Source organism: Manacus vitellinus, unplaced genomic scaffold (genome assembly GCF_001715985.3).
Source record: "Manacus vitellinus isolate BGI_N305 unplaced genomic scaffold, ASM171598v3 scaffold_126_pilon, whole genome shotgun sequence".
Classification (NCBI taxonomy): domain Eukaryota; kingdom Metazoa; phylum Chordata; class Aves; order Passeriformes; family Pipridae; genus Manacus; species Manacus vitellinus.
This window is the reverse complement of record NW_021938932.1, coordinates 2888-74976: the sequence shown is the minus strand read 5'-3', so window position 1 is coordinate 74976 and position 72089 is coordinate 2888. Positions and strand designations below refer to the sequence as shown.

The window sequence follows — 72089 nt, the reverse complement described above, 5'->3', positions numbered from 1 at the left end:
TTGTGCATAAACACAGTGCTGCTACAGCCACTGCATTGAACCTGTGTCCTAACTTTGGGATCACCACTGGTCAATGACTTGAACAGAACTGATGAAACAAATATAGATAAACTCTTCATGGAAATGTCAGAAGCACCACAGTCTCCTGATTTTGTGCTGGGTTTCTTTCTTTTGCTTAAAAAAAAAACCAAAAACAACCAAGAAATCCCACTAACAAAAAAACCCAACAAACAAACCCAAACAAAAACCTGAAGCATAATACAGGGAACTAAAATATCCCCAAAGCAGTTTTCTTTTCCCTGGCAATAATTTTGGTCTGGCAAAGGATGAAATTTCAGATGGGAGGTTCATGTCAACATTTTCTCTCCTGGGATATTCCTGATGCATTTACTATTCCAAAAAAAATTCAGGTAAATTTAAGGCAGCTTTAGAAATATTCAGCTTAGTATACTTGCTCAAAACAAAATAAACCACCAGCTACTTCAAAGCCTTTACCAGGTCAACCTCAGTCACCACAGTTCAGAACATTTCCTCTTAAATTTAAAATTTCACATGCCAGAGGTCGAAAGTGCAAGCTCTGGAATATTTCACCCTTTGAATATTGGACAATACACGTTACACTGTGCAAAATTATCAAAACTACTAATCCATCCTGTAGAAAAGCCAAAACCAAACAGCAGCCAAAACCAACCTTTTTGAATTCTAGTCATCTGCAGCTTGTCTCCTTTGCTTTAATTAGCTGCAGATACTTCCCAGCTTTCCCATGTTTTTTTTTTCATCTCTTGTATTCCTAAAATGGCATTTGAACAGCAAATGGTTTGAATTGTGCTCATGTAGAGTATGCCAGGCATAAAGGGGTTTGTGAGACTCGAGAGAGTTAAACCACAGCTATTTAATCTCAACATTATGGGAAGAAATTACCTTCTATATATTTCTAAAGTCTATAACTGCATGCCAGTATATGCACATCTTCCTGAGACCCCCAAAAACAGGGGACTTAACTTCCAAGGCTCCCATGGGTCTGCACTCAGGGAAGTGAAGAAGGGCAAAGGCTTGGGAATGACTTCTAGTGAAAGAATGGATGCACATACTCAGAGGGCAGATTAAGAACACAAAAATGTCAAAGCTTTTGTCTTTACATTTATAGCCAGAGCTTTCATTTTTACACCTCTCTCTTTTTCTCCTCACAGACCAGCTGCAGAAATCATCTTAAAGTAGCCATAAAGTAGGCAGAGGGATAAAGGATTTTTCTGTCCTCTATCTATATTTCCTTCAAATGAGGCTATGCACCTTCAAATGGGGATATGTACCTTCAAATGAGGACAGGATATCGCTATAGCCAATGATATTTTACATTAACACCATTTTCTGTCCACCTGACTTAACCTTAGTGTTGACAAATTGGGGAAAGTATCCATCAGTGTATCTAAGTCTTCTAAATGGGAATTCCCTTCAGCTTCATCCACGGGAATATTGACATAACATAAGCCTGACACAGACTGAAGCACCCAGGAGTAAAGAAACAGTTGCTTTGCCAGAGGTGTTTTCAGTTTAAAAGTTAATTATAGGATCAAAGCAGTAAACTAAAGAGCTTAACAAAATGAGAAGTGAGATCCTTTGAATGGAAGCAAACTGCTATTAAGGGACTACAGTGAACTCTTGGTATCAGCCCTGGGCATTTCTGATCTGAAAGTGTACACAGAGGACACAACTTGCAGTATAAACATGAGAGTCTCAACTTGTATTAGACACAATCCCTCAAAAGGCACTGATGGCAGCTTGGACAGCCATTTTCAACCACCTGGGACAAATTTAAATGGTGATCTTTACCAATTATCTTTGATGATGTGCCCTTATTTTTAAAAGAATAATTTCTCTTTTGCATTAGCTCAGCCTTTTAGTCTGAATAAGAGCATCTAAGCAGAAATCTTTAGCACTGACTGAAATGATACATGTATACATCTTTTCTGAAACACCGCTTAGGGATAATTTCTCCCACCTGAAATTGTAGACATCAGTCCTTACCTGAAAGTAAGAAGCTTAAAATTTGTTCATCGATCGTCTCTTGCAAACTCTCAATTTGTTGTTTTTTTTTTTTTAAACACCAGAGGCTACCAGCTGCAGAGAACAACACATCCCATCTGCCTCACACTGCTGGACGGTAACACCGAGGCAGAGTGAGATGTGTCGTCGCACATTATCCCATAAAACCCTCTGCTCTTTGTGAGGCAGAGGTTTTACAGGCAGTGCCAGCTGCAATCTGTAGGAAGCAGTGTGAATGTTTCCATGAATTCAGTTGAAGATCATATGCTCAGGGTGTGGCCGTGGGAAAGGCTAGTGTATCTTACACACAGTCCCTAAAGCCCAATTAGCGTTCCTTTAATTACAAACAGACTTTTCCATATCCTTTTGCAGTGTTCCACCCTCCCTCACCTGAATGAAAAGCAAAATAAAATACCGTGAACATTAAAATATTACGTGGGCTGGACACAAAAAATCACTGCTGTGATAAATTTGAGTCTCACTTGGACAAGATACTTCAGGAAGATGAAATATTACATAACAAAAGCAGTCAAACATTACACAGACTGCAGCAACAGCAGAGGAGCTAGTCTCAAGCACAGTTCTGGATTTATATAAAATATAAATTTTATATATACATAGTATATATGTATATATGTATATATATGTATATGTATATATGTATATACATGTATATATGTATATGTATATATATGTGTATATACATATACATAGTATATATAAAAGCATAAATTTTATTTATACATAATTTAAAAATTGAAGCACATTATCTCTTGTCCAAATGTAATAATAATAATAATAATAATAAATAAATAATAAAATAATAATAATTAATAATAATAATAATAATAATAGAGGAAATAGAGTGGAAAAATCTCTTGTCAAAATTGCAAGCAACTGAAAATTTCCACTGCAAGCACGGAAAATATTAGGCAGCTTTAATATAGGTGCCCATGTTTTCTGCACACTCACATCCTGCATTTATTTTCCTCGAGAAAAATAAAACCCACAGAAAGTCTCACACTGATTTCACGCTCCAGGAAAAAAAAAAAAATAAAAATCCTTGGCTGAAACAAAATGCATGGACTTTGATGGGAAGCTTTTATAAAGATTTGATTGAGTTTGTAATTCTACAGATCCTGCCATTGGTCTGCCAGTGTCTCATACACAAGTGCAGTGCTCCCATTTATTAGTTTGGCTAACTGGCTTTGATGCACAGTTTGGACATCAAACTGCCAGGCATTACTTACCTCAGACTGAGGCACCAAAAGCCACTATGAAAAAACCCCCACCTTTGCACAGATTTTTTTTCATTTTTTCCTGCACCCTTTAACTTAGTAAGACACCTTAAAAGGCTCATCCTTTTCATTTGATTCAGACAGTCTGGACTTGCACCCCTCAAGTGTCACCCTCTCCAAGCTGTGTGTGTGCACCCTGTTCCACAGAGCATGTGAAAATTCAAACTCATCTCGCTGAGAAGTTTTGTTCCCAGCTGCTTGCTTGGCACAGATCTGGTGGAGGGCGGGGGGAAGGGAGGGAGGAGAGAGAAAATTTTCCAAGCAATGGGGGAAAAACAGTACAAAACTTTCATCATCAATGGTCTTGACATTGCTGGAGCCAAAGGAAACAACATCACCCAACTGATTCCATGCGAGGGAACCATTCAGAAACAAACATTTATTTCTATCGTGGTAGCTCATGCCAAGCTTCCTTTGGTGAAATCCAGATTTCTCCTGCATTGGCTTCCTCCTGCTGTTGATGGAACAGGATATTTGCTGAAACAAGCAAGTAATGAATGTGATGTTCTGAATTAATCAGCATATATGCTGGGGAGAGAATTCTGTTCTCTTCTGAAGCTGCAGGAACAACCATCTTTGTTTTTCCCAAGGAGCTATCAAGGTAACATATGTAACTGGGCCAAGACATAAAATTTCTATACTAAATCTTAACTGGATGCAAGTCTTGCTGGGTGATGAATTCCTTAACAGGCCTTACTGACCCTGTAAGTAATTTTATAGAAATAAAAATGCTTGGCTATTGCTACAGACCTACACCACAGAGAGAACAGGGGACATTTCATGAGCTAACTCCTCATTGCCCTAACTTCCCCAGGCTTCCAAAAGAAATAAAAATATGGTTGGTTTCCTCCCCAGTCAGTAAACATATTTCCCTTTCTCAAGAGAGTATTAGAAAAACAACTACTGCACGAGTATATTTTATTACTGTTCGCTGATAATGTACAAAAAAAATCACAAAATCATTTTTATTCTTCACTTTCTTTTGCAATGTCCCAAGTCTTTACTGGCTATGCACTGCTAAACAGTTGTTGCACATCATTCTGAAACTGGTGGCATTTCAATGGTGGCATTAATTATTTTAGATGTCATATAAATGTTTTATGGACTAGGAAGCAAAGTACTTTTTGCTCTGTCTAAGCAAAGCATAGAACAGGTTAGATACAGACCCTGGTCAAGAGGGATATGCACAGCTTTATGTATATTGAGTTTTCTACTCTGAAAGACCTAATTTGCCTCAAATTAACTCAGTAAGATGTTGAGATATCAGTAAGAATCATTTGCAACCACCAGAATAAGTAAATCCCCTCTCATGTCACTGCTATCAGGCAACTTCTAACTTTGAAGCAATTATTGATCCTGAGTCTGGTTCACTACAACACTCTACATGGCTTGGGGGAGAACAGAAATAAACTGTCTTTGAGAAAGAGAGAATTTCAAATCTGCAGTGGCCATCACCCAGAGATTTGAACTCTGAACCTCACTTGGCTGGTGATCTCTAGAGGTCAGACATTACAAGGAGTATGACCCTAAAGCATCTGTTGAAAATCAGACTACCAAACTGGTGGGAAATTCAGACAAATCCAAATGTGGGAGCCAAGTCAGCTACTGAAATTATATAGTGCTACCAAATAGAGAATCATTATTCTAGGGAGAAAATGGGTTCAGTTCTAGAATCAAGAAATGAATAGGAGTTACCCTTTCAATGTAGTTTTTCCTTTAAGGTCACACAGAAGCACCAAAAAGAGAACACAAAGGGAAGGTGAGAGTAAGAGAATTAAAAATACTGATCCTGAATCAAAGAGTTGAGAGTAAGTTGATATATTCAGTAAGGGCTTTGTGAAAGAATTCTTAAGCAATGTCTGGGTCTTATTGTGGGATGTATTTTAACCAGCTTCATGTCTCACAGACAGTCCTTGAAATCTAAATGTCTTTCAACTTCTAATACAGATAAAATTTTCCTTCTCTGTAGCAGAGAACACTGGTGAGAAGTGTAGTGTTTAGAATCAATCTCCTTAGATTTACAGTTTTTGAGAAGCCTACAAAGATTAACAGACAAATATTGAAGGCCAGAAGGAATAAAACCCCCAATGTGCTGGAGACAAATAAAAAGAAAGGAATTTAACTGATTTGCCCACCACCACTTCACACATTGTGTCACAACTGAGGTTTAAAGATCCATTCAGTAACTAGTAATGGATTTACCACCCATTTCTGTAGGGATTGTCATCAAAGGGACTGCAAATAGAGAGCAAAAATCCTTGGGTAAAGTAGGGGAAAACCCAAACAAATGAAAAATCTGGCAAACATAAGCAAATATTTCTGCTAATAAATTATCGGTCATTTATGGTCTACACCAGTCTTTCACCTGTAATTGCACTTACCTGCCTGTGAGATGGTCTCAGAACAAAAACCCCTTCTCAGGCTGTAGTTTGGGCATTAATGTCTCTTGCTGGGGACACCTCAGCTGCTGAGTTTAAAGGAATTTAAACTTAAATTGAAGAAATTTCCAGTGTTAAGTGTTATCTACCTAAATATTCCCTTTGCACCTGAGAAACACGAAGTAGACTCTTCCCAGGAACTCTTCTGTATGGTGAAGGTATAACCATCACCTGGAGTGACCTCCTGCATCCAGCTCTATCCCATTCCAACCTCTTGCTGCCCCTTTCAAGCCCTCACCCTACAGATCGAATAGCACAGAGCAGTGTAGTGGGTGTCAGGTTTTTCAGCCACCTAAATAATGACTTACAGGCTCTGCCCCAATAACCAAAGAGAGAAATCTTCACATTGTGTCCTACTTGCAGTTTGCAACCAATGATTGAAGATCACCCACCCTGCAGTAAAGTGGAATGAAGCACTAGTGCCACATTCCACCAGGTAACAGTCACCTGCAAGAGATAGGTGTTAAAAAAGATCACTGAAATACCTGATTTTAATAATCTGGCAAGCAGTCACATTGATTTTCCTGATTCCCTCATTTCTCCCATAAATGCCCTAAGAGGAATTAGGAATCTATTCCTAGACACATAACCACAAAGGATTCACAGCTCTTAATCCTGAGAATCCTGAATGCACCTCTACTGCACCCCAGACAAAATAAAAGCACCTGAAACATATGAGGTTTTGAATACTCCTTGATTTTAAAAGTGATCATCTAGTGAGAACAGCCAAACTCATTGTCTCATCAGTAGTATTATAATTTATATAATTATGTTGTCATATGAACTACAGTGAGTAAGTAGTCTGAACTGTTAAACATGTGCCAGAGGACGAGGATGTTAAGAAGGGACAGGAACCATGAGAAAATTACTTGACAAAGAAGGTATTCCTAGAGGAAAAATTTGAGAAATATTACAAATACAGCAGTGTGAAATAGAATACAACTTGCATTAAAAGAGCATGCATAATGTATGTCAGAGCTAGATTCCGTGTTACACCACAGTGGATTAAAAAACTAGTACCTGGTAATTATCATTACTGAGCATCGATTTAAAAAAAGCTGCAGAAGGAAGATTAAAGCTTTCATTGGGATTTTGAAGCCCTCAGACTAACAGTGATCTTGAACAGCTCTACAGTCCTTTTATTTGGGGAAATTTATTCATAGTGGTTGCAGTACACCAAGGAATTCTCAAATCTCTGCACTCAAAACAATAGAACTGAAAGGCTGCTAACTTTAGATGCTAATTATAGCTTTTTAAGTACTAGCACCATTAACTATTTTACTCTCCAAAAAATACCCTGGGGACAATCCACAACACACGCAGTGGAAATGGACCTGCCTAGCTAATCATGATCATTCTTTTTACTTTTAATTGGTCTTTTACGGTAGCAAAAGGTGAAGAACACACATGTCTATTGCAGGGAGTACAAAAATCAGAAATAAAACCTCTGTGTCTCATTTTGATTTTTGTACAAGCTGCTGGAATCATAATCAGTCCCTGGCACTACCTCCATTTATGGTTGCAATCAGCTGAACTACACCTTGCCAGTGCTACTCCTCACCTCTGTAGGGAAGGGGAGAGATCAAGACCAAAGGGTAAATTCACTGGTCCTTACATGGGCTCCCAGTGCCCTTTGAGATGCCCTATTAACAGCTTCCCTATAAACAGCTGAGCTGGAGGAGCAGGAAGAAATTAAAAAACACCAAACCAAACCGAATAAACACCAAAACAAAAACCAAACCCAAACCCACCCACCCACACAGAAATAAAATCAAAAATTTGATGAAGAATAAAAAATGAACAACGTGTGTGTGTTCTGGGTTTCCTAGCAGACTTTCACCGGAGTCACTAAGTCAGGATGTGCACAGAGCAGAGTCAAACGACTCAGAAACACAGGTCATGTGAAAAGGGTGTCACACTCACAGACTGGGTCACCTCCAAAGTCTGCAAAGAAAGGGCAAATTGGTAAGTAAAATTTTCAGGGAGACCCCAACAACAGCCAGAACAGTATGAAAATCTGGGGTGAGATCCCAACAAAGAGCTGAAACATGGTCCTGGCATGGTTGTCATGTCCAGAGGGCAGCTGGAGGAACATTCCAAACCTGTGCAGTTTTCCAGCAACCTCAGCCTCCTACAGTCACTGGGACAGAGGAGCACTGTGGGCTGCCTTTGAATTTGGCCTGTTCACACAGCCATTCTTGCAGGAAAACAGCTTCTCCCAGAGTTTAAGCGACCAAAAGATTCAAGTGGTATTGAAGTACAGAGAGGAGGTGGAGGAAAGGGTGCATTCTTTCACATCAAAGAGCATTTTTACTTGAATATCATTAACTGTTGAGCTTAGACTCTTGCTTCTTCAGTGGCTGTAATGGGCACTGCTGAGCTTTGCCAAAGAATCCTAAAAATGACAGGTCTGAAGGTATAATATTAGAAAAGCAGTACCCAAGAACCCTTCTCTGCATCCCAAAAGAGCTCAAAAGAAATATATCTTCGTAGAGACAACATTTGATGAAGAAATATATATATATATATTCAAGGAGAAATGCCATTCTTCACTGAAATGAGACCAGATAGTCCCTTGAACAATTTGTAAGTTCTCTCAAATAAAGTATTTTCACCCCATCAGTGAGAGCTGAAAAGACCAAAACAGAACTGGCACTAAAAATGAATAAATAAATAAAATGCATCCGCATTGCTGTGTTAGGTCTAAGTTTTGCTCAAGGTCTCTTCCATAGATTTTTGGTGAGTGTTCAGATGGAAATTCAGGCCCAAGAGAATTTTTTTTTTTTTTTTTGAAAGCAGTAAGGGATATCCTGAGTCCCAGCCAGCAGCAGCCTAACAATGCAGCTTCCAACAGCCAAAACTGTGTGAATTGTGTCAGGAACATCACTCATTACTGCACTGTTTGCTGATGGAGCCTTCTTATAATTGCATTGTAACTATGAAAAACGTTCTATTTATGAAAGATGCCACGCTTTAAGAAGTAGGTCCCTACTCTATAAAAATCAAACCATGATTTTTAATCACTTTTTATTTCTCGATATATTCAGGTAGTGAGCTTTGAAAGATACACCGTGTAACTCTAATATGTTTCTTGGGAAAAAAAAAGAATTGGGTTGGGAAAAGTCTATTTCTAACTTCACTTTCATTTTTATTGCACATCTGACCGGAGTAATCTGAAATTTTCTTTCTGATAACCCGTTCTAGGCTTCAAGGTAAAAAAAAAAATAAATCGAAAACCAAACCAAAATTACAAAAAAACCCACCCAGTCTGTATTAAATTCTTATTGAAAAACTATGTCTCTCCACTCTTTTCTGTGATAAAATGGCTCAAGTGTGTTTCTCTCAGCAACATCCTTTCTCTCCTACAGGACTGTGACACAGGTGGAGATGTTCACTGTGGGACTGGATTCGTTTCTTGGCAAAAGCTGTTATGACATACTTGCTGCTGCATCCTAAGGTTTGTTAGCATTCCTTGTCCTAGCTGTATCTACATCCCAAAGGGATGACTGAAGGCTTACTGCAGAAAGCTATTGTCTGAGCAGTGGATTCCAGAATTTTGTTCTTCAGAGCAGTGCTTTTATGGCATTAGCTGTATTTATGTCCAAGGGATGCAATGCTCCAACAACTTTCAGTGTTGTTGCACATTATTTTTTATTGATACTAAAACTCACGAAAGCAAGAAAGCAGAAGTGCTTAAATTACAAAAATTTACAATTTGTAAAGGCAGATCTTAACACTCAAGACAATTTATCTCCCACACAGCCGTCAAAGAGTTATGGACTGTTCAGAACTGTGAAAACATGTTTGTGAGTTCTCCCATTTTTTGGTACCTTCAACAGTTCATTTGCATTGGGGTCTTTCAATTTAACTGCAGAGGCAGACTCGTTGAGAAAAACACAAATGCAGGTCTTCACACATCGTTCTCACAGCCTGATTACTCACTGGGAATCAACTGCTCACCTTCATTTCTGGAGTGTTACTCCCTTGAAGTGCTTTGTGTCTTGTCAGCCCAGGAGAAGCCTGGGCGGGATAATTTCTCTTCCCCGGGAAGCTTGTTCATTACAGGAGCTCTGACTGTATTGCTTTTCCTTTCCATGCTCCACTGGCCCTTACACCATCAGGAGGAAAAACATTGAAATGTAATTACCACGTTGAGGGCATAAAAATTATCAAAATGCAGAATGCTTGGTGCTCATCTTATTAATCTTCTCATGTTGCAGGAGCAAGATTAGAGTAGTTGGTGAGTACTGAACCTGCCCTCAGTAATCCAGATGCTCAAATGGTCTTTGTACACGTTGCAGTGCCATTCCTGGAGAACTGAAGTTGTACTTTCAAACCTGGGTCTTGTCACTATTTGTGAGCAAGTGAGTTTAAGTAAAGTAAAAAAAGAAAGTTAGGGAGTTGTTGTTGATCAATGCTTTAAACAAAACACAAGCGTGCCTTCCTCTCTCTGTGCTAATTCTGGGAGGAGGAGGAAGTCAACAGAATTAATGGCTGATTATTATAAAAATACTGTGTTACTTTATATAGCACAGCATATACCTTGCATAAACACTAAAGATCTTTCATTCAACTGCTTTCAGCCACTGTTTGGGTTTTTTTTTCATGTCTGGATAATATTATACTATCTTTGTTAGCTAAATTGGTAGTTAGATAAAGTTCTGTGAGTTTCAGACTACTAATCAAGGAGATTTTTTTTTTTGTTTATGCAAATCATTGCAAAAAAAAATCAATTTCTTAAGGTGATGTATACATTTTTACTTTTTTTTTTTCATTTCAGAAAACACCATGCAGAGGTTACATACAGAAGTCAGAAAGAGGATACTAAAGCTCACTGGCTTGGATCTGACTCAAGATGGGAAATCCTCCATATTGAGTATAAAGGTTCCAGTTCAATTACACCTGGGAAATATTCTAAGATAAAGGAAAAGCAGGAGCTGCACTGCAAAAATATAATCTCCTGATCCCTGAAATACTCTGATCTCTGAAAACAACATCGCTGTCAACAAATCAAAAACATCTGTTCCCACAACATTAATTGTCCTAGGAGCAATTTGCTGTGGAGCCAAACTCTTAAAAACTTGAGAGGAAAACCCAAAATATCAGGATGGGAGAGAAGGTGACAGTGGGGAAAAAGAGAGCTCAGTCCCAGGATATGGAAACAAACTTGTGCATTTGGTTTAGCTTCTTGGAGACCTGGCACGTTTGCCAGTTTTACAACATTCTCAAGCTCTAGCTACAGTTGCAAGGTACAAATATGTCTAGAATATGATATGAACAAGCAGTATGATCATATACAGACCACCAGCACCTTGAAACTGTTTAAACTTGATCCTTGTGTTACAAAAGGTATCTGACAACCACGTAAAATTCGTAAAAACTAAGCTGCTCAATCAGGTGTAATAGCCAGGAAGCAAGTCAGAAATTAAGGGCAAAGGAAAACAAAATCAGTTTATCAGCAAATAGAAGATTATACCAAGCCATTTGGACTTGAACAGACTATTAGTAGCAATAGTCCTCTCTGCCCTGACTTGCCTTGGATCACGGGGTTTCCATTGTGCTGTTTTACAGCCACAGATCTGCACATTAAATGGGCAGAAAAATTATGTACAAATTTATAAGTGTGGGGGTGGGATGGTGCTGAGGCTGGAGCCCAAAGATTGGGAATGGAGGAACAAATTCAGTTCACCAAATAAGTAGCTGCAGAGTGGGATAAGCCACATGGCCTTCTGTGTACTTAATGTCCTTCCAAGCATGAGCAAGTCCCTCCATATTATTCAGAGAGTGCACAGAGACACAATAATCTAACATTAATAAATTTAGTGCACAGAGGCACAATAATCAAACAGTAATAAATTTAGTTCCAAAAAATTTTGGAACTAAATTTATTAATGTTTGATGAATTAAGGTTGATAAAAAGGTGCTAGCACAGGTCTTCTCAGTATAAAAAAAACCCCTAACAGTCTACCAAGAGCTGGATTTTTTCCCTCAAAGTGAATAAACTTTCCTAAATCTCTCATCTAACACAGCAAACTTATGAACAAAATTCCTATACACAAATATTTCCTTGGAGCAGCTGCAATGTGGGTGCTAGAGAAGTACATTTTTTTTCCCAAGGGAAACATCTGTAACTAAGAAATAATAAATTAATAAATAATTCTAAACTAATTAATAAATTCTAAAAGAGCACCCTAATACATTCTGTATTCACAAGTTGTGCCGACCAATGTTTTTTCCTCTTACATTCATCACACAGATAAAGAGTTTTTTCCTCCTAAAAAGCTAATTACCTTAAACTTATCTGATTATCAGACTTAATTTTAGGGGAATATGGATGCTAACGTCATAAATAAAACTTAAACCGCGCATATCTTATTAATTTACCTATTAAAGAATTGAAGGAACAATAAATGAAAGTCAAATATATATTTGACCATACAGGTAACGTATGCCAAACGTGTTTTTATTTTGGATTATTATGTTTACTGATTTCTATCAGGGAAAGATGAGAAACATTTCCAGTGAGCTCAATCCTACTTCCCTGAGAAAAAAAAAAAAAAAAAAAAAAAAAAACCCAAAAAAAAAAAAAAAAAAGCCACAGCACCAGCTGCTTGGCAGGACTCTTCTGGAATGATAACATGGTCTCTGAGCGCTCTAGTTCAGGCCATGGAATTAATTACTGATGAATACAAGCACAGCAAGAGCACCACAATTGCTTCACCTATGTCTAGCAAACAAGTTGTTTGCTCCTGGTGCTTGCTGCTTGAATGCAGAACTCTTCCCAAATTATTCCTGTATTGTAGTTCTGGAGTAACAGCTGAACTAAGCAGTGGATTGTTCCTAAAACTATGAAAACACTTGCATCTATCAAAGATTTGTGAGTAAGGACAGTTTGATGTAACAGTAACATGAAGCTCTGTATTAAATCTTCTTGAAACTTTTTATTAAATAATGTCCACCCACTTATTGGAGTTAATCTTCATTAGTGATCCATCTATAATTAGGAAATTATCTATAGTTCATTCTGCAAAACTCTCCCCACCCTCCATTTTAACAGACTGTTGTTCATAAAAAAGTGACACTTATTTCTGGGAGAATGGAGAATGAGCAATTTGAATTAAAAAAAAAAATCTAAGGAGGAAAGGGGACATAGAAACAAGCTAAAATTATGCAAAAGTATTTTTATATAAAGTGACAAAGGAAGAACAGCAATCAAAAAAAACTTCAACCCTAAAGGCAAAAAAAAAAAAGCCAAACCAATAAATCCACACCACATCAAAAAACTCAATCACAAGCTCTGCTGTAATTGTATGATTGTATAGGATTCTACACTTCTTTGGATAATGTTCCAAATTTGTTGGAAATCTGGACAGGAATCTCATGAAAACAGTCTTTCTGATGACATTTTAGTTATTCCCAGGTTATAAGTCTGCCAGACATAGTGCAAGAGCAGCCTTTTTCCATAGTATTTTTGTATTTGGATTCCAGCTCCAGCAAAAAGAGTAGGAACTGCAGAGGTGTGTGAACTTAGAGAGGGATCAGCAACAAAACTCTCTTTCCCCATTCCTCACCAATGCACAGCCTGAATTTTGGGGAGGACACAGGAGAACTCTGATTTCTTTTGAATCACTTCGCCCTTTTCTGGTTTTGAAAAAAGCACTAGTTGGTGCTATTTAAAACAAACACCTGACAGGAGTTGCAGCTTTATTCAGTTTGCTACCAAATTATATTCTAACAAAGATCAAGGATTTCTGTCTGTCTTGAGGACTGTGCTGTGATTTCACACACAGGATTCCTGCAGCTTCCAGATACGGCTGGTAAATAAAACAGGATGTCACAAAGGTTACCTCCCTGACACAAAACAAGGGAAATGCTGAAGGAATTGGAAGACTGTGAAAAGGGATCTTCCACCAGTAACAATAACAACACACTTGCTACATTTTGGAAGGGAAAAAAAAAAGCCAACAGGTGATTTTCTGTTATTCCTCAATTCTGGCTACAAAAATAGGGGCAGTTACATTCCTGCAAGTGAAGATGGAGCCAGAACTTCCACGTGTATATCTTGCACTTCTTTGCAAGAGATGCAGCTTAGAAACAGGTGTTCTGATGACCATGCTCTCATGAAGTCAAGATAAGGTAAGTTAAAAGGTCTACAGGGTTCCTGGCTCAACCACCCTCTGTATTATCCAGTCAGGTTTGCTGAGCAAGGATTCTTCAATGCTTGGTTTTACCACAACATATACTCTCAGGTTTTATGGGGAGAGAACAGTAAGTTCTTCCAAAGAACCTCTTGCAGAGAAGTGAGAATCCTTCTCCTAAAGATCTGGAGATATGGACAGTTTTGGAAAGGCAGCAGTCCAAGATTCCCAGAGCACAGGAAAAGGAATGGAGTGAAGACTTACTTGGTTACTACACAGAGATTATGGTAGATGAAAAGAGTCAATAGGATCAGATGGAACACAAAGGAAAGGAGAATGCAAAGAATTACACTTCAACTTCCTTTTTTTTTTTAATTTTATGTTTTTAGCTAGAAAACAAGGTCTAGATAAGGGGAAATCCATAGGAGCAGCCTTTGAAAGCTGAGGTTCTGCAAGAGAGGGGCAGGAAAGGCAGCTGAATCCCTTCAAACAGACAGCAGCGGCTCGAGAACTTGGTGACCTTCCTGTTAAGCCCAAAGGGCCACAAAGCCACAGAATCCATAGGACCCATGACACCTTCAAACACTGGAAGCTGTTAACCACATGTCCAGTGTCAGGAAACCACTATCTGTCTGTGACAAACTCAGTTTATTCCCCTTACAGGACCAGAGCTAATTTATTTTCTACTATATTATGCTTATAATCTCTCTCTCTCTAATCAAGATAAAGGCTTTCAGCAATCAGCTGCAGGTTACCCCTTTGGAACCCCCCTCTAAAAAATTATTTTTATCCAAATTTGTGGCATGGCATACACCCAAGAAACTAGTGCTCTTTCAAATGGTCACTGGTCACCCTCTAAGAAAACCCAGCTGATGTAAAAAAAATCATCACATGTAATCCCTTTGTCATGTTCAATGCTCTATATATTGAAATGTTTGCTTAAAAAAACGTTATAAATGGATTCTGGAAATCCACATCTATTTCTTGGAGCTTTTTAGGCTCAAAAAAGTACTTGCATACATCCAAATAAGATCACATGGTGTTTTAGGAGGAACATCTTAACTACTGTGCTGCATGTTATTGTGACAGAAATATTGTTGACAGGCATTTATTAGTTGCTTTATTTTTACACTAAGCAGTGCCCACTGCCCATCCTATACCAAGCAATACATTAATATTTTTTTTGTTAAACAGATGCAAATAACTCTGGGTGTGATAAATAACCACTGAGCACTCTCTCTGTCCCATCTTTCAAAAGTGGTGTGGACACAGCGAACGAAAGACATTTCCTCCAACACATATCTAGTCTTCAATATTTCCCCTCATTTATAACTCCCTTTAAATTGCTGCTGGATTTGCAAACCTTTGGCCTTGTTTTTTGCTCTGTCATTCATACAGTTGCACAAGGTATGTGCACTGTGCAAATATGCTACTTGTGACTTCAAGGGTTTTGTAGGATTGAAGCCTCAAAAGTCAGAGAGGAAAACTAGTTGGTCTCTAATGAGCCGTTTGTCACACTGGACAAAAGCTGTGCAGCTTGGAAAAGCTTTTTGATGAGTAGAATTGATTTGGATCCTCATCCACGGGCACTTTAATGCCATTTAATATATTCCTTGTTCTGCAAGAAGCAGACTCACACGGATGATCCTGTTGTGGCCAAATCCCTCGCCCGCCCCGCGCTCGCACGCAAAGGACAGCAGCAACGAGATGGGCTGTGGGATATTGTGCTGCCAGACTTCCCCTTTGCAGCTCTGCTAACCTCAACACTGACCCACAGTGCCCTTAGTCTTCCATTTGTGTGTCACACAAATACAGCCCAGTATTCCAAACCGGGCTGTGTTCATTCCAAGGACACAAAGATACCATTTTCACGTCTAAGAAAATGATGCGTCTTAATTAAAAATTGAAACATCTTCATTCAGTGCTGAAAACAAATCTGCTTTTCATCAGCACCCCAAATCTCTGTGGACTGGTTTCTTAGTCTATTCTACTAATCCCTGGATCCAAATTCCAAATGTCTCCCTGAATTTGACTGAATCCTCTCTTGCTTGAACTCCTTATTCCACATTAATCGGAAACCTTCTCAAATCTTTGCAGCCGTGCCCATTAGTGGGTGTCCTTCAGAAAAAGAACTGTTAATTTTATCTCACCTCACAGAAATAGTCCACAGTTGCTTCAAATAGGTGCTATTTTTTTTCTTCGCCTTTCATATCAAACTGAACATTTGGATTCTAAGTGTGGGAAATCATGGAAAATATCCTGTGTGTCAAAAAGCAGCACTGCGAATAAGCTGCTTTCTTTTCAAAATCCAAAGGCAAAATATTTTCCTTTTAAATGCTCTGTATAAACTTCCATATACAACAGCCCATCATAAGCTTCTGTGATTTCATTTTGCTGAGTACACGGGAGCTAATTTGCAGTTTGATAGCGAAAAAGATTCCTGCCCTTTTTTTTGGTGTCATTACCAATGATGGTATATACATACAGAATACTTACATAATCTATAAATTTATAAGAAATGTTGAAAAGCAGCTTTCCACAGGGCTATTAGATAAAACTTTTGTTTCGCCACGTTGACCTTTGTTAGACAACAACACTAATTAATAATAGGGTGCTGACAAACGAAACAAGCTGGTAAATACAAAGCTTGTTCATAACAAGATTGCACAAGAAAATATACTGTAATGACCCTGCCTGAACATCCTGTAATAGCCCATTGTTCCTCTCTATTACTGTCATTCAGCAATTTTTGTTTCAATAGCGGATGTGTGGCAGCAGAGGAACCCACACGACGTGGGGGCTGCACGTGCACGAATCGTGCCCCGCGCTGGAGGCGAGTGGGTGACCCCGGCACACAGAGGAATCGTGGGCTGCTGACTGCCCGGGGAGGTTTACAAAACAACCTCACGCCTTTGCACGGCTTGGATAAGCCAAATAAAAACACAGGTGTTTGTAAACGCCAGGGAAGACAGCAGAATGGTTTTACTCACGTGGGGCAAACGGCAAGAATGAGGGGAATGAATAAAGGAAAATCATCAGCTTAAATTCTGAAAAGATCGTAGGGTCTTGTAGTCAACACATTTAGCATGGCAGAGAAATAGGAATAATTCTTTCATTGCACAGAGGGAGATGTGATGATAAACATCTTCCATGCGTGACAACCAGATGTTTCACCTTCTCTCTGGATGAGGAAAGTCGAGCTACCCCATCGCTGCGGTTACCAACACCTTAACCAGATCATGGGCTGAAACCTGGCAACTCTCCTTCCTGCCAAATTAAAATACTGAACAAAGAATTTAGTAACTGTGCTGTGAATTCATGTCTGCAAATATAGATTTCTCACCATTTAAAGGAGTCTTTCTGTTTCTCCAAATTTGACTGACCACAGAACAACTGATTTGGCATTGTCTCTGTAGTAAGTCACGCTAAAGGGAACACGATTCCATTTACTGATTTGTTCACAGTTTACTTTCCTATGGGAACAGCATTTTAAGATTCAGATTCTTTTTTTCTTTGTGCGTTTTTCATTCCTTCCATCGTTCTTTGCTACCAGGTCTTGTTGTTTCATTGTTGATTAGTGCTCAAGGAAAGAGAAGTTGGACAACTGTCCTGTTTAAAAGCCGTAAATGTTTAAAAATATGAAAGTTTCATATGAAACACAAGGGCTAAAGAAATTGCAAAAATAAAAGAAAACAAAACAAACCTCTGAGTTAAGAATTTTTGCATTCCTGAAGGGCATAATTCTATTTTTGAACACTTCTTTGATTTGGCAAATGTGCATTCCCTGAGGAAGCTGAGTTATCACAGGTAACTGTCTATCATGCCAGTCTGTTCTCTTTGGACAACATGTATTTCCACATCAACATTTCTCCCCTTGCCTAATCTGACTTAGAAAGCTGAGTGGTCCCTAAAAATCTGCTTTGAACCTGGGTTTTTTTGGCATTGACTTCACCCTGACTTGGAAATGGCAGGATACAGTGCCATGGTCTGGTGCCCCAGTGGCCCCGCAGAGACAGCACAAGCATTTGGCCATCCTTCCAACAAACCCTGAATTACTGCCATGTCCTTCACTGGGCTGTAATGTGACTCTAGGAAAAGCTTAGCATGTCAGCAGGCTATTTTATCTCTGTAGCTCTAAATAAAAAGTGTCCAGTTGAACTACTACACTGGCTGAATTCTTCCCTTGGATTACACAGGCAGTTTGCAGAAGAGGGATCTTCTCTAGAGAAAAAGCTTTACTTGTACATGCTCTTCTGGAATAACTGGAAGGGGAAAAAAGAAAACCTAGACCCCAGTGGATCATGCTAAAAGGCTAAAATGATCAGAATGATATTTTTCTACCTATTTTCCTCAGTACCCTCAAAATGCTGATATAGCACATCCAGCACGTGGGATTGGGGGAAAAAAAGGCTCTTGTAAGACCGTGCTGTGACTCCCACCACCAATCCAATGACAATGTTAGGAGCTGAAGATTAATCAAACCATCTCCTTTAGCCAGAAAGGATGAATTTCCAGAGTGAGAAAATAAACATAAATTGAAATTAATACAATGGCTGTACTCCAGACAACTGTTTGAGCTTCCAATCACAACTGTTATTCATTTTAGATAAAACCTACATTGTGACAGCAAATAGATGTGAAAAAAAATAATTCTATTTCCACTTTGCTCACTGATGTGCAATTTGTGACAATGTTAATTACACTTATGACATAACACACATAAAGTTACAGAAGTGATATAATCTTTCAGATCTCCCTTAGTGAAAACTGATGGAGGATGAGATTCCCCAGCTCCATAGGGTGAGAACACTGCAATAGCAGAGTTTGACTTGAGGGGAATTCTTACTCTCATTTGCATATTGGTTTCCGAAGTTGTTCTTTTCCAGGACTATAATTTTCCCTGTTTGTTTTCAGCAGAAAGGCTTTCATGTCCTGATGCACACACACAATTAACAGATTAGAAGCATTTAAAAAAAAAAAAAATCCTTCTTTTTCTAGTCCTTCCAAAACTGAGACAAGAAAAAAAAACAAAACAAAGGAAAAACCAAACCCTCCCCCCAAGCCCCACACTGAGCTGGCACCCACATACCCACACCAAAGGCTATAATTCAGTTTAGTGTCTAAGTGTCTACTCAGCATGTGCTTTTCTCCAATTGCTGCTCGCTGCCCACAAAAACAGCACAGCCTTGGTGGCCTTCAGTGCATTATGATGCAACAAACAACACATTTAATAAAGAGTGAAGAATGCAGAGTGGTGGCCATGCAGAGAGTACTTGAATAAGCACTCAGGAAAGAGTCTTAATTTGGCTTTCCTGAACTTGTTTAAACTTTTTCCCTACTACTTATTAAATCAATTTTAAAAAGGTTCCCGATCCTGATACTTTGTTACAGAGCACACATGTGTTGTTCCCCTTCAAGGAAGATGACTGTGAAGTTCAGTATACAGTCATTTATGGAAAGGGTTCCCACCCCCACCTTCCCCTTCCAAGAATCTGGACGTGTGAAGACAGACATTTCTTTGAGAGGAAGGATAAGGCAGAGGTTAATTTCATCTGCATGAGCCAGTATAGGATATTGGAAATATTGTCAAGCCACATTCTTAATGCCTGGCAAAGTGACTCATTCAGAGTCATCACAGGAAAGGAAGTTGAACAGAATCTAAAACGGAACAGGATGGGGGCTTGAACAGGAGAGAGAAGTGAGAGAAAGGAAACTGGATTGTTTAAAGTAGACCGAGGTTACAAGTTCTAGAATGAGATTATTTTTAAAATAAATACATAAAATATATGTATATGTAGAAATATATACACGTGTATACATATATAAAAATACACGTATGCATGCATGTATTTACAAAACCCAGTTTCTTTCTATTTGAAGGGACACTTGTATCTGCAGGTTGTCTTTCAAAGGTGCCTGCTGAGCCATTTGTTTCAGTTTTAGGCGGCATTAACACGAGGTGGGAAATAGAAAAGGATCCTCTCTAGAAATCCACAGATTTTTAACAATCCCGTTCCTATTCCACACAACGGGAAATTCTCAGATTATGGAGTTACACACTCGTGTAACAATCAGCAAATACAGCAAACACATTCCCTAAAGAAACACAAGATATTTTCTTCCCCCCCACCAAAAATGCATCACTGACTTGTACTAAAAACTTGGTTTGTCTTCTCCACACTTTTTAACTGTGAAGCTTTGGATGAATTGCCACCTGACATATCAATTTTAGCCAAGCTGAACAGTAACAGTATGTAGATTGTTTCAATAAATAAATAAATCTCCTTGACTTCATCACACCTGAAAACATGTTGCCTGTACAGCAGAACCTCCACTGAAAAAAAGAATAATTTTGGTCCCCAGAGAAGATGACAAACCCGATTTTTAGTATCATAAAGGCAACATCCAGCTGATTCACAACCCTTTATATTTCAAAATTGTCACCTGTGAGTAAAACTCCTGATTGTATAACCCAATACCAATTATGTGTCATTTTTCATATTCAAAGGGATACACTGAGAGATGAAAACACCCATGAAATCACACAACTAAAGAAAATAAACTTCAGAGTTAGAAGTTTATGCATGGTCAAAAAAAACGTGTTAGAATAAATACTCCTAAATCCTCCCAAAAAAATTTATCTCCTTTTGTGTAATGTTCCTTATTTAATCCCCAGAGTGACACCTGCTGGATTTCACTAACTGAAACTAAAGGGCAGATATTCCCATTACACACAACGTTTCAGGATAATAATTGCAAAAATGTGCCATTTTAGTAATAAAAGGCTGCACAGTATAATATTTTTCCTCCATTTGGGGCAGGAAATAAATACATAGATGCGACCACACAGGAAGGAAGGATAATGTCTAAAGCTCTTACTGGTATATTTTTGTATTTATATGTAGTAAGAACCATGGAGCACAACATTTGGTGGCAAATTATATTCAATTCTGTTAATATAATATGAAAAAAACATTTTCAAAGCCTAAAAAAACATGAGTTCTGGTATAACAAATGTGTTCCCAGTACATCTTTGGATTTTGGGGGTTTTTTTTGTTTTTTTTTTAATCTAATGAAACTCTAACAGAATTATCAGTATTAAAATAATATAAAACTTATTAATATTCATTTGCAAGATTTCACCACTGAAATGGTGGAGGAAAAAAGCGAGGGGAAAATCTAAATGGTAATTCAAGGAGGGACTTTACACCCATAAAAGCATCAAGGCAGCAGAGTTTTCAAGCTGGGAATTACCAAAGAATATGTGGAAAAGATTAGGTAGGTTTTAGGCACTGAAAAGATATTCAGCCCAAACACAGCTGGTATATCATATCATATCATAGTCTATGAGTAGGTGCTTTGGACATAGTAATAATCATAATAAAAAAATCACTAATTGCTATGTTTGGCCCCTCGTCCATGGTATTACTGGTAACAGTATGGGCTTCATTAAACAAAACCATCACTCCTTTTTTGGGGGATATTTTTTAAATAAGGGTTGTGTGACCCACGCATAAATCCAGAAATATGACATTGTTTGATCTTCTGAAATTCAACTGGTGTCTTAATGGTCAGCTACAGCTTAATGGCCAAAACGGTCAGAAAATTCTCAAATGACATCAATGCTACATGAAAAGGCAACAGCTTCAAGAGACACATGCAAATTTACCCAAGTTAAGAACCTGTTTTCTTGTGTTGAAGGGGGAACGTTGCTTCTCCCATGGAAAGTCTTTTTTGATGCAGTACAGTCAGTTAATCATACTTCAAATGCATCTGCCCGAAGAAAAGCAACTCAAAATAAATCACTTTTGGATGGCGTATCCTGTAGAAACGATTGAAAGTGTTTGCACAGAACTAGGGCAGAAAAAGGATGACTTTGCTGGGAAAATATAAACAGTATAAACAAACTTGGGAGACTGAAGCACGAGGACTGCGAAAACAAAACTTTCAAAATGTGAAAGTTTAGCCTTTTGGTTCTGCCCAGATTCTAATATAGCACAAAAAGGATTGCTAAGAAGAAATGCTCTAATGGAACTACATTTCATAAGACCTTCTATTGTACCACACTGGCTGTGGAATTCTCCATCAACATAACAGGTGAGAAACAGGCTATTTTCTGATGCTCTTTGTGCAAGCAGATTTACACTGAAAACATCTGAATTGCCAACGTGAGCACAAAAACCAAAAATAATGTGTTGTGTGCACCTACAGAAAGCTTTCTCCATATTCTTTTCAATATTAAAAGGAAACAACATTCAAACATATTCAGTTCAAAATACTAACACTTGCTATTCATGGCTTTCTAAACAAAACATGAGGTTTAGGATTAATTTACTTTGAATGTCTCTTTAGAAATGCGCATGTTCTCTCTTTAATTGCTATGTTAGCAATAATAGAAGCCAGCATGATATAGACCTGCATAGGTTGTATACAGAAATAATATATATATTATTATATGTACAATACACAAAACCACATGTATAAACACACTTATTTTACTGCCTCAAAGTTATTTGTTTGTCAGCTCCCATCAGTTTTGATAACAGAAGCATTCATTCCTTCCTTGACACGGTAATATCAAGGATATAGTCATTTCCAGAGCTCTGACAAATTGCTGCACAATTCCCAGCGACAGAACAGTTACATGAGAAACTAAGAGACTGTTTTCAATAAGTGTAAAGCTCGACTGAGTAAAGTGCAACACACTGAACTCAATGACAGGGCTCTCAGAACACAGGTAAATGCCAATATTGTGTGTGAGTGACAGCTGATCAGGAGCACAGAAGGAATTTTGGGAGCAAATCAAGAACACCGTAAACACACAGGCAACAGATGGGAACAACTTCTTCAGAAGAAATTCTGTTTTGTTTTCCTAACCGTAGACTTGGACTTCTTATTGGAGAAATTCCTCCAGTTGCTTTAATAAATAGCTTATGTTCAGCATTTAGCACAGAAGTGACCAGATATACACTTTTTAAGTATCACTGCATACACATTATTATTAAAAAAATATCAGTAGCAATAGTTTCTTCCCAGTTACTGTGGCCCAGTTTGAATCCTTTATCTGCATGACTTTGTGGACTCTTTTGGGCCCAATTCTACCCAGCTCCAGCCTGTGCTGGGAATGCTGTTGGAAGCAGCTGATTGCCTTGAATGTGCAGAATCGAGAACCAAGTTAATCATTCTGCTGGTGGCAAAGGCAGTGTATCACTGTGCTTTCTTCCCTTGCTTTTGTTATTAATTGTGTCCTAGTCTAAAATCTGAACTGCAATACCCAGTGAGCCCACAGAGCATAGCCTGCATTCCCAGAGGGTCCCTTCCCTGAGCCAGGTATGACATTAGTTATCCAGAATGAGACATGTACATCTGGGTTTTTCAACTGGAGCGTTCAAAAATTATGGAAGTTACCAAGAAACCAGTTGCCTACAGACTGCAGAATGCAAGTGCTCAGATGGGTGACCCAGGTATAACTCCTTCAACAGAAGGAGAAAAATACCCACTTTTAGGAACTTCTTGCCCTTTGACAGTCGGTGGAAAAATTCCCGCTGGCTCTCAGTGGACCAGGGTTCCAACAGTTGTGTCATATCACAAAAAGTCTACTCAAAAGGACAAATACTACTTTTCTTAACACAGAGAAAGACTTCAACTGATCAGAAATTCAGGGTACAGTAACATTCGAAGGACACACAACATGCCATTCTTGAACTTGCAATGGATGTTATATATTCAGGTACTCAGTTTCATCCAGTAAGAAGTGCAGTGACACTGTTCTACACCGCTGTCCTGCTGCTGCCTTTGCTTAATCTGCAAATAACACGGATTCTGACCTCAAACCTGCAAACACGCCCGACACTTCCTATGTGTGCACCTCAACCAGTTACTCGAGAAAAAAAACCCCAAAAATAAGAATCTAAGTCTTTGAGGTGAAATATTTCTGAAGACAGTTTTCCCCACTGCACTGATCACTAAAACAACGTGAACACCTTTTATCTGAAGTGCCCCCTTCTTTGACTCGGTGTCACCAGGCGCCTTTTGTGCGGAAGATTTTCAAAGCTGGATGAAGACTTTGGGATTGCTCCTATATGCAGTGAGGTCAACGAGAGTTTGAGCAAACTGCAGAAGCAAATACTGTGTGAAAATACACGTTGTTATTTTCACTTGAGAATTTCAGACACCATTGCAGCACGTGTGCTTTGAAAGGAAACGCACGGATTCAAACCTGATCTTGCTCCTACTTATCCAGACATGGAGCATCTCCTTCCAACCCATTGAAAGGACCTCGGATTCAGAGTACATCACTGATCTGAACAGGTTTAAGCTGTTCTATGCATAAGTACTGCAAATGAATGACAAGATTCCCAGTAGGCACAGGAGGACTGGAAAGACTCCGCGTTGGCGCAATTGTAAGAGCAGCAAAGTCCATCCCCAAGGTATCTGGCATAAGTTAGTTAGTTATTTTTATTAGTATTTCATTCTTGACCCCTATAAACTGTACGGATAACCAAATGATTCATTGTAGATCAAACCCAAGTGTGATTTATAGCCTAAAGAGATTTATTTTCCTGATTCTACAGATCCATTGCTTACACACACGAGTAAATGATTAGAATTAACAATTTCAGTACTGCAACCGCATCTGTAAAACCAGAGGATATCTCACCTCTTTTGGAAAGCTGAAGAACTGACAAGACTTTTAATTGCCTTGTAGCTGATACTTGGAGGCACAGAATCACACACTTCCCACTGTTCAATAGTTTCTCAGGGAAAGGAAGTAGCTGACAATTACCTGCCAGTAAATCAGCTCGGTGTTTGCGGTTAAAAACCTCAAACAGTAACATCCCGGCACGCGACAGGCTTCAAAACTCAACCTAACTTTTCCTCAAGCAAACAGAAAGTCCAAACAAAACAGAAGCTTTACTTTTTTTAGCTGTGTAATTACCGCACAAAACCTAATTATGAAACAACTCAAGTATGACCTCTTTCTGGTACAATAAGATTAAAGAAATATTCAGGAAGAAAATCCACACCACTTCATCACCTAAATCAGCCTCTCTTGAAAGAACTGCAGTTGTACTGAGTCCTAAGGACCCTTTTCAAGCCAATGAGCCTCTAATTCTCTCCAGATGCAAAGACAGAAATTCGGTTAGTTAATATTAGAGGTTTGAGATAGAATCCTCAAAGTGCCGATTAGGGCATTTTATCTCCCTTTCTACCTGTTTATTCTATCAAGGAGCGATATAACAACACCAGTTATAAAATCAAGCTCAACGTTTGGCTCACTAAAAATAATCGGAGGTTTTCCTCACACCCCTTTCTCCCCGCAGATTCCGTATCACACGCCTCGGTTCAAGGCAAAAGCGCTGCACACACGCGTTAACTCTCAGCGCGTTCAGATGGCACAGAACTGTCGCTGCCGGGTAAAACAATGAAACTGTTTTTCCATCGCTACTCACCGCGCTGAGTTTTCACGAGAGCGCTTTCAGACGAAAGCGGCGATGTACCTCGTCCCCTCCCTCCCTCCGCGGCCAAAGGCGAGCTGCTGCGAGAGCCTGGTGCTGCCGCCGGTACAATCGCGCCCGAGATGCGGGAGCGGGCGGTCGGGGGGCAGCGACTGCGCGGGAGCGCCGGGAGCGCGTCCGATGGAGCGCGGAGAGCGGCGGCGGCAGCAGCGAAACATCAGAGCTTCCTGTTACATCACCCGACCCCGCCTGCGGCCGGCGTTGAGTTACTTTTCCCTCTCGAATGGCATGGCCCGGGGAAAGCCAGGCTCCTCTGGCAGCCGTGCCCGAGCCCTGCCATCTGCTCCCCGGCAGCGCCGCGCCGGCTCTGCCCGCACCTTGCCCCGGGGCGGCTGCGGCTCGCCCGCCCCCGAATTAAAGCTGCTGCTCTGAAACCACTCGCAAAACGCTCGCTCGCTGCTCTGCTGGAAAGGAGGAGACCACGGGACCTGTCCTTTTCACGTATCGAGCCAGTGAGATTCGTCCTCCTCCTCCAGCTAGACCCAGAGAAATAAATTCGTTTGGATCTTTATTGAGAGACAGGGAATCCACAAGAGCTGCTTCCTCCTCAATGTGACTGACGTGACCCACCTCTGCCAGCAGCTGCAGGGACTACATTACATACCATACTACATTACATCCCATACTACATTACATCCCATACTACATTACATCCCATACTGTACAGAGAAATACTTCTATTCCTCAAATGTTAAACTGCGGCAATGGTCAGAACCAAAGTTTTCAAATTCAAGCGAGTGCATAATTTAAAGTGACACTTTTTGTTAGCCAAGGAAAAAAAAAAGTATTTAAATAAATAAGACTTTGAATATCCAGGGTACAAAAAAAGGCAACAGGAACATTAATATTGCTGCACAGGTCTCTAGGCTACATATTTTTAAATGCTGGTGATTTGAAAGCAGAAGTATGAACTGCCTGGTTTGAAAACTGCCATAAAACAAAATTAATGGCAATCCTTCTACTAGCTGCAAAGAGATTCATATTGGGACCTAAAAATGTTTCTTTGAGAGCATTTATCACTTGTTCTTTGTACAGTCAATACCTGTGCTATAGACGGGATCTGTACCCTCCAAATCAATGGGCAGTTGCTGTGTGGACATGACAATACCATGCTGAACAAATGGGGAGTTCCTGGAGCATTAAGCTGGAACACCAGTACTCCCTATGGAACACCATAAGGACCTCCCAAAGGTCACAGTGTCATAAGGACCTATCAAAATGATACCCTTTGCTCGTAAAACAAGACAAAGTATTCTGCTCACTTCTCTCTACCTGTCACCTGTCCACTCTTTTTGCCAGCAGAATCATTTGTGGAACATGCTGTGAACTGGAGGAGGGAATTCATCTGGCCATTGAAAAATCTTTTCCTCAAAAAGGACAAGAGCAAGAAACCCAAAACTAAGAGGGAAAACCTCCCACAAACCAACCAAACATACAAACAAAACCCAAACAAAACCACCCCTAATCCAGGGTCAGGAAAAATCGGAAGAAGGAAAAGAGGGGTAGGGACACTTTCAATCCATACAGTGACTGAATTGTGAAATCACACTCCAGGGTTACCAAAGGAGCAGGCATATGACTTGAGTATTCATTTGGCACATGTAAGTGTTGGTGCTTCTAGGATCTGACATCAGGAGAATGTCTGAGTTTTATAATCAGTGAAGAACTAAGAACTGGCACTCTAAACCTCTAGGCAATGTAAACAGATATAAGCTGGGGATTAGCTCTGATTCTGAACAGTGATGGAAATTAATTTCTCTAAAATAAACGGTGTCACCTCAGGTACTGGAATTTCATCACAAGTGAGCCTGGGAGTATTACTTAGGCCAGTCAGGTCTAGGTTATGGATTACAACATGGCACATTACACATTGTAGCTTGGAAAATAATCCATGTATTCCAGCCAGGCACACATGTTCAAGACAGGCATCTCAATTAGCTGGAGAGGTGGATTACACGGGCCGCGTTTGATTTGGCACATCAAATGTCTCTTTGTTTGAATTATTATTTACAAAGTCTCACATTCTACGTATTTAGCTATCATTGAAACTTACCTGCTGCTGCACAGGCACCTGAGACACCTCACTGGTGCAGTTTGCACTTCAGAGATGCGCTGGCTCCCGGAATTTCTCCATCTCCCCCTCCTCTGGCTACAGGTTGCCTAAATTACACCCGTACTGGCTGCCGAGTGACAGCGCGGGAGCGAGCAGCTCAGAGGGGGCCTAAATGTGCCAAACAACCCGCGCTCGAGCCGGAGAAGGCTTAAATCCAGGCGAAGAAAGCAAACCTCGGTTCCCCCTTTCAGCGCGCAGGGACTGACCCATCCCGGCGCTCGCCGCGCCGCGCGCCCCCTCTCGCGGCATCCCGGGGGATGAACAGAGCCACGGGAACCCCGCCAGGATTTAGTGTTGGATAAAGAACCCCTCGTGGATAAAGTATTATCATCGCGAGTGAACAACCAGAAACTGTAAGCGAACACTTCACCCGAACTTCACCCGAACCTGGTTTTTTTCCTCTGGAGATACTGCTGAGAACAACCGGCTATGAGACAGAACCCTCATGTCAACTTCTGTTGGATTCCAAATATTTGATGTGAGAAAAAGAAAACCTGCTAAGTTTAAACAAAGCCTTGGGCTGATGCAGACTGGGGAAAAACCTCCATCTGGAGTCCAGACAAGGATCCATTGATGTCATGGAATGTCCTGCCCCAAGCCTGGAGAAACTATGCCCTGATCTCATCAAACCTGTGCAGAAAACCCTTTGTGTTTTCTCTCTGGTCCCCCCTGTAAAATCCCCCAAGTTAAAGTGGGTTTTCCTCATGAGGTAATTCCTAAGACCCAAAAGTTTGTAATTTAGGATTTCCCCTTACCTCATCTTTGTGAAACCCCCCCCAATTTTAATACCATGAATATGTAAAACCCCCTGTTAAATATGAAAACCCTGAACCCTTCAAATGTGGAGTTGTAAACCCAATCAAGGATTCCAGTTCTTGCCTCCAAATTGGGATCATGATAGTTTTATTGACTCACTACAAACTTCAACATGTTTGACAGGTGGGACCTAGAAAGAGGAAGACTCTCAAAATGTAAATGAAAATCTATCAGCTTTGCTATTGCAGGTGGATTGGAGGTGCAGAGAGAGATGCTGGCTCAAACGATCTGGAAATAAAACAGAAGCAGGGGGCAGAAAATAAAAAGGAGAAAAAGGAAGGCATACCAGTGAAAATGCAAGGAAAAAAATAATGAATAAAAAGACATTAAATTATTTCTCAAAGATATTTTGCTTCATCATCTGCATGAATTAAGGGCACACAGCAAGTTATTGCAGGTCAGATGACACGTGGGAACTCACCAAACCTCTGTAAAATTGCTTCAGCTTGTTGGCTCCTTATGATAGAGCTGGGGAGAAATCTCACAGCACCCTGCATAATTCCTCCAGAGCAACTGGGGCAGACTCTGGAATGAAATGACTGGATGAATGGACTCCAGTTAATTGGAACTGTACAGTCACTGTAACACCTTAACATAGCTTCATGTTCTGATCTCTTCAGTATTCTGTGATCTGATTCTCTACTTTTTCCCTATGTCACGCCTCAGTTATCCCCCCTACTACATCCATCCTTTAATTATCTTTGGGAAATACATAGATCTCTTTCTTTATTCTTGTGTTTGGTTGTTCTGTGGACACCTAGGATAGAGGAATGAAAAGAAGTGAATGAAGGGCATATGGAAGGAACTTGTGATGGTGGTGAGGATCATATCACACTGCAGTTTGGACTTTTTATGGGGAAAAAACTAACTCAATGCACTGTAGAGCTAAACCAAAACAAGGCAGGAAGACAGCTGGGTAACTGCAGGGCAGCCAAACAGAGTGCACACCCCAAGAGCAGTGTGCACTCTCAGATCAGTTTTTACACTGCCTACAACATTCCAGTTTTCATTCTCATTGCACTGACAAGCCTGACAGACAAATCACTTCATAATGTTTTCTTAGTCAATTGAAACAGAGGTGCTTTTGGGATGCTAGAACTCTAAATTCTATTCTGCCTCAACAATGACATAAGAGATCCCTCACTGGATCACCTGTTTAATTTAGGACAGGGTAAGTAGTGGGTGGGAAAGGATGGGGGAGCACCTGTTAGTCCTGTTCTAGCTACAGCAGTCCTGGGAGAAACCTGCACCGTCTTGGGAGCAACTGAGGACTCTCACTGAGAAGACCCTGTTAGTTTGCAGTGGAGTTCAGCAAGCAGGAGGTTTATGAGAATGGGAAGCAGCCACAGAGCCAGGTTTCTTCTGGGACACAAAGGATGACTTTTCCCAGGCTTCCAGGGTACATTTTGTAGGTGCTGAATCCAGGCAGCCAGGGACAAGGCACTGGACCAAGAGGGAGCCTGAAGAAGAGATATTGCCATGAAATGACCCCCACAAGAGACAATCTGCATACAAATTAATCTATTCATTGCTATCTTTTACATCTCTTGTCTCATTCAGAATATTCTGTTTTAGAAACTCCATCATTTTAGTTTATAATCTAATAAATCTCTGAATGTTGCACTCCTGCTACTAAAGAAGGAGTTTAATTCTCTTTTACAGGAAAGCTGTAGAAGATGTTTTAGTTTAACACACTTACTTCAGCTCTGTCTCCACTTTAAGGTATATCATGTGATCTGGCAATTATGGAAATTTTAATGCTGAGAGCCCATGAGAAATTATTATTATGACTAAGAATGGAAGATTAGATGTTTTTACTCACGTCACCATAAAATTTACACAAGGAGAGCTGCAGAATTCTGTGCCCAGAATTCTGGATAAAATTTCAGTGTATTAATATCTCACTTCTACTTACCCTCTCATTCTGATATTTAAATGCATAAGTGCTTACATTTTCAGCAGTAAAGCTTAGCCATGAGTCTAGTTCAGTAACAAGGACAAAAGTCAGTGATCCCAGCATATATATTTTTAAACTATTGCAAATATTTGCCACATTGCTTCACACATTTACAGCTTTAACTGTAATCCTTTTATGGGTATTGGTGTGTTAATTCTGATTCATTTTACAATACTGTAATTATATGCACTTCAATGGAGTTAAATCCAGCCTGCATAACCTAAAATAAATGTGATTAAAACAAACCCAGTGTATATTTCCTCTTTATAGCACAGACTTATTTTTTAATGATGGATTGAAACAATCATGTTTGACAAGTGATGATTCTTTGACAGGCATTATGCTTTCTTTAGCACAAAAATAGAATTCAAAAAGAATAATGGGGTAATAAAGTGAATTTGAATCTTGTCTACATTTTAACCATTATGAGTTATATACTCACACAGCCTGTTGACCTGTTGCAGCTCCGACAATTATATACAACCAAACTACAATTTAAAAGCCTTTATCAAAGTAAAAGGTAACATTTATTAACATGAATGAGGAATACATAATAAAAATTTAAGTAGCTTAATAATATATAATCAAAATAATCAGGACAGTAAATATATTTTAGTGATGTACACTGAAGGCTTTCATTCACAGGTGAAGAGCAGTTTACTTCACGTTTCCATAAAAATCAAAGTTGTATTCTTTCAGGGATGATTTCCTCTCCCAGAGCCTTTTACTGACTCTTTCTTTCTTTTCTTCTTGATTTTTATTAACTTTCTTCCACCTCGTTTCTTATTGAATCCTAAAGGTAAAATGAAGTAAGATTAGAAGACATCAGAAGGTTATCAGAAATAAGAGAAAACTCGTCTCAATAAATCTCCTTAAAAAAAAAAAACCATTGTCTTACCTAAAGCCTCCATATGCCTGCCCAATGCCAAGTTGTCTTATTTCTGTTTTTTGTACACTGTACTTTACTGTCCATCTTTCTCTCTCTAGCTCTGCCTCTCTTCTGATTTCCTTTTCCCCTTTCCTAAGACTTTCAACTCTCACATTTTATCAGGCCCGTACTTACTACTGAAAGCAGCAAGACTGTGTCAATGTGCATAATATTTACCTCTTGTGATAGTCTGGGGCAGTATCACTTCCCATACCTTTCCTGCAGATCCTCAAACACGACTTTCTGGAGGTGAAATTGTTCTCATTCCCACCACAGCCGCTGTAGCTGAACGGGTGGCATCTTCCACTCGAGTGGTTGTAGAAAAATCTCAACTCTTTGGCTCTACAAAGTCCTCTGTCCATAGGGGTCATGCAGAAAGAAGGGATAGAAGGTGGTTCTAGAAATACCAAGAAAAACAAGGTTAGAGACTGCAGTGTATCAGTTTTCTGTTACGTCAATATTATTTGAAATTTATGCAGAATTTACCGGCAAATTTAATTCCTCCCTCCTGAAAATCCAGGACACTTCACAAATAAGCATCTTTGTATTAATGATTACAAAAAAATAGCACAGTAAATGTTATCCTGCCTTTGAATTTCCAGCCAAAGCTTACCTGAGAGTTACAGCTTTGCCTATATAGTTAGTGAAAAAATTGCCTTTTCTCTTATAGGAGATAGCACTCAGACACAGTTAGAGGAGGTTCAGTATTTGCAGCAAGTGAAGTGAATTAAAAGAAACCTGGACAGCTTTAAGAATATGGTGAACATTTCTGATAATTAATGGAGGGAATTACTGTTAGACATTCTGAAACCAAAAAGAAGGTAAAAGTACCCAGCATTTCCAATGTAAGATTCAGAACCTTAACACTGGGGTTGTTGAATGACCACAGAAAGCTTGACCTAAGGAACAGAAGTTGGTCTGTGAGAAAACACTGAGCACCTACAAAAAAACAGCTTGTAATTCACAGAATAAAAAAGGATTGAACGTGAAGAATAAGTGCACAAATCAGGGAGCTGCTGGTGTGTTAGTGCTGCATTAGGATTTTACCATTCCAGGGAGCAGGCTGGTGTTTGTTTCTCCATGGTCACTGTAAGTGAGAGTTTGAGAACTGAAACTCTGGGAGGTGAACCTGAGGTATCCAGAGTGCCTGGGCACTGGAACAAACTCAAGAAGCAAGTCCATAAACTCGAAAGAACTCCATCATCTGTTGCCCTGGAGTGACTCACATACAAAATCAGAACTGGTACAAGTGATGCACAGGAAGCAAGAAGATGAGTGGGAGCCACTCTGCCATCAGTGCAGGATCCAAAGGAGTGAGGAGAGTGAGGAGTGCCACTGTCCTTCAGGAAGCAGCAGAATTGAGGGAGCTGAGATCCCAGTGCATAAAAGGAAACGTGAAGCCTCTTGCAGATACAAAGTCAGGTAGAAGTGATTCAGTTAAAAAAGAAAGTAAAATTCTTAGGGAATTATTTGGGTTTCAGCAGAGCTGAAGAAAATCCGTGGCCAAAAAAGCTGGCGAGTTGCTGAAAGCAAGAAGTTATGGATTAACCTGGACAATTCAAGAGGCTGACAAGAACATATCTAGAAATGACATGATACATCTTATGTGTTTTATGTGTACTACACCTGCTAAAAAAAGTTCATTTGACAAGTATAATAATAGCTGAACTGTCCTGGTGAAAAAGTATGAACAATTGCTGGGAAATAAATAGAATGGTGATTTATGGAAAGCTAAGGCAGTAAAATGAAATTAGTAACATATTTGAAGGTGTTTTAGCAACATCATACTATCCAAAGAAGAATTCTGAAATTCCAAAATGGGGTGAGTTGGTTTTTCAAGATAGACTAAGTTAGTTTCAAGTTATAAAATGATCACTACTTAATTTCTTTTTATAACTGTGACAGTACCGAAAGATTAAGTTTCACTCTGCATCCAGAGCAGAAGTCCCCAACATGGTACAATGTATATTAAATCTACTGTTTTATTTACAGTGAGGATGGTAGTTAAGTTCACTGAGGCAGTGCTTTTGGTACTGCTCTATCTGAGAACTCCTGGGCGTGGGATAATTTAATTTCTCTCTAGCTAAAGAGGATGTTAGTTTTCAAAGCAAGTGTTCAGCGACATTAAAAACAAGCTTACCTATTTTAACCTGATAATTTCTGAACCTAAAAAGAACAAGAAGGCTTGCCAGTGAGGAAAGGGCCAAAGAGCACAGGTTTGCTAATTATAGAAGAGAATTTAAATATACACTTCGTAATGTAAATTACTTATCTGTTGTGTGGAATTCTCCAGTGAGTCCACAGTCCCCTCATGAAGGAGCTCTCACAATGACTGCAAGTTTTGGGGGAACCATGGGCTGCCTATGTATGAACAATGCAACGGGCAGAGAAGCGTCCAAATGCTATTCAGGATCCCTTTTGTACGCCTCCAAAAATTATACAGATCTTTGTCTAGATGATTGTTAGTTGAATGCCCCAGACACAAAACACTGTTCCTGTTTATCTTCAGAATATCTGCCTATTCTTCACTCTCACAGAAGCAACCACAGAAGCAATCCAGGAAGAAAACCTCTTAATTTTGCCACATGGAGCCATTTTTTTCTATAAAACAATCTATGAAAATAAAAATTAAATTACTCATCGTGATTTCCTGTCTGCTGAAGATCATAAAAATTCTGAATTGATTTTAACATACCGACCACTAAAAGACCTGTTAACTTCAAGTTACTGCAAACATAAAATATGGACTGTGTCATGCCCAGCTCAACATCTCCACTGGCAGGACAATTTGTAAGCCTGTGAGCCAGGATGTAAGCACAGTCACTGGAGCATTAGATGCAGCTAAGTTTTCTCTGTTCAGCTCCAGCTTCCAACACAGTAAGTTTAGATATTATGCCTGTTCTGGAGTTTCTGTCTCAAATATTTTGATCTTACAACCTCATTTTTCTGAGAGCTGTTGAAAAGTTCTCTCTCCTGCTCTTTCTGTGAAGAAAAAAAAAAAATGAAAGAAGCAAAAATCCCACAACCCACAAAACTACACAAAAAGGAAAGGGTACAGACTGAAAAGAGTAAAAAAAAAAAAAATAAAGTGTCCTGCTATCATAATTGTTTTCCCCAATCTAATCATTACGGTTTTATGAATTACAGATACCAACTTTATTGAGAGACTACTTGACATAGAAATGCTGGTTTTAACTCTATTTTTTTCTCAATTTAAAGTACATTTCAGCAGGTTGGGGTTTTTTTCCACAGTGTAAGTGGCATTACTCATTCCATTACATAACTCATTACATGTTAACATCAAGTGGATCATACAAACCCAGAAATTATTAAATCTCATTAAATGCTTTCTAACTTTTTTTATACGTACAGCTACATGGCCTGTCCTCTGGTCTTTGATGCAATTTCTGTTTATCCAAAATGTCTGATTTAAACCTGTTTTAAATCTCCAATATCAAGCTCATAAACTTGGGTTTGCAATGAATATTATTGGCCAAAATCACATGACATTGGTCAGGCCATGCACGGGCACAGGAAAAAACAATTTCATATGATTCAAGTTCATATAAACAAATGGCAAATGAAATCTTCCAAGCTGGGTTAGTCAAATACTTTCAGGTGTAAGGTTTTTTTCTGGAAAATTACAATACAGCTAAATACAAAGTGTTTCTCAGGAATATAATTCCATCAAAAACTTTTGAAGGAAATGAGACCTTGGAACCCACCTCACATGGAGTTTTGGAACTGGAGCTCTGAAGGAGCTTCTCAGTCAGGTTTCAGGTTTTATAACAGCAAAATACAGTGTAGATTTTTCTATTATCTTTTATTTTTGTTACTCCTTTTTCTTGATGTTTTGACTGATTTTTGCTTTGGTGAGAGAATAAAACCCTAAACTGCAATATCTGATTTTTTTTTTTCTGAAAAAAATAGGCCAACTAATTATATACAATCAGCAGTAGATAAAGAAGGCTATAGTTCTTACCTGTAAAAAGACTCTTGTGCCTAACCCTTCACTGCTACCTAAACAATCTGTGTGTATGGTTTAAGATTCAACTCTTATAATACAGTCTTTTTTTGGATCCCAGACACCCCCCTCTCGGTGTGAATGGATGACAATGAACAGCTAATTAATCTCACTACAAAGGAAATTTGAAATTATCTTGGTGAGCAGGGTGAAAGAGAACACAGCGAGCACTATTTCTCACTGGACACAGGTATGTCACTTCCATAAAGCTTCAGATTTATTGCCAGGTTTTTTGATACGTGCAGGCTTCTGTTTCTCATTTCTGCTCACAGCAGAGCGAAAATAAAAGAATCTTCAAGGAGCCAGGCTCAAAATCACGAGTCATCTGCACTTGAGAGCGCTCTGCAGGTATAAATTGGTGCAGACCCACCGCAGCAAACACAGCTCTGCCAATTCACATCAGCAAAAGGTGTGACCCTGACTCAGAGGAGCACCAACAGGACCCACATCTCTGTGCTATTCCGCATTTGCCAAGGAGAAAATCGACTTTCGATCCTCTAACCCACTCAAAACTCGCAAATCAAACGTAGGTAAAGCACTTTCAATTTTCCACCGCAGATCACTTTATGTAATCTAAAAAATGAAGCTTTGATTCTTAGCTTCAGTTTTTCTTAACTTCTCCAGAAAAAAAAAATTATTTTAGATATTGCAGCAGAGTAAGACCAGAACAATCTTCACCCTCTGAAGAAAGTTCACTGCTGGAAGTCCTAGAAATTTCATGTTTTTACATATGGTTTGTTTAGTTTGGCCACAGAACAGTTTAATTTTCTGAAGATCAAGGACTATGTTGGAAGTCTAATAATCTTATGTTGTTGCAGAGTTATACATACCACTAATAATATGGGGTTTTTTTTCCTGAAATCAAGATGGAATAGCATGTCAGTTTTGAGGTAAGGTATCCTATGAGAGAACTCCTTGCAAAAGTGTTTTATTTTTTTCTAATAGTCTTAGTTTAATTTTTATGAATTAATCAAATGAAATTAATTTAATTTAATTGACTTAATGTAAATTTAATGAAAGTAAATGTAATTTTTTAATGTTCTTGTTAAAAAACCCCCTAAATACAGATAGCCAGGCCAACATACATGCAAAATAAACATTACAGTGGCAGATCAGCTAGACTGACTCTACTGCTGCTTGTTCCTCAATCCCCTGTTCCATCAATCTTCAAATCCTCTCTTTCTCTCACCCTCACCCCTCACCTCTCAAAATCTGCTGTGCAGGAAAATTCTGTATTTCTAACACAGTCAAACCCCCTTCCATTTCCTCTGGGAAAACATAGTTAATCATGCTCCTTTCCTGGTGTAGGTTAGTTCTTTCGAGGATTTGAGGATTCATATTATGACTAAAAACCTTCAAGGAATGTGTATGCCCTAATGTCCCTGGACTTATTACCAGACCTCAAGTAATTCACGTATTTTTCAGTAAAATAAGTTGCCAGAAGCTTTACTGTTTTATATTCATTTGAATAACAGAGGGCATTGATGCTTTTTATGTGGTAAACAAACAATATTACCATAACAGAAAAGAAATTTATACCAACCAAACAGTACATGTGGATCACAGTGCAGGCAGAAAACAAGAGTACAACACACATTAATGCTTTATTAGACACACCATTCCAAGCAAAGAGCACAGGAATGTTATCCTACATGCCCATTATCTTACAGAACATACAAAATGCAAAAACCTCAATGAGCCTCTAAGCCACCACTCAGCCCTCAAAAGTACAAGTGAGTGTAAATGCAAAAAACCAACATAAATACTTGGTAAGACCGCTCAGGCTCTTTCCAACTGTTTGTTGTTTCCTCTTGCACGACTGTGGATCATAAAAATGACATGCCTCAAAATTCAAACACCCTTTACAGCGTGAGCAAGCACCAGTCATCTACAGTGGACAGTGTCCAGCTGCAGAAACTGTTAAAGCCTCTCCCTCCCCAGGAAAGGTCCAGAGTCTCATCTGCATTATTATACATAGTGCAAAAATACCTTGAAGCCACACAAAACTAATTCACACTCAAACCAAAACTGAGTTTAATATGGCCGCAGTGAAAATAAAAATATTATGGTACTATATATATCATACTATTCCATACTCTAAAATCCAAATACAGTTCTTTTTTAATGGATGAGAGGAGTTTTAAATCACTAGCCCAATAGATCACGAAAACATTAATTTTGACTGAAAGAATTCTGCATCACAGCTTTTGCTCTTTTTTTGTATTAATCAGACCTTCTGGAAGTGCTCACTTTTCAAGGAGAACAAGGTGTGGTCAGTCTTCCACTTCCTATATTTATGGAAGATCTGTAAATAGCAATATGTTCCTTTGCTTTGACCTTCTCTGCTTACCAAATCCTTTGACACGGATGAAAGCCCATTCTTTAGTCTTGGATATATCAGAAAACAGGTGGAAATGGAAAAGCAATCCATGTAAAAAAAACTTACCAAAAAAAATTGGAACCTGGTTGTGCTCCTCCTTCGGGGAACTACTGTTCAGAGTGTTGGACTGCTCGTTTGGAGCAGTTGGCAACAAATTTACTAAAAGAAAAAGAAAAGTAGGGGCGAGTGTGAGGTGTGAAGCAGTGATAGGTTAATTAGACACAACCAAGCTCTGAAAATCAGCTGTGATTGGTACCCTTTGGCCTTACTCAATGTCAGCTCTGATACAACTTAAAGAGAACATTTCTTTAAGTCCCAAAGCCATAGAAAGCTGAGGTTGTTAAGGCAACTTTGGGATGGGTTCATTTTTCTTCTTTAATTTTACTGATGTAAGATTTAAATCAAAAATGGTTTGGCAAGGTTATTTTTATGTTGCCAGCAGACATTCTAACCTTTGAATTTGTAAGCTTTTCTCAAAATATTGTGTTACTGACTAGAAAGTGGTTATGGAGCAAGTTTTAGTGTTAATGACTTCACTGTGCTCATGTATTTCAGCTGACACACATGTCTTCAAACAAATGGGAAAAGGAGTGGACAAACCAAAGAGCATCTGCATTAAAGAGTCAATTAGAAACAGCAAAAGTAAATTGTTACCAAAAATCCCAGGGAGCTCTTCAGGTTCTTCTGCTGGGGAACTACTGTTCACAGTGTTAGGATGCTCTTCAACTGTAACAGCTGGCAATAAGTTTGCTAAATGAAAAAAGAAAGGAAAACAATTAGGGGAAAAAAAAGAACCCAAATTGGTATTAATGATTCAATATCTCAAAGATAAAAACTTTCATCTATTTAGACCATGGCAATGGCCCTTAATCCTCTGTTTCCTCTTAGGTATTCACACAAATTTACAAGGAGGTGTTATTTCAGACTAAAGGCAGGGGAAAAAAAAATTATTCTGCAGCTTTTAGTCCAAAAGGTGAAAGTGGAATCAGAGCCCAGGAAGAAATGTTTCAGCAAAGGTAGGGAAAGAGTCCACGGCTCTAGAGGTATAGTTCTTTAAAAAATATTTAAAAAAACAGCTTAGTGTGTCTTTCCTAGTCCAAGTGTGAATAAGCTCGAGTTCCCTTTGCCAAACTGACAGATTATGAAACAGTCCTGGAAAAGGGTCCACTAAAGGCAAGAGAGATAAAAGGGTCTGGAGGCTCTCCATGGGAAAACGTATTCACCCAGGAATAAAGTGAAGTATTCTGTGAGGGGAGAGGAGTTCTGAAGGTTTCTGTATCCTGGTGTGGAACAATTCCTTGGAACTGGTAGGACAAGGAAGAGGTTGAAGGATCTGGGGTCAGTCTGAATGGCTGTTTTTAAGCCTAAGCTGCTCAGCCAGGTCGTTCGGAAGTGAGGGACAGGCCTCCCACGATTCTTTGGTGGGAAATTAGGAACTTACAGTAAGTTTCTAAGACTAGAAATTCCTTTATGGACACCTCTTTCCATTGCAAGACTTGGTTTGAAAAGAATAAATGCGGATGCGTGGGTTAAAAAATATATATTAGTGCTTTACGACATTAAACTGGCAGATTTTAGGGCAGCTGTCATGAGAAAAGTAAAAAAAGGGATCCTGTAATATTAAATAGTGCCTACCAAATATTCGAGTCCAAATATTCTTAATTTTGGTATTTTTATGCTAAAATATGTATCATTACTGTCAATTTTATTGCCACCTCGTGGCACCCTGAGTTGCCTTTTTCCCATGCAAGATGCCTTCGAGACACAGCACTGTTTATGCAAGAGCAAAGCTGAGAACTGTGAAGGCCACAACTTACAGTTTTCTTGGCAGGTAGTCCGGCAGTCTTCCAAATTCCTGAAGTTGTTCTGGTTTCCCAGGCACCCCCCATACTTGAACACTTCACATGACTTTGTCTCCCTGTTGTAGAAATACCTGGTAAAGTAACCTCGGCACACTCCGGGGTCTTTGTCGTGGAAGCAGAACTCGGGTTTTTCTGCAAACAGTGGGAAATGATGAACAAAGTGGGAGAATCAGAAGATTAACACACGTTCCAAGGCAACAGTAGAACTGGAGGAAGTTTATGAAATAAATCTGTAATTTTGATCTAAAGGCCAACTATAAAATAACTGTTACTTTATTGTGCTGCTTTTGTTCTGTATGTAACACCATAATATTACGTGGAGCATTATAGGGATTATTGTATTGCTTTTTTTCCTCTTTTCAAGTAGCCAGTAAATTATATCTTGGAAAATGACAACTAATGATTCCTCCAACGTTGAAGCTTTAACCCGAAAATCAGTTTTTAGTCTGATTTAAAAAAAGAACTGAGTCCAGCTGGAAGTGATTTGTGCATCGAAGCACATTACGTTCGTTGTACTTTATATAGTTGGTTTTTTTAAGTAAATGTAGGACTGTGAATATAAAGGAAGCAATGTTAAAATAGAAGAAAAAATAATAATAAATAATAATAATTTTAAAAATTACAAAAAAGAAAAAAAACTAGCAAAGCATTTTTTCTGTAGTAGTTGACTGTTATAAAAGGATACAGAGACAGAGCAGTTATTCTATAATTTTGCAGTCCCAGTTCTGAGTTTGCAACCAGTAACTACAATATCAACCAAGAAAAAGTTAACAAATGAATACAGTGTAACTGGACTGAGTATCACAGCGTGATATCACGGCTTTTGGCAGGGAAGAAAAGCACACAGCCACACAATAATCCCTGAAAGTCAGCTTCGCACCATATTCCATTTCTTCTTAAAATTATATTCTAAAAATAAAATCATGGAAACTATAATAAACCATCTGCGAAGACATTCTCAAATTCTTGCTCGTAGATACTTTGAAATATGATTCCTGTCTGAGCTGACTTGCAGAGAAAAGTCTATTTAGCCATCATATGAGACAATCATATCAGATGTGACATATAAGAGCCTTCCTTACCTGTAAAAATTCACAAAATATTGAGATTAAACAGGGAGCAGTGGGCTGCCACTTTAGTAAAAATTACTACAAAACAATTACTTTGAAGCTCCTAACATTTTTAGAGTAGATTATCGAGTTACAAAGAAGTTAATCCTATTACATCTACTTTAGCTAAATATATATTCAAATTCATTGCTAGAACAAGATTATTATTAAAAGCAATTAATGCACATCATATATTTATATAAAATATTATTACAGCTCATAACTAGTGCTTTTCCAAGAATTAACTGGCAATATCTTGTATTCCAACTGTTATAAAACTTCATGAACAGCAAGAAATAATTTTCAGAGATCACATGTAAAATTAAATCATTAAAATGTTCTTGGATAAAGTAACAAAATCAATTGCTTTAAGCACTCCTGAACAGTCTAATTTTGAGTGCTCACTACAAATTTCGTTCTCTGCAGGAGGCAGTTACACAGACAGGCAAGACTCTCCCAGAGCTGCACCTATTCTATATTAGGAGACAACAGGAGCTAAAAGTCTTTCATCAAATATTGCACAGCATTGTGAAATAACAGAAAGATTCTTAGACAGATATTTACTGGAAAAGGAAGGCAGATATGGGTATGCAGACTACAGGATTATGACTGATTCTTAAAAACAGATGTTCTTCATTTAAGAACATCCTTATATTAAAATGGTTCTTGCAGAAAAGGGAAATTAAGTCCAAATTAGGTGAGCTCACATCTAACTTTTACAGCCACTTTTGAAGAGAGAATTCATGAAGGCAATATAATCCTAACCACACAAAGCAGTATTATACTTCTAAATGCCATGTCTTTCTCCAGGGACTCAATATGCAAGACTGCATTACTGGAAACAATAGTAAACATGCAATAATGTTGATGGTAGCCATGAGCTGAATTTAACAGGATATGTTCTGGTTTGTCATTAAAAACAGGGAACTAGGGTCAGCCCTTAAAGGAAGCAGTGCCAAACTCTGCAGCATCTGTGGAAAATAAACTTTAGTAACTTCCATAGCATAGAACCATAATTTTATTTTATTTTTTTTTTTTTAATGATTAGGAATGGAAAGGACAGGAGAAAACAGGAAGAGAAAACCATCATCTCAGTATGAAAACCTTCCAAAAAACGTTCTGCAAAGAGAAGGGATTTGCTTATGTTCTGTTTCAAAATGTATGTGCAAATCCTGGCATTTCTACAAGTTGCTAAATGCACACCCATTCAAGCAGTCACAAGTGGAAGGAGGGATGAAGGAGGGTAAGCAGCAAAACAGCAAACTGTCCCTTCAGGAGTGGGAAACTTGCTCCCCTGTTGGATTTGTTACTTTTTTTGTTGCTGTTTTTGTTAGGAGATAGCCTGGAACAATACACAAATAATTTAACAAAAGAGGCTAATAAATACCTTGTTGTTGTATAAGAGTCTTAGATCACTATGTAAATGTAATTACCTTTCTTAATTCGTGCTGCCACCTTCTTCCCAGACAATTCTGCAATATAAATTAAAAAAAAAAGTATTTAGGAAAGGCAGACATGTTAAGTCTCACCTGTGATGCCATTGAGTTTGGCAGTGACAATGAGCACCGAGGAGGAAGAATACAACAGCTCTTCCCTTTCTTTTTTCCCTTTATTAGAGAAGTAGCACGAAAGCTTGTTCTGGAGGGCTGAAGTGTCATTTCCTTTGTATGAGAAGTCCTGCTAGATTGGAAACCTGAGGGTATGGAATGTACTGAAATCAAACTATTCCAATATTGAATTGAACCAGGGAATTACTGTTCTTGGATCCAGAGGCCCTCATTATGTAGCCTTGCTTCCCTAAAGGGGAGTAATTAGCAGACTAACAACCCAACTGCTGTAGATCCCACTGCTGCTCGTGGCTTTGGACAGGACCTGTGAGACATTAAGAGTTCCCTCCTGCTGTCCAAGTCCCTTTGCTGTGCTGTGGAGTGCCTGAGTGAAGTTTTCATCATGCTGTTTGTGATATTAAGGCCCATTCAGCCAAGTATCTCCAACTGTCTTTAGGGTTGTATGGGTGGCAAGTTGTTTGCACTGTTCTCTCAGGGCACAATCAGCACTGCAGAAGTTGCTATTGTCATTTTTAATGCAGGAGCCTGGGTTTTATCTTATCAGCTCAACGAACTGGATAGCTGAATGCAACCCCAAATTCCTTTTCAGTGGTGGAAAACAAACCTTCTTCCCCTTCTAGGAGACTCTCTAATCATTAAATCACAAAGGAGTCCATGGGAAGATTGTCTCAACCAATGCCCACGAAAGGCTGACAAGAGAATAGCGACCAAGGAGAGCTGATGCATTTTCTATTACAGAGATACTTTGCAAGGCAAATAAAATAGCAGCTCCTGGACTTCACCTCTTAATTGCATTGCTTCATAATTCTAGTTTTGTATTGTACTGCCCTCATGTGCTATAATTCTACCACGGTTTTCTCTGGAAACATGCTGGTGTTGCATTTTCAAAGCAAATCTGTGAGGTACAGATTCTGTCGTGATACATTTTTCCTTCCACCTTTGGGACAATGCAGCTGGAATCCTTCAAAAAAATATTATTTAAAGGCCTGACATGCATTTTAGAGTGATATAACATTTCTCTGAGCACACTTCCAGCTTTTCCTGTTAGTAGGAGTCTTTGCCTTCAGCGTTTAAAGGTTTAAACCCATGACCTAAACTACAGACACACACCAGGTCATCTCACTAATCAGCTGTCCCCTTCAGGGCAAAACCAGCAATCATATTTTGGCACATGATCTCTACTCTTCTGGCAGAGAACAGGAGAAATTTATTGTGAGTTTATACAGGCCTAGAATCTTTTAATCTCCCTACCATGTCAACAGTGTCTTTTTGCTTCTGGTCTCAGTTAAAATGCCAAATCCACGTCTGAGTTAATGTCTTCTTTGTAAACAAACTGCATTTCTGAGTAGATTTTCTCTATAAATAATAGAATTGCTGTCATGACCAGAACCATTTATCAGTAATTATTTTCCAAAGTTAGAAGGTTAAGTAGCCTAAAATGTATATTCATTGCCTTGAAAATTAGGACCTTTGTGCTAGTGATGACAACTGTGATTCTACTTATATCCAGTAAACTGGATATAAGTATCCAGTAAATGAAGCATATAGGCAAATGCCTCTTAAAATTAGGTTTTTTGTTCCCTGAAGGAGTGAGTATTGGGCACAAGAAACAAAAAATACAGCTGATTTCCAGGAAACTTGAGTCAGAAGTAGGCTTCTTGAATCTGAACCCTGCCTTTGAGAGTGGCCAACCTGCAGCTGGGCTCTCTGAACTCTGTTGTACTGATCTCAATCAATTCTGTCTTTGGTGATTTATTCATTCCAAAAATGTTTAAAAGTTATCCTGATCTGGTAATTCACTCATGTTGGCTCATTTATTCTTGTAGTTGTGCTGAATATTGAAAATCAAACACTTTGATTATTTACATTATTTCATCTGAATTTATATATATATATATATATTACATAGCTTCCCTTTAGCTTATTTTTATCTTGATCTTCACATCCTTCACAGTGATAATTTAGTATCTCAGATTTTTCTTTATTTCAAACACTTAGGAATCACTCATACTATTTTTTCTATACTGATTTCTTCAGTTACTAAATAGTGATCTTCCTACAATAATAAATATGTAAGCATAAGTAAGATGAATATAACTATACACTACAAGACTGGACAGACAGAGCTAGTTTTAACAAAAAGAATTTACATAATTATATTGGTGTTTACTGTATCATGTTAGCAAAAGTGGTTAGCATACTTAATTCTGTTAGTAAAAGTGCTTTACACCTGATGGCTGACAGCATACTGTATATGACACCAAGCTATTTTAATCAGCTGTTATTCATTCAGAGAATACAGAAATTATGAGCCTTTATTGCTCCAGTTCCTCCAAGCAGATGTAACTCTTGTAGAGTCTTGGATCCCTGTTATTCATACACAGAAAACTAAACTTGGGCTGAGTACCAAGATGTAGACACTAAGCCAGTTCTCATTCTAAATAACTCTCAGTTTTATACTACAGTTATGCAAAATATATGCCAGTACAGGACTGGGTCCAGAAGATCTGTCTCAGATCTTGATCCAACAAATATGTCACAATCAAAACAAGACTATTATTCAAAATAGCAACATCAGATTGAAGAAATAATTCGATAAATCTTCACTCGTGGCACCTGATCTTGACTTTTGGACACTTCATTCCTAATTCTTCATCTATCAACCCTGCATTTTTGCCCCTCATCCCTCTGTTTTAGCCTTTAAATTGAAATTTTGGACAAACACTCCAAACTACCAGCAAGTCACCTGTTTGGGATGAGATACTGGAAGTCCTGCAAACAACCCTGCTCCAAGCAGAGATGCTGTGGGTCCTGCTGAAACCCAGAACTAAATACCAGACACAAATTACCAAAAACCAGCCCGATGTCAGAAAAAGAAGAGTTATTTCACATCCTGGATTCCAGGTCCTTCTGACATTGAATAGTAATCAAAGAAAAACAACTTTTAATTTTTTAACTCGAGAGATTGTATTCATTCAACTTTGTGGAGTCATAACTAGAAACACATTAATCACAATTTTCTAAACAAAACACTGTAGGAGTGAAAAAGTGCCTTTTAAGTTTTTTTTTTTAGAATGATAATGCCAACACTAATTTTTAAGCTTGGATGTTTATATTAACTGTGGAGTTCAGCTACCAGTTTCATTAATTTCTGGGCTGAAAATTTAATGAATATGGAAAAGAACTTTTAAGCTGGTTGTCCAAAAGGGGAAAAAAAGTGTCTGTTAAATGCATGATACAAATTTACAACTCATGGAAACCGTATGACAAAGGAAAAGCTTGTCAGTCCAGAAAGTCCTTTTATAGATAAACAGAAAATTACCATGCAAAGAACTAATGCCAAAGTTTGAGTAATTTGTAACCATTTAAAATTACATTAATCTGACTTGAATGCTTCAGGCAGGACTTTTGATGGGACAATTTGTAGCAATGTAAGAATAAAACAGCAGGAGTAGAAAAGGAGCAAAACAGTATTTTTGTGTTTGTTTTCTTTACTGGTTAAGCATAGCCCTGATCTTCCATTCCTCTGTAATGAATTTCTTCTTTGATTTTCTGCCCAGAACTGTCATCTGCTCCCATGTAATAGCCTGTTATGACAATTTTAAAACATATTAAATGAATTCTGTCTTACTTTAATATCTTTTTTGTTTTTTCTTTTACACTCAGGTGTGAAGAATCCAAGACACCTGTAGTGTAGTCTGGAGAACAAACTGCACTGTGAACAACTTTTATCTTAACTAATTTTTAAAAAAAACAAATACAGGTAAGTGAGCACCAGAATAATCTGCACTTCCAGTAGTATCTGAGACTTCAACATAAACAGTAAATGATTCAGTGATGTAAAGATCTTTCCCTTCTCAGCCAGTTCAGGAAGAGTTGGCTTCAGATCCATTTCAGATTCAAGTAGGACAGAGTTTTGTTGGGTTTTTTTTGTGTGTGTTTGCATTTAGGGCAAGATGTTTATATTCAGGAAGATGCTTTTCTGAATGTGTCATCTTTTTTTATTTACTTTTCTTTTTACTTGAAATGCTAGATTATATTACTTAGGAACTAAGGAATTGTGTGCTTCATATAATTCTTCCCTGATAGCATGTCATTTTAAGAGATACCTTATTTTAATATCATTAGCACTGCGTTTACCCATGTAGGACACTGAAAACAAAGCAAAACTGTGACTGATTATTGCCACTTCTTCCCTGGGGCACACCTGGTCTCTGAGGCTCCTTAGGAGATCTTGCCAGAAGCCATCAAAAGATAAGTCTCAAAATTAATCCTTAGAGTAAAATGCACTGCAGAACTGCCATTCACTTAAAAAAGTGGAGCCCTCTCATCTTTTCCACTTAGACAAGATGTGATTGGAATTTTGTGGTGTAGAGACAGGTTTATCTGCATGTATTTGTTTAAAAGCAAACCATAATTCAACAGAAATGCATGGTGGCACCAGCAGATCAGAAAACAGGGGTGAATGGTGAACAATGCCTGGACCAATCTGGGTAGGTAAGAAAGCAACCATGCTTTACTCCATAAATGGTAAACACTATTGGAAAATGGCAATTCCTGGTAATTTTTATTAGGAAATACAGGTGTATTTGAAGCAGATAATGTAACAGATTTAAGGCCTGATCTAAATACTGTGTAGATGTGAATTCTGGAAAGGAAAAAAAATAGGTGGGAGACATTTATGACAGTCAAAGCACGATGCTATAAATTAGCTTGTTGTATATACAGCCTGTTTTGGTCAGGAAGCCCGAATAGGAGCTTCTGAAATCAATTTTCTAATCTGAAATTTCTTGCAAGTACTTTTTGGTAAGCTCTATGAACTTACTGTGCTAATCCTAGAAGACACAAATTTACATCCTGCAAATCAATTCGGTGCCTACAGCGCCTCAGCAGATTTCCAGTTTTACTGGAAGGCCCAGGGCTACAATAAATTATGAAAACAGGGCAAACAAAATAACATCTACCAAGATCTGCATAGCAGGAGGGTGCTACCAGGGCATATCACTGATAGGCAGCAGAGAGTGCCTACTTAATTACAACGTTCATTTTAAATTCCAAAATCAGCATTCATAAGGCCCTTTGTGAATATTGCTCTGTGTCACATGTTAAATTCCATTTTCCTCTTTCTAATGATTAATTGATGAGATTTCAATAAAACTGAGCTGACAAATGGCTGCAACTGACATTTTTAATGAGAATTATCTACTACTGTAGTTTTAATTATGTTGAAACATAGAAGATGTCCAAGATTTTGGACAGCTTCCATCAGCTTTTCAAGTGAAGGAGAAACCTGGGATCAAAAATTGCATTAGATACTCCGAAAGCAACAAAGAACATCTGTGCTTCCCACCAGCTTAGCCCAGCCTCAAAATTAATTTCACATGGATTCTAGCTAGAAACTAAGCTTTCTTGTATCAGTGTCTCTATTCCAGAGGTACATTAAATCAAGTCTCACTTAAATTTCCAAATCCTGAATGTTTGCTTGCAGAATGTAAAATAATTCACGTGACTCCAACCTACTTGGGAACATAATCAGAGGAACCACATTTCTGTATTAGTGGGAACTGAAGAGAGCCTCTTCTTCCAAACTTCACGTGGTTTGTGAACAAGAACCAACAGACGCAAAAGAACTGATAGGAGGGTAAGAGAATGGGTACTGGCCTGTTACCACACACTTCTTCTGACATTCTTCCAGCGTCAGGAAGTTGTTCTCGTTGCCGTGGCACCCACCGTACTCAAACACTTCACACTGACGGGTTTGAATATTGAAGAAGTAGCGCACATGGATGGCTTTGCACGGGCCATCATCTGCTTTCATGGCACACACCGAGTGCCCAAGTATCAGTGGGGGCAAGGCAGCACCTGTAATACAGGAGAGAAGCAGAATAACTGTTAGTAAGTTCGTTTGCTTTGTTTGCTTACATAGTGTAACTTCAATACGACACTGCTCGTGTTTTCTGCCGGAGAGGCACCGCACCACATCTGTCTGCAGCGCTCTGGACACACTGAACAGATGTAAAAACAAAAAACATCATCTGGGCTGCAACACAAATTCCATTCGATCAAACCAAACGTGTGGTTTCAATTTGCAACCCAAACAGCTCATATTATAAGCTCGAACTCCTCATCACAAACCTCGAAATAGCTGCGGGTGGCGGCTTAGTCACAAGAGCTAGCGGGCAACTCCGAACGACAAACACGGAGGGAAAAACCTGGTAGCTCTGAAAACACAGTGACAACCACGGCAGAAAGGATTCCTTGTGCTCTCTCCCGTGCACTTTTGACAGTGAACATCGCTCAGGAAGGCACAGCGTGAGTCGAACAGAGCCCTGCAGAGGGCATCGCTCCCCCGTCGGATGGTGCTGGACCGGGACACAAACCCAGCCCGCAGCACCGAAAGGTCATCACACTGTATTTTTCCTTTGACCTCGCTGTTCTTGCATCACAGCTTTCAAGAGCTAAGCAGACAAGTAGAACGTTAAGGGGAAACAGAACTCTGTGTTACCAAATCGTGTCATTTCTGTGTCTTCCAAATATCTTGTTAGGTGAGGGAATGTTTTGTAATATTTGTCATATGTATCGTGAAAAACACCAGCCAGATTTTACACTGTCAATGTCTATAAGGAAATTCTGATTAACAACTGAGTTGCTGGTGCTTCTCCCTTACAAATATATGGTTAAAATTTTTTTCCTGTTTTGCTTTTCTGATGAACTGTTTTGCCCTGGAGGATTTTGAAAGCTCCACAGAGCTGGTGTCATTGCCATAGCAGCCAGAAGAACAGACCTGAATTTTTTCATTCATTCATTCTCCCACAGTTAATTAGAATATTGATATCTCTTAACACGTGTCAACACACCTAACAGTGGCCAAGGAAACAGGAGACAAAACAAAGGGTGAGGACAAGAGTTTCCATGATTATTGCACAGCCCCCTACTATTACTAGGTTAACTTTCCAGTTTTAATTAAAAGAATCCATAAAAATCAGGCTTTATGACTTGGTAAAAAGAAAACCCACAGAGCTAAAACATTGTTTTGCTACTTCCTAAGGCCTTCCCTCTGCAGTCACAGGGACACTGTTAACCACTGTCAGATGTACTGACATCTGCTGCGAGCGTAATGACCAGCTGTGTCACACTTTTTGGCAACTGGACATTTATTTTCTTAAGAACGCTAGAAAGTTGCCATAGTTTGACTAAAATCTGTACCCTGTGAAACCCCCAGGGGCCAAACCCTCCAACTTTAGGCAGTAACCAAGTGACTGAAGAAAGAAGTCTCCGAGGGGTTTGTCGGAACTGAATCATTCCTGTGTCTGGGAACAGTGAAGGAATTCTTCCCCATTATTTTACACCTGGGAACACTTAACTCGCACAGATGACAGAAAAGGAGCTTTTCTTCTCATATTAGAGCAGCAGATGAGAAGGCAAGCAGGAGGGTTTGACCAGTAGACCTGCATAGGCACAAATGTGCCTGTACTCATTTTACACGTGGAATATAGCTCAAGAAAACTAATTCTTAGCATAAGGCCCCATCCTCTGCTCTTGAACACTGGAACAAATTGTTACTACTACATTTTAGGTCTTGTGTGAAGAGCACAGGATGTGACATTTAGAGAAGATGTCTGTCAGGAAGGCCAGTGAATGTTCTTCAGCAGAAACATAGGAAGTTTGAACTTAAAGGAACGTTAACAGTTTCTTACCCAAGTGAAGTAAAATTCCCAGCAACCTGAAGCTGTCAGTTCCAAGATTTCATTACCCTTCTTGCAAGACAGGCCCTCTTTGTAATGTACCACCTAAATACTCTTATATATTAAATAATATTTTGCTTCCTTTATGCATAGACAGAATAATTTGAAACCATATATATATATACACATAGAAAATCAATTTGATTTTCTAATCTTGCAATTCAAGGCTGCTGCAGGAGTGAAGGTGGCCTCCTGCACTCTCAACCTTTAATTTGGGCCCTCCAGGTTTGGCTCCTGCCCAGGCTGCTTGAAGCCTTCATGGTGCAGCAGCTTCCTTGCACTCACTGCACCACTTCAGCAGCCCACCTCTGGTCTACTTTCTGTCTTTTGGAAGCCTTTTGCCTCCTCTTAATTATCTCCATACTAAATAAACTCATTTCTTCCAAACTTTTTATTGGCCTTGCTTTCTAATCCTTTTATAATTCTTATTTGGATCTTTCCTATTAGTTGGATTACTGTTTAAGTGTGCTGTCCAGAGCTGATCATAACCTAAGGCATTACCAGTGGCAAATAGAGTGGAATAATTACTCTTGGATTTTGTTGGTTTTGGGGGTTTTTTTTCTTAATACAAGACAAAAATCACTTGCCTCTTTTTTTTTTTAAACAACATTGCATTACTTTTGCAATGCTCTGCAACTTCCATTTGCTCTCCAGCAAATATAACCTTGTTATACAGGTACTTCCACAGTTATTTTCCACCCTATATTTATGAATGTGTTGATTCTCCTTTGTGAGTATAGCACTTTGTGTTTGTCATTTAAAAAAAAAAAGTTAATTTAGCTTTCCACACTGGATATGACCCTGTTGGATATTTATTACTCATCCAATTCAGGCATCTGGTTCAAATAAATTTAGGAAAGTTATATAATATGTTAAATAATTGTTACAGCTGATGCTCATTGTCACCCTAAAGTTATTATTTACCATGCTAAAATTAAACTAAAGCAAAGCAAAACCTCCTCTCCCCTTTCTTTCCCCCCCATCCCCCTTGATTTTTTTATTAGGAAGCAGAAGTGGTGAATTAATGCCTCTAATCCTCTGACATTGATACAAGTGAAAACAATAGCTCACCCCCTGGCTGTAGGCACAACAAAAGACTTTAATTTGACTTTTGGTTTCGTAAGGATAATCTGCAGGGCTGCTTGTTAAAAAGACCCCCTTTTAATTAAAAAATGAACTGATTCCCATCCTGAACCTGCAGCACAATAAAAGTGATGGACAAGAGTGCTATGGTGGAGTTGCTTCTCAGGACAGAACTATATAAATCAAGAAAACAAAGGTCAGGAATATTTCTGACTTTATCTTATGGAAAATACTCTGTGTTTCAGTTTGCTTAGGTTGTGTGTTCTCAACCTTACAGGAGTTTCCGTGGTTATCCTTAATTATAAATTGCTGTCATCTTCCCAGCCTTTTCTTGGAAATGTCTCCCTTTGATAAGTGGTATCAATACTGAGCACCTTGCCACTGATGAGGAGCTTTTCTCTCCATCTTTGTCAATTTGACAGCTTCCCACCCACACACTGTTCCCTGTTCCCCACACTTTTAAGCAGGCACATTTATTCTTGGCAAACTTTCCCATACGAACAAAAAGCACATTCAGTTTGGGAGTCGTTTTCTGCCGACCACATAAGGTATTAATGAACAGTATACATAAACTAGTTCTCTTTATACCATTCAGTTTTTGTTATTACCCTTATTTGTTGGTGGAAAAATCCCTGGTTTTGCTGGAAGAGAATGAGTTAATAATACTTTTTTATCCCATTGGATTTGACTTGCAATCTTAATTATTACTGTAATTTAAATAGACAAAACCCCCCCACCTCTTAAATTCACAAAGCACTTTCACTCAATGTGATCCAAAAGCACAAAATTACAAATAATGGATGAACATAACTTATGCTACCCTTTAATACCTGAAATTTAGGAAATGCTAGGGTAAAATGTGTCATTGCTTTGTAACCATCTAACTTCAAAACTAAATGTTATCAATGAAATTGCAAGATTTATACATTTAAATTCACTGAGCCCAGAATTTAAATCTTGAGAAACCACAAATATCACTTTAATTAGCAACAACCTAAACATTTTATGGAAACAGACTACTGTGAAAATATTTTGTAAACACTGCAACTGAGTCTTCAGCAGTGACTAAAACAGTATCCTAGATTAATTTCTAATAATTACATTTGATTGTTTTTTACTTTTGAATTAGAGCCCAAAAGTTCAACTGCTTGTCATATTAAATCAGTTACTGGTCACATAATCTTAAAGGATTGGTTGCAAAACAATCAGTGAAAAGAATAATGCCCAGTACAATGACTATTTCATTTCCTTGGGATTATTTTCTTATTGTCTTTTATGAATGAAGTAAATAGAGGGAAAAAAAATCTAAGGCAGCAGATTTCTTGTTCTGGTGCCAAAGTGTGCAAGGCAATTTGGACATTATGAACAGCAAGCTTAGGCTAAGGATTTATATAAGACTTAGAGTTGCAGGGCAAGGATAAATATGACTTTAGCCTCAAACAGGAAGGGCATTTGTGCACTTCAGGGTGAAGAGGAAACAAATTTATGTTGCATGAATAAGTTTTTACTACACAACCACGCTAAGCTTAGGCTTAATGCACATATTTTAAATTGTAGTGACTAACTGTGACATGGTCCTAAAGCACTAGTTTTGTACTAGCTTAGCATAGCCATGACTGTGCACAATTAATGTTTCCATCTCAAAGAACGCTGCTGCAAAAGTCTGACAAAGAGAAGTGATTTGGATGGAGATAGGACAAAATATGGGCAGATTAGGTAGAGAACCAACATAAAGAAAAGGTTCAAAATCGGACAGGTCAAACAGAAGTTTCCACTTCATAGTTCTTGATAGAGAGAACATAGTTCTCTTAAAGAAGGGATCACAATTTAAAATCATTTTCTAAAGGAAAAATGAATATTTTAGTTATTCTTGTAATAATTTAGTGTATTTTTCCTTCATCTGCTTTCTCAAATTTGTTTGGGAGGAAATGAAAATACCCTTCCCAATGATATCCAGTACAGAATTCTGATCCATCTTGGTTAACTTCAATGAAGTAAACAAAGATCTTACAACGGTGAGAGTCCAAGAACCTCCCCAGTTCTAACAGTCACACTTTTTTTCTTAACAAAAATCCCTAGCTGGTGAGTTTTTAATCACAGAATTATAGAATATCCACCGTTGGAAGGGATTAACAAGGATTGAGTCCAACTCCTTTATTTATCCAGTGATATCAAATCACTTGGGGTTATACAGAGACCTTCTTCAGGGCCCAGAAAAACAACCAGGATAGTAATTGCATCATTTTGAGACCAAACTTTGCACATTAACTGTGTCTCAGGAGAGCTGTGCACGGGACAGCAATCTGCAATGTCATCCATCATATTTCTGCTCCTTTTGTGTGGGGGGATAAAACCTGGGTTTGCCAGCTCTATGTTCTTTTCCCTAAACAATGAGCTTTTCCTTGATCCTAAAGCAGAGCTTTAAGGGAATTATCTTGATATCTAACCCAATGTTTGGTTAGGATTAGGAGTTCCAAAAAGCTTGGGAAACAGAAGCCTTCATAGAAGGCTTAACACACAATTCTGCACATCTCTCTCCTGGTTAGGAACCAGCCCGTTTTTAGCTTAGCCTCAATTTCAAAAATTTCCCAAAAAAGTTCTCCAGTGCAGAATTACATCTACAGAGCATTTTAACCCAGTGGGCTTTGTTGCTCGAGATAGTTGGAGGTGTTTTGCAGCAATCTCTTACCCACAACATGCTCTTCTTCACTCCCCTCCGACCCGGTAGCTGCACACCCGGCCACACAGCAGAACAGCAACATAAAGGCTGAAGGTGAGGAACATCCCTTCTTCCTTCCTTTCATCTTCCCTGTATATATAGAAGAAAAGGTACACTTCAGTCAAATTCCTTGCAAAAGTCACGAGGGGGATAGCGCTGCCCTGGGGGGAGATACACAGCCTGGGAGCTTTGGGAATAATGGGAGCTATAAAATCATATTGGAGGCACAGTGAAAAACAAGACGAGGTTCATAGTTGTGCTCAGCAGATTGCAGGTCTCCTATCCCATCTCCAGCACGGATTAGAGGCATTGCTATTACTTTTATAAATCACCTCCTAGAACACATAATGATATAAAACGTAACACTTGGCACTTTTATTGTCCTGATCAGTTTTACACAATGTATGGTTGGTTGTCAAGTCAAATCCTTCCAAATAAGTTTTTCCTCCACCTGAAAAACTTAGAGCCACTGCCACAAACACAGGATTCTATTTTTAACAAGCATTTAATTGATTTATAATCACGCACCTTGCATTTCACAGGAGTCACTGAACATTTTGCAACATGGGCTTCAATGCTCTAAGAAGTATTTTGTCCCTTGTGGATCCCTTTAATATTGGGTACCTCACTTAAGTGCAGAGCTGTTATTTTTCACATCTTCATCAGTGCAACCATCCCCACAAAGAGAACACTTTGATCCCATGGCAGCTGGCACGTTCAGGTTGCCAAAGATGAGGTGATGCAAGCACTTATGAAATTATCTCTGGAAAACTTTGGCTTTAACTTTTTTAGAAATACAGATTTTCCAACTCACTGAAAGTAGTTCCTTAAGGATCTCAGAATCCTAATTAGAGGATAAGTTAAATACCTTCTTTGCTCCCAACAGATGGATTTCCTGTAGATATCCTCTTCTCTTAAAGTACAATACTAAATTTTTTTTGCTAAGTTAATTAAGTTAGTAAAAACTAAAGCTCTAAGAAATGGGAAGCTCCTTACATTCAGACACTGTTCAGTGTTTAAGTTTACATGTCTGTGAAGACAGCAAATCTTCACCAATGAAAGCAAGAATTTTCATTTGTCTCTGGGAAACTTACCCGTTTTTCCCTCTTGGATACTTTTCATTTGTCTCCCAACTTGCAGCATATGTAGGAGAAAAGAAATGCATTCTTAAAAATAACTCTTGGTGAAATTACAGACCAGACCATGAACGACACTAATTATTTGGATAATTTTTTAAATTGACACTTCCCTTCAGAAGGCTTCAGTACATCATGTGGTGAAAAACACTGAGAGAGGTCTTCATTCTTTTTTTTTCCTTTTTTTTTGGCTTTATGTAAAGGAACAGAATTTTGGGATCAATAGAATTTCTCTTTTAGTCAGAAAATACGACAGTGTTAACTTCATCATAATCTTTTCCTGTCAAAATCAACGAAAGAATGTGTGTCTTTCATTCCTTCTAAGCTCAATTATTAAGCTTAATTTCTACATGAACAAATAAAATGCTTTATCCACATACAGTTTCTGAAATATTATGTCAACAGAAAATATGTGCAAGTGCCACGATTACTCATTTTCAGCTATTAATCAAATAAATAGAAGTAGCATCTTTATTCATGATTCTAACCAGAAATTCAGTTTTAAGCTCCTTTACATGTAAAGCTTTGTGGTACATGACTTTGGAAGAATTTTCCATTTTTATCCAAGGGTTAGAGAAAACCTTCCAGCAAATCTTTTTATTCACTGCTGATAAAAGGTCCAGTCATACTTTAAAAAGAAAGTAACTGTACAAGGTAACCTGAAGTTATCTAAGACTGTCTTTATGATTTGAGAGATTTCTGAGTTGTGAAGTTAGTTTGACATCAACTAAAATAAAAATAAAAATAAATCCACAACTAAGAAAAATGTCATGGGGAGAAATACTACGTAAAAAATTTCTAACAACTGAACAAGTACTTAGAATTACAATGTAAATAAAGGTGGTGATAGTTTGACATCATCTAGGCTCAATGAAAACAGAAATATCATCAAATTCTCAGGTTTAATGCTTAGATATACAGTAATAACTTCCAAACTTTGTGTGGCTCCTGTGAGTTCACTGGAATAAAAAATTATCAAATACACTTTGAGTTTTAGTGTTTGAAATGACAAGGGCAATTTTCTAGCACGTTGTTTTCCTTAGAAGTAATCACTGGCACAATTGTGGCACTTCATAAAGAAACTTGTAAATTATCCACAACCTCAGCTGCCCATGGATTAATTCCAAGTTTGTCCCTTTTGGCCTCTCATTGAGTTTTTCCAAACATGGCATCAAAACTCTCACCATTTCAGCAAAATCTGATTTGAATTTGGTTTTTTTATTACTCAAATTGAGGCTTTGGTTCTTTCTTCTGGGAATCTCCAGAATGTAGATTTAGATTGCAAAATTTAGGAATCAGTTTTTAGTTCATCTTCCCATAATCTCAAAAGCTGGTTCCCAGGCAGAAGAAAAAAAAAAAATCAATCAGCCAGAAATGGAAATCCTCAATAAGTTCCTATTTTTTTCATTTAAAAGTAGAATTTTGCACATCCTGAGTTGCCATATATAATTGTCACCGTGTGATTACGAGGATAAATTACTGCATTTGGACAGAAAACAAAAATCTTCCAAGGGTATAGTGTTCCTATTCTTCCACTCAGCTCCCACATTTCTCTAAAAAGAAAGAGTGCCTTGTCAAAAGCAGGGCATATCCTGATGTTTGGGCAAGTTCCAAGAGGAAAAATGTGGGCTATACAACTGCATATCTGCCTCACTGCAAAGTCTGCTGACCAAACCCCATCTCCTTTATCTTTTTTCTAACCTTCCCAGAAGGTCAAACATTCCCAGGACATTGTGTCAGGTGTGGGTGGAGGTGGGATGAGTGGGGTAAAGGTTTGGGTAATAAAACTCTTAAATCCTTCTGTAGTTGAATTCTTTCTTATGATCCCTACAGGAAGATTTAAAATCCAAGATCAAAGTGAATTTGGCATTGCTTTTTCAATTAAAAACCTAAATCCTCTAGGAAAAAAAAAAACAAACAAGTTTTTTGCCTGGATGTTCAGCTGCCCTGTAACAGAACTTTAAAGCTGTAAACCTCTTATGATATCGATATAACTTTCCTTTTTAAGGCATTCTGTTTTTTTCATTGTATTTGTATGGAAAGCACAATTCAAATACTTCATCTACAATATGTGATGGAGTAAAATATCAGGAGCACACATCTGTGAAGGGAAACTTTTCAAGTTCAAATAATTCACGTTAAATGATTATTTGAGCCAAATTCTGAAGATTCTGAGAGTAAATAGTAGCCCCTTCCTCCAGAAGGGTTCTAGCTTAGGATAGTCAGGAATCAGTCCAGTTTTAACCCTAGCTTTTCTCTACACCATAGTGTCATTAATGCATATTTCATGAAGACAATTCCTTAAGAACTGGCACTCCACTGCTCCCAAATCACCTCCCTTTTAATGAGGCATTTTTATATCTGTAATGGACAACGACGTTACTTGACAAAGGAGGTCAACAAAGGTAATAATTGGCCCCAATTTTTTTCCTGATTTAATTAACTACTGTTATTTCTAAATCATACAACTGGTTTCCCTCAGGCTGAAATATAGGTAGAGCAGGCAGACCATAAGCAATCAAGGAACCTTCCAGAAACAGATCCTGATTACCTGGTCTTATAATGAGGACTTTTTTATCCTGACACCTCAACATGGAAATAAAAGGAAGCTCTCAAGAGTTTTTTTGCTGAAGGCAGAAAAGTACAAAACTTGGTGTCTTCTCCATGCAGTTTGGAGACAGACTTTTTATGTGTGTGTATATATATATATATACACCTATGTACATATTATTTTTTTTACCTAGTAGTCTCTTCAACACCAATTTCTATAGTTACCTGACTGCTTAGATGCAAACAATTTTTTCAGTGTCATTTATCTCTAACTGGCTAACTGGAAAAAGCAAAACAAAAGCCAGCATTTCCCGCAGTGGCCAAAAAAAGATATTCCTAGAAAATGGCATAAAGTGACACTGTAATGTCTGTAAAAGTGACTCATTCACGCTGACAGTCCAGGAAGTGGAAACACAGACAGACACAAAAATTTAAAATAAAAAAAAGGAAAAGAAAAAAAAAAGAAAAAGTAAAGTATATAACTGAATAAAGGAATTAATAGCAGGAGATAGGATGTGCATAGTGAGAGGTCGAATTTAGCACAGCCTAAAACTAAGGATTAAAAGGTCTAATTAGACAGGATTGTAACACCTCTGATATAAAAGCAGACTTTTTTCAGCCCACTATGCTTCAGAGGCATTATATTTGCCCTATTATATCTTGTACCATCTACTAGGACTTGTGTGACAGATTTAATTAGACCCATCTACAGCATTGTCTCCCAGCTGGCAGAGTCAGTCTGTTCCCTTGAGCAGGGTTTTATTCCATGTGCTGTTTTGCAATGTCATGTTTTTCATTTCCTCTGCAGGAAATATGAAGAATGAATCGAGCATGAATTCCATCCCCTCTGCTCTGAGGTAAAGGGAGCAGAGAATGATGACACCTGCCCCAGCTTTGCAAGTCCCAGAGTCAGTGCTGGGCTGTCAATTAAACTGATTTCCACCAGAAAGGATTTCCACCACTGGAGCCTTGCACTGTCACAGCAACTCAAGAACTTGGATTCATCCAGGAACTTCAAATTTGCTTCTTGTTATGAAAGACAATGTTGGTTGGTTGCCTACCTTTCATCAAGGAAGCATAAATGCTTTCATCAAGTAACATAAATGCTTTGCTGCTGCTGCTGCACTATTCCAGCCTCTTAAATTCCCAAGTGAAAACCGGGAAGTAAAGGGAAAATTTAAAAAAAAACAGATTTCTTCATTGGCTTTTATGCTGAAAAGTTGTATGACCTGGTGTCACTGTTTCAGATTTAAACTCCAATTTCGGTCCTGCTTTTATTAAAGTTGAAAATGCTGCTTTTCAACCACACCTGACAAATGACTTGAAAAGGAAACCTTGTTATGTTTTGAAATGAAAACGAAAATAAATAAATTCATAAGCCTACCACAAGAGTTTCCTTCTTTTTTTCACATGCCTTTAGACCTCTCTTGCCTTTTCATTCTCCTTTGTCAACTCCTTTCACTCACGTTTTTAAAGTGTTTTCCATTTTCCCAGCCTAGCTCCAGAACCTATTTATTCCTTCTCCTAGTCAGCTCACACCTGGCACCAGGTACTTTTGCCATCCTGTCTCCACTCCACTCCTCTCATGACACAGGTCCAGGCCTTCACTTCTTTCTCCCTTGAGTTCTCCTTTACTCACCCAGCTCAGTCAGGCCTCCCATCCACCATATCCATCCCCCAAGACCTGGGAAGTGGATATATTCTGGGAGGCAGAGCTATAGTGAGATTACACCTTGGCAACAGAAGCCTGCAAGCAATTTTCCTGACTCCCTGGTCGTGATGCAACAGCCCCAGTGAATTATAAACTCTGAAATTAAGACTGATCTATTAAATAGCTTCACTTTTCACAGGAACACCGGATTTGTCCGAGTCAAATCCCATAACTAGCCCCTTTTCAGTGTGATACACCTTTCAATGGGGAAGAGAAGTATTTTGCTCCTGCCAAAATATCTTTGCCTGTGTACTAAAGCAAATTGCTGGGTTACATAATTTCGTAAATCTTGAAAAACGAAACGACAAAACCATGACACTCAACCCTGTACCTGTTTGTAGCAAAGACACTGGTGATCTAATCCTGTTTTCAAACAGGGAATGCCTTCAGCAGCCTAATAGCCCCTCCCAGAGCATAAAATCCACTAACAAAACAAACAAGCAGCAATTTTAGTTACATATTAGCTTTATGAATTCTCTAGCCTGTTTGTTTGTCTTTTTTTTTTTTTTTAGCAGTTTGGACTGGAAGACTACTGTGTATATTCAAATCTCAGCTGTGCTTATTGATAAATAGACATGTATTTAGAGGTCAATTATCTTATCACGACCTACTTTTCTAATGAAGAGAGTAATTTCAGTGTTGTATATTTGTTAACCCAGCTGAGTGTAATTTCCCATTGCTCACACAATAGAAATACTATTCCCTTTCACTGAAGTGAAGCTGTCAGATATTGAAAATATAACAGGCAGGCACAGGAAGAAGCTACCAGCCTCATCCTGTGACTGATTCTGGCCATACCCATTGACCTTTTGTAACTTCATCATCACAGAGATCACATTTTGTACACATACCAAAGTCCAAACTACAAGTTTCCTTGCTCTGTCAAGCAAGCTGAGCTCATTTGGTCTCTCTTTCCAGCTGGAGATGCTGCAGACACTTTTACTGCCATGGATGAGCTTTGGATCATCCCACAGGTTAGAAATGCTGAAAATGCCTTCCATGGTAACACCCCCACATTCAGACTGCCCTAGATGTCACCCTACAGTCACTTAAAAAGAAGATAAAATAACACTGCCATAGAAAAGAAGGGTCATATTCCCTTCCTCTCCCACCATAGTACAGATCAGGTGGTTTATTTTGGTGGCAGTGCCATCTTCTGTGGACTTAGAGTGTTCATCCAATGACTCTCACAGCACAGAAAATATCAGCCTCATCTTTCCACACTGACTTTTCTCTGACTGATGAAAGCAAAATCATTGTCCAACACCTCATTATGTTAGAGACTCTACAAGTACAAAGGGAAAAGATTGCTTCTCAAAGCAGAAAATGTTCACAGAATATGCCAGGACACTTCAGCAGACTTTTCTTGGAGTTCACAAAACCAGTACCAGCTAAGTACTTCCTTTATGTAATATTTGTATTTCCAACTGGTTTGCTGCAGTTGGTCTTTTCAGGATAGTTATTTTAAAACTGGTTCTTTTGGAATGTTCTGTTTTCTGAAGGAAGGTTTTACTTTCTTGTGTTCAATCCATAGCCCGGGGCAATGCACCCGAATGCCCACTTCTAATTTTTCACTAAACAGTAAATCGAATTACCCAGCTAATTTCAGAGGTATACTCAGGTAGGAAAGCCACACACCAGCAAGGAGGGCAACAGTATTAAAGAAGGCCAATGAACAGCTGTATTAACAGCCAGAGGAAATAATTAAGAAATCGAACAAAGGAGTTGTGAGAGAAAATTTAAAGGACTGAAACCAAGTCTATTTTGCTGTTAAACAACTATGAGAGGAAAGGAATTATACAATTCCCCATATGGTTTTGCTTCATTCTGTCCCCAGGGGAACTCTGTCCCTATTGTAAAGCTAAACAAGTTTCATAAGAGAAACACACAGAAGAAGGTATTTCATCCCTGTTTTTAAGTCAGTTCTCCCTAGTTTCAGTGTAAAGAAAAGCTTTAGATATGAAGATGCCATCAGCCTCTCCTAGTCTTAGAGAGAAAATAGGATTGTTCACAACGTAGCCCAAACAAAGGACAGTAGTAAGTACTAGAATTTGACAGATTTTAAACACTTTGCTCCAAAACTGTTAGATGTGAGAGTCATGTAATTCTCTAGTTCTACTGGTTTCTTTTTTTTTAATTTAAATTTTTTTTGTTCCTCCTATGCATATGCTCTCAGTCCCTCTGGCAGATGTTCTCAGAAAGTACTGAACCAACAAAATCATGGCAGTCACAAAGCACTGCCAGCAGTCACCAGTTTATTTTAAAATGCAAAAGAAAATCATTGCCAGAATCACCCTTTTAAAGTAAATCAAGATGTTACAGCATCTTCCCAGAATGTGAGAGATGTTGTCAATAACTTTTTTTTCAGTGGTGATTTAATATTCATGTTTCCAGAAACAATCCTAATCCCACTGATATACCAGTGAGAGCAATCTATGTTTTCTGCCCTAAAAGTAATCCAGGACCCACAGAATCAGAACAGCATAAAAGATATCAGTTTTCCTGAACTGGAGAACACCTGGGTGCTCCTATCTGCTCCTGTTCAGGCACTCAACTTGGAAGGGTTGAGACACACAGAAACAGTCCTTGAAGCCAGAACTGGAGTCCAGTAATTCTCCTTCTCTAATGGGGTCTGGTCTAGCTGGACATGGGATTTCAGACTCACCAAAGGCTCTGGGCATGGTCACTGAAAGCCTGAGAGGAAGCTTGTTCTTTTACACCTTTGCTTGGTTTCCTAGACCACTTTGTCTCCAATCTCTTAAAATTTCCTCTTTGACAGAAAATCTGCCTCGTTTTTAACACTGTCTCTCACTGCCCTTTAGCTCTGACACTGAAACCCTAAAAATAGATACTAAAGATTTATGAGTTTTTATCATTAAACTCTCAAAATTACTCTGCAGTGAGATTAAGGAAAACTCAATGGCATTAATTGTTCTATCTGTCCTGAGTCAATAACATAAAACTGTAATTTACAGTTATTCTGCATTTAGAATATTAACTAGGTGAGTAACAATTGAGTGTTCATGAGCAATATTAGTAAATGTGGGCACTGCACTAAAAGGATAAATGCACTTTAAAGGTCATGGAACTGCACCAGACAAATGTATCAAAACTCAAAATTACAAACTATGAAATCCACAATGTAAGGCTGAACATAAAGGATACTGAAAGTCAATTTAAAACACACTTGGAGACTCGCCAGCATAAAAGTCACAAAATTTTCAAATAAATGGATTTATCAAGCAGTTGTTCACATGGCTGCTTTTTAATTAACCCTTTCAACGTAGGACATTATTTGACAGGAGAAAAGGCCAGAGCAGGATGTGTTTTAATCATCTTGACCTCCTCAGCATGGTTCTGTGTACATTACACACAAAGGAAACTTGATTATAAGCCTCAAATTCAGCTTAAAGAATAATGCAGAGGAATTTATTGCGGATATAGATATTTGCTGCCTTCCCTGACAGTCATAAACTCCCTCCTAGCAGAATTAAATGGTGAGCAGAAGGTTACAAAGAGAAAAGGCTAACAGTTTTTCCCAAGCCTCCAGCACGCCTTTGCTGTCCCTATCTGTACTGACAGCTGCACTTCCTGCCTCTGCCTCTATCCATAAGACATTCAGGAAGGAAGGTTTGTATCTTTACACGTTTCCCATGAAAGGACTTTGGTGACTAATGCCTGGAGTACTGAGTCACACTGACCGTTCCCATCCACGCTCCCCCCATCCAAATTGTTATTGTTCTCCCTGCTCCACTTTTCCCATTATCACAGGCCTTTTCCTCATTTAAATTGTATTTATAGCTTCTAACATGCCAGCAAAGTTTAGCAATATTTTTATTTTAAATGTGAGTATCACTGTGTTGCTTTGCACAGTTCCTAGAAATGAAGTCTATGTCACTTCTGCCAAGTAAAATATTACAAAAGTCACCAACAATATTCTTTTGGGGGGTGGGGGGTGGTGTGTTTGTTACACTGACACCACTGTAAGACTCATTTACTACCCTCGTTGTTTAAGGGCTTTTAGTTTCTTGAGAATTCCAATATACATTGTGAGTGAAATTGGCTTATGTGTCATCAGCTTAATTTGATTCTCCTAAAATGTTCTTGTACTTCTCCTAAAATATTAATTGCTTCAGATGTTACGTGCCCTACAAGGATTTGAAACAGCCTGACAGACCACCCTGCTGAATAAAGCCTCCCTTAGAGCTACTGCAGTGGAGAAATTGCTTTAGAAAAACAAGAGTTTTTCTTCAAACTCGAGCTATTGATCAGAGTTAACTTATTCACCTTTAGGAGAGCTTCCTTTAAAAGAACTCTCTTGGAGCTCGAAATACCCCAGTCTGAGATTCTGGCAACCAAATACTAGTTGTATTATTAATCATAAAAGTTATTCATTGTCCTATGCTGTTTCAAATTTACAGAGGGAAAAAAAAGCCTCCCCTTTTGCAGCACTCATTGTTGGACTTTGAATCCAGACATCTGAGTCCTGAATCTACCACATTCTAAAGAAAACACACCAGTAGATACTGCTTTCTGCCGGCTAAAGAAGAAAAGGATAACTCCTTTAAAACCGAAAGTCTCTCACAAAGTACTCACCGAACTCCTAGCAACAGTTCTTGAAGAAAGAAGGAATTCCTGAATCAGAGCTGCATGTGATCCTCCCCTACTAATTCACGCCGAAGGGGTGTGGTGTAAAGCTACAAAGGCAGAATTGCAACCTGATCTTCCTCGAGCGGGGATCGCTGGGCTCGGGGCTGCTCTGGCTTCTCGCAGAGCACATGGGCTCGCTCTGGGTGAAAGTCAGAGATCTGCTGCAGCGGCAGGAACGCTTCCTGTGTAAGAGTTTTCTCGTCTGCCCGCAGTTCAGAGCAACCGAGTTCTAAACAGCGCCAGCTAAAGCGGGCTGCGCCTTTAAAGAATAGAGTTGTGCAGGATCATCTGTGCATTTGTGCCTTGTGGGCTCTGATAGGGCTCACTAGGATGGTGTATTCATTGTCTACTTAAGAGAGATACAGGGTGGTGCACTGTTGTTTTTCATCTGTTTGCTTTTTAAACGAAGCCTTGGTATTTACCCTGCATCCATCACAGTGTTTGGAGCTGCTGTGCCCCCAGCTAGAACATACCATCTATTTACAAATCACATTGTTATGTGCTAAAACTAACCTTTAGTGTCAGTAAGAGTACTGTGGCTGAAGATAGGGATGGGGACCTCCAGACACCCTCTCTGAGACCTTATAACTTGTGGATGCAGAGGCAGATGTCCAGAGCCTTAGTCTTAGAAACGCAGGATGAGAATTTCCAAGGTAATGGATTAAGCAGTAACAGAGACAGAAATAACAGCTGAAGAACAATAACTTACACAGTCAGTAGCTGTAACTCATTGCAATTACTTTTTAGGCAAAGAGCAACAGGTACTTAAATCACTATCATTGAGTATTTATATTTATCTGTTCATCACCATCCTGGAACAGACTGGAAGTCTCTCATGTTCAGTTAACAGGTTATAACAACCTTCTGACACAAACAGAAGTGCTCCTGGCAACTCCTTAGATCTCATGTCTTGTTCTGACTGTCAAAATGCCTGTAATACTTTTCAGGGCAAAGCCAGTAGTCAGCTGAGTCTACTGACTCTTAACTGGGTCAATAATCAAATGGATTAACTGTCCTCAAACGGACTAGAAGAACTCACACAGTAAAAGGGGCAGTTCAAATGCTGGGGGTGAGGTTCTGCTATGTAGTTACTAATTAGCAACTCAGATAAAGCAAGAGGCAACCCAGCTCAGGAGGTCAGGGAAATGGAAATGGTTAGGCTGTCATTTGTGTGACACCAAGACTCTGACAAACATTGTGAGCCCACATGTTGAGAACTGGTGTCTCTCCGAGGGTCACAAGACAGACAGTCCAAAACAGATGCATGAAAATTACACCATGGTTTAAAGGGAGCTCAGTCTGTACATTTACAACAGACACCAAAACCACCAGATTTCAAAAAAATGACATACTTCTTCACTATGATTTTCTTGGAATGCAGCTGTGTGGATGAACATGTATTCCTGTGGGTAGTTTCAAACTTGCTCTACTCTAGAAGTCATTTACAAATGAGCTGCCTTGTTTTTAGTCCTACTAGATGCTGAATGGTCTGAATTACAAGTCCATGTATATATATTCCAAATCTAGGGACTGGACCTGGTCATAGCCTGAAGGGAGATTTTTTGGTTTCAATGAGAAATATATATATATATATATTTTTTAACAAATAGACAAGAAAGAATTTTCATGGTTTGCGTCACAACGTGCTAGCATCAGTCCATCTTTTCTCACAAGATCTTGCTCAAGTCACTCAGATTTGGTGTGCAAAATAATAAAGTAGTTCTGAAAGGAATAGTCCACAGAGACATGGAAAAAAAAAAAAAGAAAAAGCTACAGTTCAAAATATGTTTGTTATCTTATGGTCAAATAAGTCGAGAATCACATTTAAAGAAATGTACTTTGGGGAACACATAAAAGAATGAAACCCTTATTTTGATTAAAAGTTAGACTAAGAGATCTTCAGTAAATAATAAAACCATATGATAGTAAAAAAGCACAATGAACACATATTCAAAAGAAAATTTCAAAGGAAACTATTTCATTTTCAGATTGGTAGTTTTGCTTTCTACTCTATTGTCTCTTCAGTTCCCACGTGCAGCCCTCCTAATTTAGTTGTCAGAAGGGTCTCTGGACTCCTTTGTATTGTAATTACAACAGAAAGGGCTTCAGCTGAAACTGAAATCAGACTTGGAAGATGGAAAGGACACTCTTTGGAACCTTTAGTAGGATCGAAGAATTCCATCCAGCCATGACCTGGCCTAGACAATCACACCAACCTCTGGCCTGCCCTGGAACCTGCTGGTAGCTTAAGACAGTTGTCAACAGTTAAATGTTCACAGTGGAAAAAGTCCCTACAGACCTGAAATAACAGGTTTTGTTCCTTTCTAGAAGGGGCTTTTGAGATGAGCAGATGAAATCTGTGAGTTCTAAAACTAGCCAATGAGAAACACTTTTCTAGGGTCCTGTGGGAATCTAGAAACCCCTCAAAAGGTGTAGCTTGCAAATCACAAAACTCACCAACCTGGCTTTTCCTTAAGAGATCATCTAGTTGTTGTTATTTTCATCAGGCTTTGTTCCTGTTCTGAAGAACCCAAGAATCCTTACTTCAGGGATTTCCAGCCTTTGAGTATGTGACATTATCATTACATTCTCTCTTCATGTTTGTTCATACCCTGTACTACAGGAATCACTTGCCCATACAAAGATTACAATTCAGAACTTTAACATTTCACATGAATTCTGAGATCCACCCAGAGAGCCAAGCTCTGGCCAGTTATGCAATAGTAGGAACTGCAACACTATTGAATGAGTGTGAGAAAGGACCACTTACAGCACATAGATCAGCAGGCCAGCTACCAAATTCCCCTTGGATTTCATGGATTACACTGCCCTGCAGCAGGAGCAGTGCAAGCCTGATATTCCAGCCCTCTTTACAAGCTGCTTTCTGCTGGCCTATTTTGAAGTGACTCAGATTTGATAGTCAAAGGAAAGCACAGAGAGCATTTAAATTATTCTTCTTCTACAGATAGAATAGCTTTACTCAGGGATTACAGCCCCAGAACATCACAGACAGAAAAGGCAGAAAAGTGGGGCAGAAAAGGCCCACCAGGAAGGTCTGAAAGACAGAAGACAAGACCAGAGCTACTGAATACATTCCAGATCATTCCTATCACTGGGAATTCCATAAAGAACTTTTACATGGTAGACAGCTCCATTTTTTCATGACTGCTATTCCTCACTATGTATCTACAGGCAGATATATGCAAAAGTACAGATAAATTAAATTGAAACAGAGATGCCTTGAAAAAAATCACTTGTACAATTCTTGCAGTACTCAGTACTTGGCTCTGAAGAGTTCAAAGATGAGACAATTAGATTTTAGCCTTCTGACAGTATGTAGAATTCCTACCCACAAACTGAGAGATCAGGGAATTAAAAACAAAAAAAAAAGAGGGAAGCTTTATGTGAGAGGTCAGCATGATTAAAAGCCTGATGAACAAACAGGCACTGACTGAAAAGGCACACTACCAGTTACCATCTGACCTCAGGAAAAATCCTTCTACTCCATGTTGTCAGCTGGCAGCTCTCACTGTGAATCTGCTTCTGGTGACAGCTCCACTTTTTCCCACAGCAAAAGCAGGAGAGAATGTGCCATCCCAGAAAAGCTCCACTTGGAGCTCTGTCTTGAGTACTGGCCTGCAGAAGGTAGGCAAGTATAGCAACAGTAAAAGTCTTAGTGTCTGAAGAATGCTTACAACCCACAGGTTAAAAACAACTGACTCTTCTCTGAGTCACACCAGTGACTTCAGGTCAGATACTCCACCCTCCTCCCTCCACCATCTGTCATAGTGCTGCACAGCCTGTGTTTCCACCACTGGTTTTACACTGGGAGCACTGCTAGTGCCAGCAAGACACCAGGGAAATGGAAGATAAGAGTTGATAACTAACCTGATGTCTTCAGAGTCACTGTCTTCTGGAATGTTTGTCATCCCTTTGGGTTGATGCTTGTGTTGACTGAGAGGGATGGAGGAAAAGACAGCGAACTTCAAATTCAAAGTTTTCTATGCTGTTCATCTTTATTTTTATGAAGTGGATGGGGTTTAGCAGAATATGTTATATTTCACCACAGTGCTAAACACCTGGTGCTCAGAAATTAAAATGATGCACAAATGCCCAATCTTGTTACTGTACCAGAACAGAGAGAAGGCAACATAAAATTATATGTTAAGTTTTATGTGTACATATATAAAATACAATTACTTTTTAAGCTCTATCGTTCCTGAAGCAGGATTTACTACATCACATAGTTGAAAAAGCACAAGAGCTTACATTAGGCTTTTCTTCACAAAGGCCTCTCTCTCTCAGTGAGGGTGTGACATCCCTCGGGCTTTAACACCACAAATGTCTGTGATGTTTTGTTGCCCTCTAGTGATGCTTAAAGCTCCTTTTAATACGACTCCTGCAAATGGCTTTCTTACTGTTTCCTACCTGTTGCCTTATTTTTGTTGTGCTTTTTATAACATTTAATATTTAAATCCCAACTAAACCACACGAATGGAAGTGAAAAAGTGAAGGACCTTCCCTAGTGAAAGAAAGATCAGAACCCAGCAGCTGGCACTTGGAAACCTGTCTCTACAACACACACCTCTGTCCCTCCTTGTTGTTCTTCCTTCCTGTAACTTTATGTTCTTATTTAAAAACCGTGACTATGTCAAGTGTTTTCTAAAGACTGAAATGGAAATGACCAAAGAGGGTGACTGTTGTTGCTGAAAGCAGAATGCTGAGGTAGCACAGTGAGGAAATTAAAAATACAGACTTTGTTTCTGCCCTCACTTCAAAGGTAGTAATACCTTTGAGTAATAGAGTAAAGCAGAATATTAGTGAAGCTGACTGCTGGAAATGTAGGAGCATTTTTAAAAGGGGGAGAGAATCTTCAAGCCCCTCAGGCATCTGCCCTTCTGATTTGCCCCGTTGCCTTATGCTGAACAACCAGTTCTCCCAAAGTGAAACTTCTGTTTTGCTTAGCAGAAGTACACAGGTTCTGCAGTCAGCTGATGCTGCTGTTCTTGTTCCTGAAACAAGCTGAGATTCTGAAATTTTCCTTCCATCAAAACCAAGACTTAAAAAAAAAAAAAAAAAAGAAAAGAAAATGGAACCTTCCTTTTTTTAAAAAAAGTTTTTCTTTTCTTTGAGCAGAACACTTTATCAGATATTCTCCATCTTACAGAAATGCAGCATTAGCATATCAGTAGAATGTAGCATTGCTTTGTGGATACCAGATTAAGCAGGGGTTAAGTACCCAGCATACCTAGTAATCTGAAAACCACTCAGAACACGCAGGAAAAGGCAATGCAACTGTGACTGAGGTTTAAATTTTAATTTTCTTTTCCTGTATCACTATTGCCTCTTGCCAAAGGACAGATGTGACAAACTTGTGCATTTCTTGTTTTAATCTAGGTAGTTGTTTCCTTTCCAGTATTTCAGTCTGTTTTCCTGTGCCTTTCTTTTTGCTTATGAGCTTCCACAACTCGTATAATTTTTTTTTTAATTCATCAGTGTCTTAAGAGTAAACAAGCAGGTTACTGGGAGCATGCCTTGAAGTTGAAACCCTAAAGAATTAGTTCCTATTACTTCCTTTTTGAAAAGCCCAGAGGTAAGCTACTTCTGTAGTACCATTGCAGTAATCAGAAAGTACAGAGCATATTATGTGACATTTTGAATAACGTGGAGATTTCATGACTCAGATCCAATAAGAGAAATTTTGGATAACTGAAAAAGTAGAGGGTCAGGTCAGAGCCAGATGCCACTTATTTTTAGAGCCAGAAGCTACATGAGCTGTGAATTTTATTATAAAACTCACAGTGCCTTTAACCAAAACAGAATAAGGGACGTCTTATCTGAAAACAGTAAGTGTTTTGTCTCCTTCCCTACAAAAGGCAGGTTTCTTATTTATTTTTGTCTTATTATTTCATTATTTTGATACAAACTGAAAGAACTCTCCGTCATAGAGCTGCATTTAGATCCGAGGTAGATCATATCTGAAGAGAAATATACTAGAAAAGTATCACCTGCTGAATTTGGTTTTGTTAAATAGAAAAGGGGGCGTGCACAGGCTCGTCAAACAAATTGCCTCACTGGACAAAGCACTTGTTTTAAAGTAATATATTCCTTACCTGGTTCAGTAAACATCTACTTTGGAAATAGATAATTTTCCTGGGTTAGTTACTTATCATGCTTTTCGTTCTGCTGTGGTGTCTGATTATCCTCTCAACGAGTCCAGCGTTTCACTGATGATCCCTTCCCATCCATGTCCTTTAGCCCTCATTCCAAATGCAGGTCGAGTCCAGAACTAACTGGTTTAGTCACTGGATGTCACTGTTGCAGCACTGAGAGCGTCGGTGTTTTGTCTGGAAAGAGCAAGCAAGGAACTTGTGTGTATTTTATTCCTTCATTATTAAAGGTTTGCATTCCTGCTCACGTTGAAGTCACTGAGAGTTTTATTACAGGCTGAATATTTAGAAGTATTCAGGCCTGAGGATAATTTATGCTTTCATAAATTAGGGGAAGGTATTTCATTTAAGCTTTACAACTCTTTATATTTTAATTTAAAAGTGTGACCTTTCTTAGATTTTTGTTTCTAGGGCTCTGATAAGAATTTTATTTCTGAATGTCTTTTCATGTATGCACAGTGTACATATTTCTGTAATTACATATATGCATACACATATATATACACCAGCACCAGAATGATATACATATTTATGAATATGTATGCATTGGCATAATTTAAATTTATATAAATATGATACACATATTATGAATATGTATACATTGGCATAATTTAAATGTATATAAATATGATACACATATTTATGAATATGTATACACTGACATACTATTTCTTTAAAAATTCCAGCATAATTTTTGGTAGTTTCATGTAAGCTACAAATTCAAATGATTAACTCTTACAAAAATAAAATACCTACCGTTTGCCTTAACAAGCCTGAGACAAAGCCAAGCAGAGTAAGAAACACCACTCTGCGTGTTCAGAATTTTGAAAACTAAATAATTTATATAAGAATGTAAGTAGCTTGCAAAGTCAGTCTTTATACAGTTTTTTTCCCCAGAGTCCCTTAAAATGCATTACATCAGCATAAGAATTATCAATTAGATAATTGATGGTATTATTTCACTGTTTCTAACCCTTGTTTAAATGAAACAAAATGAAATTAACTGGAACCTGGGTTTAGGTTGGTAAGTACTTTATAAGCAGAATTTCCCATTCATTGGACTTTTTACTGATTTCTCAGAAAGTATGGGCATGCCTGGATTTCCTTTGTCTTGACAACGGATGAATAGAAGTGAAAGTTATTTCTCTGTGGTGAATTTGACTGGGATACACTAGTTATAGATGCTCCTCCAAGCAGAAGCCAGGCCACCTTCTGTGTCATTTTATTTTGTGTGTGGTTTTTTGGGGGTGGTGTTGTTTTTTGTTGGTTTTTTGTTTGGCTTTGGGTTTTGTCTGTTTGTTTGTTTGTTTAAATACCAGCTTCTTACACGTTGAAACCTCTGTGGTGTGGCTGCTGAAAAATAAATCAAGTACAGGAGACACACAAACTGTGCCATAAGGAACAGCAACAGGAGTTTCACAATATGCTAGCAGAGAACTATTTTAAGGGTATGAGTGAGATGGCAACTGAGGACACCACCATCTGCTGTCAGTCCTGGGGAGCCTGGGCCAGCAGGAAGGCACAATTCCCAGTAGACACGCCAGAGCTGGAGCCAGCCCCTGGTCACCCCCCCGGCTGCTGCAGGGCCATCCCTGCTGCCTCCTGCTCCCCCCAGCCGGGAGAGGCTCTCAGCAGCCCTGCCCCATCACCTGCTGATCCCAGCCTGTGCACCAGGCACAGGAAGGTGATCCAAGCACATAACAGGAAACCTGCTTCTCAATCTGCTAAAAAAGCAAACAAAGCCTTACCAACATCATCATCATGGCCGGGCTTCACGAACAAAGATTTGGGGAGAGCTCTACCCACCTTTGTCACAAGCACACTGGTGGCTAAAAAGGCCAGTTTGAGATAGGCACGTCCAGTTGCAAAAGACACAGCAGAAAGACTCCTTAGGTGGTAAATTCTGCAAGACACGGTTCTTTCTGTGTTGTCTTTTCTCCTCCAGAGTGATCCTGCTGCGTTCTCAAAGGCATCAGCAGCATTATAGATGGGGTGTCTCCAGACCTCCCGACTGGAGGCCAGAGCAGACCAGTTATGGTGATCAATATGGCCAAGGCTGAGATGTTGTTTCAGGGAGTCCTTGTATCTTCTCTTTGGGGCTCCTCTCATGCAGCAGCTGGTGGCAAGTTCTC

General features: G+C 38.8%; 1 protein-coding gene across 1 annotated transcript; it reads right to left on the bottom strand.

Moving 5' to 3' along the window:
• Window positions 1-30826: 30826 nt before the first annotated feature.
• Window positions 30827-63872, bottom strand: TFPI (tissue factor pathway inhibitor). Its single transcript, XM_008919347.3, has 9 exons — window positions 63734-63872; window positions 53711-53830; window positions 47855-48055; window positions 42059-42097; window positions 39472-39648; window positions 38309-38404; window positions 37721-37813; window positions 31465-31647; window positions 30827-31115 (listed from the first exon to the last, which is right to left on the bottom strand). Exons 2-9 carry the CDS (start codon window positions 53823-53825, stop codon window positions 31018-31020), a joined length of 1002 nt encoding a protein of 333 aa, XP_008917595.3. The 5' UTR covers window positions 53826-53830; window positions 63734-63872; the 3' UTR covers window positions 30827-31017.
• Between the last annotated feature and the right edge of the window lie 8217 nt (window positions 63873-72089).

Bases quoted from the DNA above. Each gene is read 5' to 3' on its own strand.
- TFPI (XM_008919347.3), bottom strand. From the start codon at position 53,825: ATGAAAGGAAGGAAGAAGGGATGTTCCTCACCTTCAGCCTTTATGTTG. The intron at 42,098-47,854 runs GCCAGTACCCAT...TTTATATTGCAG, and splicing joins GAAGAAGTGTGTGGTAACAG to AATTGTCTGGGAAGAAGGTG. The intron at 38,405-39,471 runs GTAAGTTGTGGC...TTTTTCATTTAG, and splicing joins GACTACCTGCCAAGAAAACT to CAAACTTATTGCCAGCTGTT.